At 38.6% G+C, this 67,183-nt stretch overlaps 5 protein-coding genes and 1 non-coding gene across 7 annotated transcripts; 1 reads left to right on the plus strand and 5 right to left on the minus strand.

Annotated features, from left to right (window-relative positions):
• Positions 1-1,427: 1,427 nt before the first annotated feature.
• On the minus strand, positions 1,428-2,141 carry LOC126695085 (uncharacterized). The gene has a single exon (XM_050391702.1). It carries the CDS (start codon positions 2,139-2,141, stop codon positions 1,428-1,430), a length of 714 nt encoding a protein of 237 aa, XP_050247659.1.
• Positions 2,142-3,686: 1,545 nt separating this feature from the next.
• On the minus strand, positions 3,687-4,787 carry LOC126695094 (uncharacterized). Its single transcript, XM_050391715.1, has one exon. The coding sequence runs from the start codon at positions 4,785-4,787 to the stop codon at positions 3,687-3,689; it is 1,101 nt and encodes a 366-aa protein (XP_050247672.1).
• Positions 4,788-15,587: 10,800 nt separating this feature from the next.
• LOC126695099 (uncharacterized) lies at positions 15,588-16,061 on the minus strand. Its single transcript, XM_050391728.1, has one exon. The coding sequence runs from the start codon at positions 16,059-16,061 to the stop codon at positions 15,588-15,590; it is 474 nt and encodes a 157-aa protein (XP_050247685.1).
• Positions 16,062-18,736: 2,675 nt separating this feature from the next.
• LOC126712446 (SKP1-like protein 1B) lies at positions 18,737-20,693 on the plus strand. Its single transcript, XM_050411773.1, has 2 exons — positions 18,737-19,174; positions 20,259-20,693. Exons 1-2 carry the CDS (start codon positions 18,878-18,880, stop codon positions 20,430-20,432), a joined length of 471 nt encoding a protein of 156 aa, XP_050267730.1. The 5' UTR covers positions 18,737-18,877; the 3' UTR covers positions 20,433-20,693.
• Positions 20,694-22,132: 1,439 nt separating this feature from the next.
• On the minus strand, positions 22,133-29,273 carry LOC126712447 (CO(2)-response secreted protease-like). Of its 2 annotated transcripts, XM_050411775.1 has the most exons (10): positions 28,788-29,273; positions 27,071-27,336; positions 26,840-26,951; positions 25,264-25,834; positions 24,334-24,434; positions 23,750-23,995; positions 23,509-23,623; positions 23,215-23,425; positions 22,501-23,117; positions 22,133-22,460 (listed from the first exon to the last, which is right to left on the minus strand). In XM_050411775.1, the coding sequence occupies exons 1-9, from the start codon at positions 29,048-29,050 to the stop codon at positions 22,525-22,527; spliced, it is 2,478 nt and encodes an 825-aa protein (XP_050267732.1). In that variant the 5' UTR covers positions 29,051-29,273; the 3' UTR covers positions 22,133-22,460; positions 22,501-22,524. The 2 variants fall into 2 exon arrangements, with proteins under 2 accessions (XP_050267732.1, XP_050267731.1); XM_050411774.1 differs by having other exon boundaries at positions 22,133-23,117; positions 28,788-29,272.
• Positions 29,274-40,570: 11,297 nt separating this feature from the next.
• On the minus strand, positions 40,571-40,642 carry TRNAE-UUC (transfer RNA glutamic acid (anticodon UUC)). The gene has a single exon. It is a non-coding gene; the product is annotated as a tRNA-Glu (tRNA).
• Between the last annotated feature and the right edge of the window lie 26,541 nt (positions 40,643-67,183).

The following is a 67,183-nucleotide window of genomic DNA, read 5'->3' on the forward strand; positions in this document are numbered from 1 at the left end:
CATAAGTTGTTAATTTCCCCTAAGTTTGTGGTCCGAGGAACCATGCAGTACTTAGATTCTGTTTAAAACTTGTAGAGATGCCATAAGTTGTTAATTTCCCCTAAGTCTGTGGTCCGAGGAACCATGCAGGACTTAGTTTCTGTTTAAAACTTGTATAGATGCCATAAGTTGTTAATTTTCCCTAAATTTGTGGTCTGAGGAACCATGCAGGACTTAGGTTCTGTTTAAAACTTGTAGAGATGCCATAAGTTGTTAATTTCTCCTAAGTCTGTGGTCCGAGGAACCATGCAGGACTTAGGTTCTGTTTAAAACTTGTAGAGATGGAAATGGACCAATGGGTATGCAATGATCATGGAACAAAACATAGGCAGCGCTGTTTTCATTAATAATAATATCTTCTTAAATTATTTACATTCCACGGGCGAGGCACAGTCTTTTCATCTAAGTCTTCTAGGTAATAAGCACCTATTCCAGCCACAGATGTGATGCAATACGGTCCTTCCCAGTTAGGTCCCAGCTTGCCCCAGGAAAGGTTCTTAGCGCTGCCGAGAATCTTCCTCATCACTAGGTCGCCTGGACTCAAAGGCCGCAGCTTTACATTAACATCATACCCCTGCTTTAGCTTCTAGTGATAACAGGCCATATGGATCATTACTTTTTCCCTTTTTTCCTCGGCTAAGTCTAGGTTTTTCCCTAGTAACTCGTCATTTTTTTTTTTTTGGATAAAAGTGCTAGACTTCAATGTGGGGAAGCTGTTCTCGATTGGGAGTACGGCCTCGGCCCCATAAGTCATTGAAAAAGGAGTTTCGCCCATTGACTGTTGCGGCGTCATTCGATAGGTCCATAAAACGTAGGGGAGCTCCTCCACCCATCTCCCCTTTGCATCATCCAACCTCTTTTTCAGCCCGTTCACTATGACCTTGTTCATGGCCTTAGCTTGCCTGTTTCCTTGGGGATATGTAGGAGTGGAATATCGGTTTGTGATCCCAAAGTCGCAGCAGTATTCCTTGAAGTTGTTACTATCAAACTGAAGACCGTTATCCGAGATGAGGGTGTGAGGAGTTCCAAAGCGGGTAATAATGTTTTTCCAAATGAATCTCTTGGCATCCACGTCTCTGATGTTGGCCAAAGGTTCAGCCTCTACCCATTTTGTGAAATAATCGGTGCCGACTATTATGTATCGCTTATTCCCTGCTGCTTTAGGGAAATAACCGACAATATCAAGACCCCACTGAGCAAACAGCCAGGGGCTGGAGAGGGGGTTAAGGACTCCCCCTAGTTGGTGGATATTTGGGGCAAATCTCTGGCATTAATCACACTTCTTTGCATATTCTTGGGCCTCTCTCTGCATGTTCGGCCACCAGTACCCTTGGGTGAGTGCCCCATGTGCCAGCGATCTTCCTCTTGTGTGACTTCCACAAACTCCCTTATGTAGTTCTTCGAGCAAGGATTCGGATTCCTCTGGGTGTATACATAATAGGTATGGGCCAGAATAGGAACGCCAGTATAGCTTGCCAGAACCGAGGAGCATTCCTCCGTATCTTCTCGGCCTCCAGTTTCCCTTCTGGTAACGTATCGTCTTTGAGGAAGTTCATTATAGCATCCATCCAGCTGGGATTCTTTCTAATCTGATGGATCCGAGCTGTGTCTCTTCCAGTTGAACTTGTCTGGCATAAATCCTCAACAAGGATCATTCGTGGCAGATCATGTGCAAAGGATGTGGCAAGAATGGCCAGCGAATCTGCATGTGTGTTCCCACTTCTGGAAACATGCGTCAGATTAATGGATTCAAAGTCTAATTGCAAGCGTTTGACTCGACCGAGATACTCTTGCATTCTAGCATCTCCAGCTTCTAACTCACCCATTACTTGGCCAACTACCAATTTGGAGTCCGAGAATGCTTCCATTGCCTTTCCGCCCAATTTTTGAACCATCATCATTCCTTGAAGTAAAGCTTCGTACTCGGCCTCGTTGTTCGTAGCCGAGAACCCGAGTCTTAGCGATTTTTCAATGGCAATACCTTCGGGCGATATTAGAACTAGCCCAATTCCCGATCCTTTTTGGTTGGCCACGCCGTCCACGTAGACTTTCCAACGCGAGATCCCCCGTGCTGAGATTGTGCCAACCGATTTTCCATCCATGTCTTCCTTCTCCGTTATTGTTTCTATAGAGGATTCAGCGAATTCTGCGACTAGGTCCGCGAGGACTTGACCCTTGACAGAGGACCTAGGCATGTATTTAATATCAAAGGCCCCCAAAAGTGCACTCCACATGGTGATCCTTCCTGTGTAATCGGCGTTTCGGAGCACCGATCGAAGGGGAAGCTGGGTTAGAACAATGACCGTGTGTGCTTGAAAGTAATGAGGGAGTTTTCACGTGGCATGCACTACCGCTAGAATTGCTTTCTCCAATGGCAAGTAGCGCACTTCAGCCTCATGTAATGATTTACTTATGTAATACACTGGTCGCTGTATTCCATTATCATCCCGTATCAGTACCAGGCTTACAGCATGAGGGGCTACTGCTATGTATGCGAACAGTACCTCGTCCGCCTTAGGGCTAGACATGATGGGTGGTTGCGACAAGTATTCTTTAAGTTGCTAGAAGACCAGGACACAATCCTTCGTCCACTCAAACCCTTTCCACTTATTTATTAAGAGGTAGAAAGATCGGCATCGATCTGCAGATCGTGATATGAACTTGTTCAACGCTGCGATCATGCCAGTGAGTTTCTGCACTTCTTTTGGATTCCGAGGAGTCTGTAGGCTATTAATCGCCTTGATTTGATCTGGGCTTACCTCTATTCCTCTGTGAGTTACCATATAGCCTAGGAATTTCCCAGATCCGACCCCAAATGAACACTTGGAAGCATTGAGCCGCAACTTATGCTCCCTTAAGATGCCAAAGATGATCTCCAGGTCTTTCACGTGCTCGGATACCACCTTACTTTTTACCACCATATCGTCTATGTAGACTTCAATAACCTTGCCTAGCTGAGGTTCGAACATTCTGGTCATCATCCTTTGGTAGGTTGATCCTGCGTTCTTTAGTCCGAAAGGCATCACCTTATAGTGGTAGTTTCCGACGGGTGTCATGAACGTCGTTTTCTCCTGATCCTCTAGTGCCAGTGGTATCTAATGATAGCCTTGGAAGGCGTCCAGGAAGCTCATTCGAGGGTGGCCTACAGTCGCATCTACCAATCAGTCAATTCAAGGTAACGGGAATGGGTCTTTCGGGCATGCCTTGTTCAAGTCTGTGAAGTCCACGCAGACTCGCCACTTCCCCGTTTTCTTTTTTACCACCACCGTATTTGCCAGCCATTCGGGGTAAAAGACTTCTTTGATAGCCCCTGCCTTTTTCAGTTTCGTCACTTCGTCTCTAACGGCACTGGCATGTTCTTTCGAGGGACGTCGGGGTGGTTGCTTCTTTGGAATGGAAGATGGGTTAACATTCAAGTGATGAAAAATGAGACCAGGGTCAACCCCCGGGGCATCGTAAGCGTCCCACGCAAACACATCAACATTTCTCCTCAGAAACCCGACCAGTTCCTCTTTTTCTTGAAGAGGCAACTCTGAGCTGATCTGGAAAAATCTCTCTGGGTCATTGTCAACGATAAACCTTTCCAAACTTTCACACCTTATCTCCTTGGCTAGCCCACTGACTGGTCCTGCTGAGGTGGCTGGTTACTATAAGTTTTCAGAAGCCGAGGACTCGGCCTTGGGCCGACGTGAGATGGCGGCCACCATACACTGCCTAGCCATGGCCTGATCTCCACGAATTTCTTCCACTTGGCCTCCAGACGGGTATTTTACCTTTTGGTGAAGTGTGGAAGACACGGCTTCTAGGGCATGGATCCATGGCCTAGCTACTATTGCTGTGTAGGGCGAGTAGGCATCGACCACGATAAAGCCCACTTCCACCACCTCTGACCCGGTCTGGATGGGTAATCTGATCTGCCCTTTTGGCATAACTGTCTTCCCTTCAAAGCTGATAAGGGGAGAGTCATAAGCCGTTAAATCCTCCGGCCTTAAGTTTAGCCCCTTGTATAGATCAGGGTACATTACCTCTACCGCGCTGCCCGGGTCTACCAGTACCCTCTTCACGTCGAAACCTCTGATTCTCAGCGTAATTACTAAGGCATCGTCGTGAGGTTGGATAGTTCCCCTTTTATCTTCGTCCGAGAATCCTAATATTAAAGGGCTTCCCTTTTTAGACCGTTTACATTCTTTTTCCCTGTCCTTGGCAGAGAGCCGAGCTATAGACAGCACCCAGGAAGGAAATGAGCCGGTTCTTCCTGGAGCGGTGAGGATGATGTGTATCGTCCCCGTGGGAGGTCTTAATGATACGTCTTTTCGAGGTTCTTGCATTTCCTGGCCCAGATGACCACTTGAGGGGTGCAAAAGGTGACGTAACTTTCCTTCTTGGACCAGCTGATCTAGGTGGTTCCATAGATTCCTGCAATCCTCAGTGGCATGTTCATGATCCTGATGATAGTGACAATACAGGTTCTGGTTACGTTTCGAAGGGTCCCCAGCCATTTTTCTCGGCCATCTGAAAAAGGGTTCGTTCTTGACTTTCTCCAGAACTTGCTGTACTGGCTCTCTGAACACAGCATTAACCGTTTGCATGTTGCTTTGTCCAGCCTGTCTTGAAAAATCTCTCCTCGGCAGGTTATGGTTATATCGTTCCGACCTAAAATCATTCCCTTTGGGGGGAATGATCTTCTCCTTTCCTTTTCCTTGTAGCTGATCTTCTTTCACCCTTTTGTACTTGTCAATCCTATCCATCAACTGATGAACGTTAGCAACGAGTTTACCAATGAGAGATTTCCTTAAGCCATGCTCGGTGGGGAGACCGCTTTTGAATGTGCTGATAGCGACATCATCGTGGTTCTCATCCAACTCGTTATACATCTCCCAATACCTATCCGAATACGCCTTTAGGGTCTCTCTTTCGCGCATGGACAAGGACAATAATGAACTTAGGGGTCGAGGGACTCTGTTATTTGTAATAAAGCGGGAACAAAAAGCCTGAGTGAGCTGCTTATAAAAGCTTATGGAATTTGTCTTCAGGCTGTTGAACCATCTCATCGCCATTGGCCCCAAGCTGGATGGAAAAACTTTGCATATCAGAGCCTCATTTTGGGAGTGGATGGCCATTCTTTGGTTGAACTGGCTCACGTGCTCCACCAGGTCTACTCGGCCGTTGTAGATGGCAAACGTTGGTTGATTAAAACGTCGGGGTAATTTAGCCCCTTCGATCCTGTGCGTGAAGGGTGATCTGGAGATCTGATCCAATGCCTTGTTCATGGTGTCATTACTCAATCCCTTGCTAGATGGGCTCTCATACCTTCGTGCAGGGCGCACCTCCTTCTCGTAAGAAAAAGTTTCGCTCGGGGGAGTTCTCGACCTCCGTCTGTAGCTGACATCCTCCACCTCCTCATTAGAGGACGCATCTGAACTGGAGGGAGATTGCTTTTGCCGTGCATGGCGCAGCTTTCTTTTCAGGTCTTCTATCTCTCGTTGCATGGCCTGATGATCGTTACGCCTTCGGGATGCACAACTACCTATTTGGGTATGGCTTTGGCTGGTCTGGGTAGTATGTACGATTCCCTTATAATTCCCTCCATTGCCTAGATTTGTTCCCGGGTTGGGAGGATTATTTTGCCATTGAGAGCCAACAGGTTCCGTCAGTTGAGGGTTAGCTTGGTGGGGATTCCCCTAGTGTGGACCTAATTCTGCCATGCCTAACCATTGCACTTGCCAACACTTAAGTTCTCCCCACAGACGGCGCCAATTGTAGGGGAACAATTTGGTGACCCAATCCTTGTCGCTCAAGTCTTAGTCCAAAAGGTCCCACACAATGAATTTTTGTAGAGTATGGGTTAAAGAACTCGGTTTCAGTTAGTTTAAATGGTTTGATGCATGGGTTAAGGGAATACACAAACAAAAACGAAAATGCCACTCTGTAGAAAGGTCTCCAGAAATGATAAGGCTAAGAACTTGATTCATAGATATCGATCAATGCAGTGAGGCTTCTCTACAGTATTCTCTCCTTTTTTCCACCGTCCCCTCTCTTAGGGGACTTTTACATATTATATAGGGCCTTTCATATCATCTGGGCTTTACACTTGTAGATCATCCAAACCTCCATTTGTGCACCTGTCCCATCAGACACCCCTCTCAATTTTGTGAGTTGCGGTAGCTAAGGTAGTACTGTTCAGGGGTCTTCTCCTCATTAATGCGGCCAGGAGAGTAGTTGTAATGCATTTAATGTGGTAATGGCAGCCTTTTCTGAGATATTTTGGGATTCCTTCCTTTTTACGTATTTGGAAGATGGACTATAGTGGCTAAGATGTACCTTTGCTCCGGAATTTGCAGTATCCGAGGAGAAATTACTCCTCGGACATGTTCTCTTTGCCCCAGTGGGCCTGAATAAGGATTGCTTGGGCCAGGCTGACTCCTCAGACGGGCCTGGGGCCTAGCCAGCATGTTATTTTGGGCCGATCCCCACAGTATTGATGTAATATTAATTTGTAAGTGTTTATATATATATATATATATATATATATATGAGAGTAAGTTTTTCTTAATAAACAATTAACTTTAACATTTTTCCTTGTGTAAGATTTTTAAGACATAACATGTGTTTACTTCTTTGGGTAGGGTTCCCTCACGCTTGCTGCAAGCGCTCGGCTGCAGGCTAGTCGGACATTGATCACTAGTCATGCCTAATCTCCCACGTGACATCCTACTTTGACTTTGGATCACAAAGAGAATCAATGATAAATTGACCTGTGCATGCCTTGTTCCCTCTATTCACAAGTTATATTCTTTAATAGTGTGTAATTGTATGTTAATTAAATTGGATTTGAAAATTTAAAATCAAAATAATTTTAATATAATTATTAGTACAATGATATGAATTCTAAAAACATTATGAGTTTATGATTGTAAGGGCGGTTTTTGGGGCCCAGGCCCAACAGGCAAGCGATTCTGGCCCAAAAGACCCTTAACAATGAATTTGTAGAGAGTAGGTCACAGAACTAGGTCTTGACAGAGTAAACGAAGTTATAAGCAAGTCATGCAACCATTTGGACGTGGGGATATTCCATTAAGCTTCTTGGGATAACAGTCCGTGGGGCTGTATCTTATGCTTTGTTTACAGAACTCCTTCCTCTTTCTCCCTTTTTTCTCCTTTTCCCTTTTTTCTCTCGATCCCCTTGGCCATGGGGATTTTCTTCTCTTATATAGCATCCTTCGAACGATAATGACCCTACACTTGTTAATCATCTGGGCCTCTACTTGAGTGCCTGTCCCATAGGACATCCTTCTTCTTTTCTGTGAGTTGCACTGGCCAAGATAATTCTGTTCTCCTGTCCTTTCCACATTAATGCGGCTGGAAAAGTAGCTTCCTTGCATTTAATGCGGCAGTTGTGGTTGCCTCCTGAACATCCTGCATTTTCCCTTGATTTTGGATGACCGTTCACCATGTAAAGGGTGTGAATCGGCCTCCCATAAGGTGCGTCCGAGGAGGTACTCCTCCTCGGACGTCCCTTAAGCAAGCCCGGCCCAACATGATTGGGCTGGGGGGTCCTCTGCCCGTGTCTTCGCTTCCTATTGTGGTTGGGCTTAGTACGAGTACCATAGCCCAACGTTGACTGGCGAATTTTACCCCCCACAATAGCCCCTCAAAATTCCGGCTTTTTCTTCTTGGTCCGAGGAGGAAAGACGGGATTTTGATACCTACTGGACAGTTCATTGTGAATTCCTACTTCACACGTGTGGGGGGGCGCACCCTCACACGCCTCATTAATGCTGAAGGCGTTTAATGACCCAGGGGAAAGTAACTGTAGCTTTTTGGGGTTTTACACTCTTTCAATCCAACGGTTGGAGACCGGATCAACGGTGGATAACGTTTCACTTGCTCTAGACGGGAGTATGTCTGTCCAACTCCCTCTGAGTATATAAGGTTTTGAAGGCGTTCATTCCTCATTTTTGACGAACACTCCACTATCCAGAACGTCTCAGAGCCTTCTCCTTCAGCCCGTTCTTACTTTCGCCGCCATTCTCTTGAAGACTCCGTCGAGCTTCTTACCCGTAAGTGCGCGCTTCTTCTTCGTTATTCTTCATTAAACAAACTGCCTTCATGTTGTCTAGGATTAGAGGGGATGGGTAGGCTTGAAAAAATGGTAGACTCTCCGGCCGGTATGGCGGGCTTCAGGGCGAAGTATCGTATTCCACCGGAGGTAGGTTTAGAGTATTGCCATCAGGAGGACATTTTGTTCAAGAGGAGAACAGGGGAAGTCGCAATTCCAATGATAGCCTTCGTGGAAGGAGGAATGACGATTCCAATGGGGAGAATAACTAGGGACTACCTACGTGGTCATAGATTGGCCCCCCATCAATGCACCGCGAACCTGTTCCGGATCCTGGGGTGTGCCGACGCCTTAAACGACCAGATGAACCTCGGCCTTTCATGGCACGACGTGGTTCATCTTTATGAATGCCATAAGCTCGGCGACTCATACTACCTAAAGTCCAGGACTGATGAAGTGAGGTTGATATCCTACCTTCCCAAGTCCAGCAAAGGCTTAAAGGACGACCATTTGATCGTCTCCGGACCATGGCATGACGGCCTTCACTGTCCGACTAGGGCGGGAACGCCAGGTGGGGTGTCATAGAACTAGATTCCGTGGGGAGGACCTTAGTTTTGAGCTCCCCTCCCCCCTTTTTTCTTTTTATTTTAAACTTGTTGGTTTGGTTACATGCCTCCTCGGACTAACATAAACCCTTTAACGGCCTTTGCAGACAAGGAGCGAACATCCCCTCGGCTGAGCTTAGTCAACATCCAGGCTCTAAATTACCTCCTGCGGTCTGAGATCTTCATAAGCGAGGACGGACAACTACGGTTGGCTCCTTTGATTTTGGACTACGTTCCCCTCACTCGATCCTTGGTAGACGTCGGCCAAGCTATAAGGGCTGGCAGTCCGAGATTGGCACGCATTGACGTGTCCATACCAGGGTTCCTCGCTGCAACAGACTTACCTCCTATTCAGCTGCCTCCCTAACGTGCCTTTCCCCTAGTGGTTATCCCGGAGGAGGAGGCTGGTTCTTCGCATTCATCCTTAGAGGAACAAATAGACCAGTTCCAATTTACCGAGGAAGGAGAGGTGTCGGTTAGAGTAGTAGAGCTCTCGGACTCCAACACCGATCTAAACCGCGCCTCAGCGGCTCCTGATACTGGTTTAGTCATCGCACAACCTGATATCAGCGAAGAGACTGAAGAAGAAGGAATGGATTTGCAGCCAAGGACTGGCCTCAGGGGCCTTCTATCTAACAGGAGCAAGGGGCAATCCTCCAAGGATGTCTCAAAGGGACAAACTGCCCCTAAGACTCCTACTCCTCCTCTCCATCTCTCGTCGGATGCGGCGCTGCAGCCTATGCCTAACTTAAGGCGAAAAGGGCCTGTAGAAGAAACGGAGGAGGGAGAGATTGGCCGTGAAAAGGACGGGCCTAAAAAGAAGGGCAAGGAGATGAAAGAGCCTTGAGAAAAGAGGACTAGGTCCACTGATAGCCGAGACGAGGCAGCCATTCGTAGGGAACAACGAACATGGTCGCCTCGGATTGAATTAGACGGTGCCCCGATCCCCTAGGATGCGACCCTATGGGAATCCCAATGAGGGCAGGCATCATTCTTGGCCGAGGCCCTGCAGCAGCCTCTTCTCTTGCCTCGTGATATGGAGGGCCTCAAAAAGACTCGTTAGCCAGAACTTTTCATGTCATTGAAGAGGGACATGGTCATGGTAAGTGGGATCTTCTATCTCGTCTCTATATTGTGTACCCTCTTATCGTCATGTTTTAATAAGGTTTTTTATTTCCTTCCTAGTGCAGGTTACTCAACAAATTTTTTTTGTTGAGGAATGGGCCAAAAAAGCTCGTGAGGATTTGCATAGGGAGGCTCAATCCCGCTCTGCCGCCGAGAAGGCCGCTGGCGATCTCAAACTAGATTTTGATCGCCAGAGTAATGAAATAAAGGAGGTGAAGAAGGCTCATGCGAGTGCAGAAGCCGGCCTTAAGAATGCCGAAAAGCAAGCTGACGACCTGCGCATACAGCTCCGCCAATCTGAGGAGAAACTTACTGCGGAGCAGCAGGCAGTTTCAAAGCTCAAGGCTGAGCTCACGGACCAAGGAGGAGGCCCGCTTGGCCAGGGAAGCTGCTGAGAAGGCTATGGCGGCTTCATATGAATGTGGAGTCCATGATACTGAGGTTAGGTTGGCAGAGGAAGTTGCCACCGTCTGCAAGGAATACATCACCACGTCCTGGGGTGTAGCCCTGGATCGGGCAGCCGTCCCAGCAGATTCTGATCTCAGGAAGGTTGAGAACATCTTTTTCCCAGAGGACATACGCGAGGTTCCTGACGAGGTTGCCTCTATCGAGCCTCTTCCAGCAGACTCCTCTATTTCCAAGGCTGGGGGCACGAAGCAGGCTGCGCAGGGCAAGTCACCTGAGGACAGCCTTCGTATCAGCGAGATCCTTGCACAGGCCAAGGAGATTGCCCCGGAGAACCAGGCAGCAGATGATCAGCCCGCTCCGACTTAGGGCTCTTAGGAAAGTAGTATAGGAATTTATTTGTTTTGCTTTTCGTGTTTTGTTCTGTTTTGCGTTGTTAATGTTTGTGAACAGAACCACTTTTGAGCTTCAATGATAATGGTTATTTCCTTTCAGATATCATTGTTTTATTCTCTTTTGTTTTCATCATGAATGGATATTAGTTCTGTCACTTACTGTTGAAAGTTAAGTATAAATGAATGAATACATGAAAATAACGATAGTTCATAATTAGACAAAAACGGCTGCGAAATTAATTTCCCCCAAGTCTGTGGCCGAGAAGCCATGCAGGACTTGGGTTATGTTTAACATACAGTGAGAATCGTATCACAGTTAATTTCCCCCAAGCTTGTGGTCCGAGGAGCTATGCAGGACTTGGGTTCTGTTTAACACTTAGTGAGAATCATATCCGGTTAATTTCCCCCAAGCCTGTGGTCCGAGGAGCCATGCAGGACTTGGGTTCTGTTTAACACTTAGTGAGAATCGTATCCGGTTAATTTCCCCCAAGCCTGTGGTCCGAGGAGCCATGCAGGACTTGAGTTCTGTTTAACACTTAGTGAGAATCGTATCCGGTTAATTTCCCCCAAGCCTGTGGTTCGAGGAGCCATGCAGGACTTGAGTTCTGTTTAACACTTAGTGAGAATCGTATCCGGTTAATTTCCCCCAAGCCTGTGGTCCGAGGAGCCATGCAGGACTTGGGTTCTGTTTAACACTTAGTGAGAATTGTATCCGGTTAATTTCCCCCAAGCCTGTGGTCCGAGGAGCCATACAGGACTTGGGTTCTGTTTAACACTTAGTGAAAATCGTGGCGTGGTTAATTTCCCCCAAGTCTGTGATCCGAGGAGCCATGCAGGACTTGGGTTCTGTTTAACACTTATTGAGAATCGTGGCGTGGTTAATTTCCCCCAAGCCTGTGGTCCGAGGAGCCATGCAGGACTTGGGTTCTGTTTAACACTTATTGAGAATCGTGGCGTGGTTAATTTCCCCCAAGTCTGTGGTTCGAGGAGCCATGCAGGACTTGGGTTCTGTTTAACACTTAGTGAGAATCGTATCTGATTAATTTCCCCCAAGCCTGTGGTCCGAGGAGCCATGCAGGACTTGGGTTCTGTTTAACACTTATCCCAAATAGCTGTATAGTAACACGGTAGCAAGCGTGGTGTTTTTCATTAATAACAGTACCTTTTCAGGTTATTTACATTCCACGGACGTGGCACTACATGTTCGTCCAAGTCTTCCAAAAAGTACTCCTCAATGCCAGCTACGGATGAGATACGGTATGGGCCCTCCCAGTTTGGTCCAAGCTTTCCCCATGCAGGGTTCCTCGCGGTGCCCAGGACTTTCCTCAGCACTAGATCCCCGGGCGTCAAGGGCCTTGACATCACCTTGGCATCGTAGCCCTGTTTGAGCTTTTGCTGATAATAAGCTAGGTGCACCATCGCACTTTCCCTTCTCTCTTCGAGGAGGTCCAGGCTTTTCTCTAGAAGGCCGTTGTTAGCAATAGGGTTGAATGCAGTAGTCCTCTGGGTGGGGAAGTTTATCTCTAGTGGGATGACAGCCTCGGCTCCGTAGATCAATGAAAAGGGGGTTTCTCCCGTGGACCTACGAGGCGTGGTGCGGTACGTCCATAAGACGTGGGCCAGCTCTTCAACCCACCTCCCTTTCGCGTCGTCCAACCTCTTCTTCAATCCATTCACTATAGTTTTGTTGATGGCTTCCGCCTGTCCGTTACCCTACGGGTAGGCTGGTGTGGAGTATCGGTTGACAATCCCCAGTTCATTGCAATATTCTCTAAAAGCCTTGCTGTCAAATTGGAGGCTGTTGTCCGAGATCAGGGTGTGCGGGGTCCCGAACCTAGTGATAATATTTTTCCAAATAAATTTCTTGACATCGACGTCCCTAATGTTTGCCAGCGCCTCAGCTTCGACCCATTTCGTGAAGTAATTGGTGCCGACAAGAAGAAACTTCTTGTTCCCGGCAGCTTTGGGGAACGGCCCTAGTATGTCTAGGCCCCATTATGCGAATGGCCAAGGGCTGGACAACGGGTTAAGTACTCCGCCAGGCTGATGTATGTTCAGGGCGAACCTTTGGCATTGGTCACACTTCTTCACATATTCCAGAGCCTCCTTATGCATGCTCGGCCACCAGTAACCCAGCGTCATGGCCCTGTGGGAGAGGGACCGGCCCCCCGTATGGCTTCCACAAATCCCTTCATATAACTCCTCCAGGATGAGTTTCGTAGCCCCTGGGTGCACACACAGCAAGTATGGCCCTGAGAACGAGCGTTTGTAAAGTTTGGAGTCCTCGGACAACCAGAATCGAGAAGCTCTCCTCCTGATTTTGTTAGCCTCAACCTTATCGTCTGGTAAGGAGTCGTGCTTTAAGAACAGGACCAGAGGGTCCATCCAGCTAGGTCCTGCCCCGACGTTGTGTACCCGAATACCGTTGGGCTCCTCTTCCGTTGGGCGGCAGAGGTCTTCAACTAAAATAACCCGCGGAAGGGGCTGAGCCGAGGAGGTAGCCAGTGTTGCGAGAGAATCAGCATGGGTGTTCCCACTTCTGGGTATATGCGTTAAACGGAAGTCGTCGAAACGGGTCTGTAGGTGTTTAGCCTGGGCAAGGTACCCTCGCATTCTTTCATCCTTCGCCTCCAATTCCCCATTTACTTGTCCCACTATGAGTCTCGAATCCGAGAATATGCTCGCGCATTTCCCACCCAATTTCCGGATCATAGACATCCCCTCCAACAGTGCCTCGTACTCGGCTTCGTTATTCGTTGCCGAGAATCCGAGCCTCAACGACTTTTCTACGGTTATCCCTTCGGGAGAGACTAGAACGAGTCCCACCCCGGAGCCCCTTTGGTTTGCTGCACCATCGATGTATGCTCTCCACTTATCCTGCTCTTGCTGAGAGACCGTGCCGACCAGTTTCCCATCGGCATTTGGTGATCCCGACACTTCCACCCCTTCTAGGGTGGGCTCCGCAAATTCAGCTACCAGATCGGCGAGGACCTGACCCTTTATGGCGGTGCGAGGCATGTATCTAATGTCGAAGGCGCCCAGGATGGTTCCCCATTTAGCTATTCTTCCTGTGTAGTCGGCACTACGGAGGACTGATTTCAGTGGAAGTTGGGTTAGCACAACTACTGTATGTGCCTGAAAATAGTGGGGGAGTTTCTGCGTGGCTTGTACGACAACCAATATAGCCTTTTCGAGGGGGAGGTACTGGGTCTCTACCTCCTGCAGTGATTTGCTTACGTAATACACGGGCCGCTGTGTGCCATTGTCCTCTCGGATTAGCACTAGGCTTACCGCATGAGGGGCGACTGCGATGTATGCAAACAACACCTCGTCGGCGTCGGGACTGAACATGATTGGTGGTCGGGCGAGATATTCCTTGAGCTGTTGGAAGGCTAAATCACACTCTTTAGTCCACTCGAAACCCTTCCACTTGTGCAATAGGAGGAAAAAAGGCCTGCATCTGTCCGCTGAGCGGGAGATGAAACGGTTTAAAGCAGCTATCATGCCGGTAAGCTTCTGGACCTCTTTGGGATTCCGGGGAGGCTGTATGCTATGAATGGCTCTTATTTGGTCAGGGTTAACCTCGATTCCTCGGTGGGTTACCATATAGCCCAAGAATTTTCCTGATCCCACCCCAAATGAACATTTGGATGCGTTCAGTCGCAGCTTGTACCTTCTCAGGATTTGAAACACTTCGCCGAGGTCTCTGATGTGGTCAGCCACCAATTTGCTCTTTACTACCATGTCGTCTATATACACTTTAACGGTTTTGCCCATCTGCTGTTCAAACATCCTAGTCATCATCCTCTGATAGGTCGACCCAGCATTCTTTAGGCCAAAGGGCATCACCTTATAATGATAGTTGCCAACTGGGGTGACGAAAGTAGTTTTTTCTTGGTCTTCGGCAGCCAGGGATATCTAATAGTAGCCCTGGAAAGCGTCCAAAAAACTCATTCGGGGATGTCCGACAGTCGCATCTACCAGTCGGTCTATCCGCGGCATTGGGAAAGGATCCTTCGGGCAGGCCTTGTTTAAGTCCGTGAAGTCCACGCAAACCCGCCATTTCCCGCTCTTCTTCTTTACCACGACTGTGTTTGCCAACCATTCGGGGTAGAATACTTCCTTGATAGCCCCGGCTTTCTTCAACTTTGCAACCTCTTCTCTCACTGCGTCTGCGTGTTCCTTTGACGAGCGCCGAGGAGGTTGATTCTTCGGTGTTATAGCCGGATTAACATTAAGGTGATGGCGTATGAGGTCGGAGTCAACCCCGGGGGCTTCGTAAGGATCCCAGGCGAACACGTCCTCATTCCGTCGAAGGAAATTAATTAGCACTAACTTCTCCTGTGCTGGTAATTCCGAGCCGATCTGAAAAAACCTCTCAGGGTCTGATCCAACGAGCGCTTTCTCCAGCTCTTCACAGCTCACCTCCATGGCCAGTCCTCCATTACCCTCAGATGGGACCAGGGTCATTGATTGCTATAAGCTATTCCCGGCTGAAGTGGAAGGTTCGCTGCTTGATCGTCGTGAAATTGCCGACACCATGCATTGTCTGGCCATTCCTTGGCTCCCTACTATCTCTTTGATTCGACCTTCTGACGGATACTTCACTTTTTGGTGCAAGGTTGACAACACAGCCCCTAGTGCATGAAGCCATGGCCGGGCCACAATAGCTGTGTAGGGGGAGTATGCGTCTACGACGATGAAGTCCACTTCCACCACTTCTGAGTCTGTTTGCACAGGCAGCCCAATCATGCCTTTCGGGATAACGACTTTTCCTTCAAAGCTAAGCAGGGGTGAATCGTATGGCGACAGGTCTTCCTGCTTCAAGTTCAGCCCCTTATACAAATCTGGGTACATTATCTCCACGACGCTACCTTGATCAACTAACACCCTTTTCACGTCATAACCTCCTATTCTGAGCGTCACGACTAGGGCATCGTCATGGGGTTGAATAGTTCCTTACTTATCCTCCTCCGTGAACCCGATTAATGGCGGGGCCCCCACTCTGGCTCTTTTGGATTCCCTTTCGCCTGGCTCCGTCAGGAACCTACCCACTGACATTACTCTGAACGGACCGGAGCCAGTTCTCCCTGGAGCGGCAAGAATGACATTTATCGTGCCTATGGGTGGCCTCAATGCGCCTTGTCTGGTTTCGACATTCGACTGCTCAGGGCAGTGCAATAGATGCCTTAGCTTTCCTTCTCGGACAAGCCGATCCAAATAGTTTTTCAGGTTCCTGCACTCGTCGGTGGTGTGACCGGGCTCTTGATGGTATGCACAGTATAGATTCTGATTGCGTTTTAAGGGGTCGCCCACCATCCTGTTCGGCCACTGAAAGAAAGGTTCGCGCTTCACTTTCTCCAGGATCTCGTGCAATGGTTCTCGGAACACAGCGTGGACTATCTGAGCCCCAGTAGGTCCGGACTGTTCCATGTAATCTCTTCTCAGCTTGTTACTACTGCTAAAGCGGTCCGACCTGAAGTCCCTCCTCTCCTGAGGGACAACCTTCGCCTTTCCCTTCCCAATCTGCTGGTCCTCCTCGACCCTTTTGTACTTGTCTATTCTGTCCATGAGTTGCCGCACGTTGGTGATTGGCTTCTTAGTGAGAGACTTTCTCAAGCCATGTTCTGTCAGCAGGCCTCTTTTGAATGTACTAATGGCGACGTCATCGTAGTTTCCTTCTATCTCGTTGTATGTTTCCCAATATCTGTCCAAGTAGGCCTTCAGCGTTTCTCCTTCTCGCATGGATAAGGATAAAAGGGAGTCGAGGGGTCGAGGGACTCTAGTGCTGGTGATGAAATGGGAACCAAAAGTCTGTGTCAGCTGAATCTATGGAATTCGGTGGGAGGGCATCAAACCATCTCATTGCCAGGGGTCCTAAGCTGGATGGAAACACCTTACATATTAACGCCTCGTCCCTGGAGTGGACAGCCATCCTCTGGTTGAATTGGCTCACGTGTTCCACTAGGTCAGTTCGACCATTGTATATGGCAAACGTTGGTTGATTGAACCGCCGAAGAAGCATCGCCCTCTCTATTCTACGTGTGAATGGTGACTGTGAGATGCGATCCAGGGCCTTGCTCATGGCGTCATTGGCTAGGCCTTGGTAAGACGGGCTTTTGCGGCCGCGTTTGCGAGGCCGTTCTTCCTCATAGGAAAACGTCTCGCTCGGAGGGGTTCTTGACCTTCGTCTGTATTCGCCATCCTCACCACGCAGCTTCTTCTTCAAATCGTCAATCTCTTGCTGTAGAGCCTTTCGCTCGTTGTGCTTGTGGGACGCGTGATCCTTCCCTTTTGAGCGGCTTCTATTCGTGTGAGAGGTGTTCACACTGCCCTCTCGTTGATTATCTTGGTCCTTCGCTCGTTCGAGATTTAGAAAGTTGTCCTGTCGTTGAGATTCTGCACGTTTGGTTTGGCGCGGACCTGATCCTTCCATCCCTTATTGTTTCACTTGTCGAGACACAAGTTCTTCCCACAGACGGCGCCAATTGTAAGGGCGGTTTTTAGGGCCCAAGCCCAACAGGCAAGCGATTATGGCCCAAAAGACCCTTAACAATGAATTTGTAGAGAGTAGGTCACAGAACTAGGTCTTGACAGAGTAAACGTAGTTATAAGCAAGCCATACAACCATTTGGACGTGGGGATATTCCATTAAGCTTTTTGGGATAACAGTCCGTGGGGCTGTATCTTATACTTTGTTTACAGAACTCCTTCCTCTTTCTCCCTTTTTTCTCCTTTTCCCTTTTTTCTCTCGATCCCCTTGGCCATAGGGATTTTCTTCTCTTATATAGCATCCTTCGAACGATAATGACCCTACACTTGTTAATCATCTGGGCCTCTACTTGAGTGCCTGTCCCATAGGACATCCTTCTTCTTTTCTGTGAGTTGCACTGACCAAGATAATTCTGTTCTCCTGTCCTTTCCACATTAATGCGGCTGGAAAAGTAGCTTCCTTGCATTTAATGCGGCAGTTGTGGTTACCTCCTGAACGTCCTGCATTTTCCCTTGATTTTGGATGACCGTTCACCATGTAAAGGGTGTGAATCGGCCTCCCATAAGGTGCGTCCGAGGAGATACTCCTTCTCGGACGTCCCTTAAGCAAGCCCGGCCCAACATGATTGGGCTGGGGGGTCCTCTGCCCGTGTCTTCGCTTCCTATTATGGTTGGGCTTAGTACGAGTACCATGACCCAACGTTAACTGGCGAATTTTACCCCCCACAATGATGATTTAGAGTTTTTACATTTTAGAAATGTTCTAAGCCTCTAACAAAAATATTTATGATGATATGAATTACATGTTAAATCTAAACTTTTTAAATCCAAGTATAAGTAAAATTTCATTGGTAGAAGATTTATATCATTCTCCCTACACTTGTAATTTTCTATTAGCCATTGTCTCACTAAGCCATTAAATATATATTTTTGAGAGTACACTGAGCCATTGTATACACTTTTAAAAAAAAATAATAAAAAAAAGAAGATAACTTATTGGATGAGCCGGAATCTTGTACCATGCTTTATGCATGCAAATAGTGGCTCCCTCAACATAAAAATTGATTATCAATTGCATTGTGATCAATTAGGGAGTGCCACAAATTAAAAATCAAGGATCATTGCACACAGTTGCTATTAAAAACAATATCAATGTATCATTTGACATTACAGGTTTTTTAATTATGGTTTCAAAGCGTGCTTATATAAGGGCTTCTAAGTTTTTCCCGAACTATATTATATGAAGAAAAAATAAAAATAAAAATTATATTTGTTACCTTCATAAAAATCCAAATCACGACCAATAAATTTGTAGCTTAACCTACAAGTTAGCGTCTTGAAAAATATTTGAAGCTCAAATCTATTATTCCCCTCATTAATTATGAATTATTATCTAAAAAAAGAATAATCCTAATCACATGATAGTCATTAACTTTGAGATCCCAACAATCATAAAGGATCCAAACTTGCAAATCACACACCGATTTACACGGTAATTAATTTTCTTTTCAACTACTTTTGTTCGTTTCCTAATAGTAATTGAAATTTAGAAAATTCTGGAATAAAATTAAATATCAAACTTTTTTTTATATATATAATATAAATAAGAAGAGCCACCCCACAATACGTACCTCAAAATTATTTCATTACTAAAAAATTTATTTCTCAATAGAGAGTCTCCCAAACTCTATCCGATTTCTAGGGTTTGTGTAACCGGAAAAGAGGTAAAGAGAAGAGAGAGAGAGAGCGAGAAAACGATGTCGTCGAGGAAGATAACGCTGAAGAGCTCGGACGGAGAGACGTTCGAGGTGGAGGAAGTGGTGGCGTTGGAATCTCAGACGATAAAGCACATGATTGAAGACGATTGCGCCGACAATGGAATCCCTCTGCCGAACGTGACCAGCAAGATCTTGTCGAAGGTCATCGAGTACTGCAAAAAGCACGTCGAGACCCCGAAAGCCGAGGACCGTGTCGCCTCTGCCGATGAGGAGCTCAAGAACTGGGACCTCGAGTTTGTCAAAGTCGACCAGGCCACCCTCTTCGATCTCATCTTGGTTTGCCCCTCTCAGATCTTTCAATTTTCTCTCTCTCTCTCTCTCTCTCTCTCTCTAGGGATTGATTTATCTTGTTTGGGAACAAAAGGGGAATTTTTTTTTTTTTTTTAATTTGTTATATTGTTATTGTGAATGTTTACTCTGTTATGTTGATTGCTGAATTACTAGCCCCTTTACTTTGTTTTGTTTTGTTTTGGTTGAGATGAAATAATTCATAATCTTATTAGTAAGCATTGTTGTGTTTCAGCTGTGATATTATGTGTCCTACTCCTATCTAGAACTCCTGTTTTTTTGTTGTGATTTTGTGGCTTTTTGGTGATGGATTTGTTGCTGAAGTGTAGATGGACCCTAAGATTGGTTTAGGTGAATGGTAAGTTCTTTTTGTATTGGTTGAAGTAGTGGTCTCAGAATGCCAATGAGCTTGAACGGCACATCTTTTATTGGGTGCAGGCACACTCGAGTAAAAATGCCTCACCAAACAGACCCCAAATATAGTAGTGGCCATAATAATGTTTTGGAAATCATTACAATATGCTGACAAGAGTTATTAGAGTGATGGGTATGAATCTTGACTTACAGGACTTTCAAGTTTTAGGAACATGTACCTGGATGAATTTTGGATAATCAAATTGTGTTTATGTATCAACCTTGTTACTTTATTGTTTATTCTGATGTAAAATATGGAATAGCTTTAGCGACTCGTTATCTTTTTTCTGTTTTGAACTTTGATTTGTTATGATATGTGCTGACTCTTGCTTTTGAAGACTCAAATGTTGTTCCCAAATAGAATCTACTTTATGCTTTTAATTCTGCTGATGCCCCCTTTAGTTATCATACTATCAACTTTCTTTCCATGTTGAAGGTCCACTTAGCAATTTTTTTGTGATCCTGCAATATACTTTTAGAGCATCAAGACCATTGGTGTTTTGTTGTCCATAGAAGCCACCAAGATCATTTAATGGGTCTATGATTTTGTTGTTGCATTCAGCATGCACTGAATTAGTGCTGTATTATATAAGTTACTTCTACCATGTTTGTACACCTAGAATGACAAATCTCACTCTGGATTATGTCTGGTTTGCAGGCTGCAAATTATCTGAACATCAAGAGCTTGCTGGATCTGACTTGCCAAACAGTGGCAGACATGATCAAGGGCAAAACACCTGAGGAAATCCGCAAGACGTTCAACATCAAGAATGACTTCACACCCGAGGAAGAGGAGGAGGTTCGCAGGGAGAACCAATGGGCCTTTGAGTGAAAAAAGTTATAAAAATGAGCAGATTGTTTTTACTTTTTTGTGGCTTATGTTTTACTCTTGTGCTGAGGAAAGGGGTGGTTGTTTCCACCTTTCTAAGACCTTCTAGTTATTCAAGTACTGTTCTAGGTGTCTCTGCTGTAAAACAATGTTTGTTTTGCTTAAACCTTACCCACTTCCCTTTCCTCCACATTTAGTTGCGAAATATGATGTTTAATGGATCTCTTTTATTATGTTAATATGATAATATGTTGCTTTTTCTCCGGTTGTTTGTGTTTTTGATACTTTTATCTACAGTACTTGTCATATCAAGGTGATCCACCATTGATTTTGGTGGAGGGGATCCAAGTGAGTTTTGTTGAGGCTATCACATTATGCTATATTTTCAGAGCCTCAGTGGTTTGTTTATGATGGATCTATACAATTCTTGTCGGTGCTTCACCACCAACTTTGCTTGAGAGAGCTGTTCTTTCATGGACTTGGTTCCGGGTTGGGTGTACTGTTTACCAAGATTTTTTTCTATGTTATGTATGTCTATTCTATTGTGTACACAAAATTTACCAATTTTGTTATTGGTTCAGTGAATCAGCCCTACTGCCATCTTTTTGCACACTATGGCTTGAAACAATCTTTAGTAGTTTCACTGCCTGTGTTTAGTTGTTTACAGCTTAGTGAAGACTCCTAAAACGTTTATAGTGTGCCGGGGAAGGCGCTTTCTGGCATTGTAAATTGGAAAATGCTGAAGATATTAGAGTAATTCTGACATTCAAATTCCCAAAGTAGAGGTATTTTTTAGTCCCATTGTAGAGGCTTGGTTTTCTTTTGCTATCAAAGTGGCTCCGACCTGCCACTTGTTAGGCTCCCTGGCATATGCATTAATACATACAATGAAATTAAATGAGCAGCAGCCTTAGTTTGACCCAAAACTGATGGAATGGAATCAGCACGGAGAAGTGGAGAAAGAAAATCGAAAATAGAACAAGTGGAAAATTTATTGGTCAAGGCATGCCTTATTCCCAGGTCCTATATTTTGAAGAAGGGTCTTCTCTATTTAAAACTGGTTTTAAGGTTTTGAAATTCATTTTATGGTGTGGTGTATACATAAACTTTGTTGTCCATGCTATCTAATGCTTAGAATCGCAGAAATGAATGCTCGTTTTTTCTCCGTTGACCATTACCAATGCTAAGTTGTAACCCTGCATTGGCATTGTGGAGAGGAATGTTCCATGCTGGCATTTCATGTGGTGGGCAAAATTGTATCGGTAATCACTTTCAGTTGAATTAAGCATTGTTTTCTAACATTATGTGTTACTGACTTTGTTACTTAGCCTTTGAAATTTAAACTTAGTTGGAGATACAGATGCAGTGCTTATTAGTAGGGCTATAAATGAACCAAGTCATTCATAAACAGCTCGGACTTGGTTCGATAAAAAGCTCGTTCATGTTTGTTTATTTATAAACAAGCCAAGCTTAAACTTTAGTTTTAGGATTGCTTAATAAACGAGCCGAGCCTGAGTAAAAAGTATTGTTTATGAACAAGCTCATGAACACCAAGGCTCAATACAAAAGTAACAAAACAAGTTGAGCCTAGACTTATTTATGAGTTTGGTAATAAAATTGATATGAGCTTGATATATAAACTCATATCCTTCTAAAACTTTAATTAATTATAAGTTGAGACCACTCATCCAAACAAAATAGGCTGAATCATAAACTTGATGTGGGTTTGATAATATACTTGAGTTGGATCTCAAGCTCAAAAATATGATATTGAGCTTGAGTTTGGGCTTGATATAGAGCTCGAGCTTGACTTAACTAATTAACCAAATCAAGCCAAGCCAAGCCAAACTCAAACTTTTATACTTTATAACAAGCTCAAGCTTGAACATTATTTATAGGCTCGTATCAAGCTCAAGCCAAGCTTGAACATTCTACTTTCGTTGTCGAGCCGAGCTTAAACATTCACTACTCGACAAAGCTCGGCTTGTTTATAGCTCGGCTCGTTTATAGCCCTACTCATTAGTACCATAGGTACATGTTTAGTTATCTACTACATTAGAGCACACCATAGGTACATGTTTAGTTATCTACTACATTAGAGCACATACTCGTCGTTGTCACCGCTTTTACTGCTTACTACAAATGGACTCCGGACTTTGAATTTTCCGTTAGTCCAAGTGATTGATCCAAATACATCTTCCTTCAATGAGGTTGCAGTGGAAGAAGAAAAAATCACTTGGTAGCTCAGCTTCTCATTGTTCTTTGTAAATGTCAGTTGATCTGGAATCACTTTGACAACTATTCCGCTAGGTGCATCCACACTTACAGCATAAACCGTTTTACCATCCCCACCAACGTTAGTTACCGTTCTGCTTATATTCTTGCTCGCTTTTCCATCGAATTTGGAGATTGCAATTGAAGGGTAGTTGATATTGGATACGTAATCACTGTTCGAGTCCTTGGGGCAAGCAAAATCATTGGGAATTGTTTTCGCAATTGCTTTAATTCCATCTATATCAAGGCCAATATAGCATAGGTAGTTCAAGTAGTCAGTGGTGCTGGTTTCGTACACTAGCCCTGGTTGCAATGGTCCAGATGTTGTTACTTCCCCTGCACCATAATCATAAGGTGTGGCTATTGAACCTGAATCTGTTGTTATTGGAGCTTTCATGTTGTTTGTTTGAGTTGCTGCAAATTGATGATAGTCAGTATTCATTGGTTAGTACTACAACAACAGCCAAACCTTAGTCCCAAAATTTGTGAATTATAAGTTGCAGATTCTGACCTGTTGTCATGATGGCTGATTTGATAGCCGATGGACTCCACGTGGGGTTCTGTGATTTGACAGTGGCGGCAACCCCAGAAACATGTGGGCACGCCATGGAGGTTCCTGAGATCACATTGTATAATGGGGGTTCTTTTCCTTGAGGAGTTTGTGATGTGTCGTTTGCAATCCATGCTGCAAGTATGTCCACTCCTGGTGCTGCAATATCAGGCTGCAAAACAATCATGTTAGGTAACTAGTAATTGGTTGTTCAAAGTAATATATAACATCATTGCGAAGAGCAAGAAGCCATGCCTTGAGAACGTTCATTGTGTCATATGAAGGCCCTCTAGCCGAGAAGTATGCAATAGCAGGTGCTGGCTTATATTCTGTCACTGCTACTGTTGGTAGAATTGTTGCGACTGGGTTGCTTCAGAAATTTGCATACTAATTAGCATTTTTTATTTCTTTCTTTGCTTCAAATACTCAAGAAATTACTAGTTTAAAAAAACTAGTTTTGGAATATAATTTCAAAAGAAAACTTTGGTTTCATTACCTGCTTGAGTTTATGTAGGAGAGGACTTCAGCAGAATCATTTGACTTAATCAAAGTTGCTGGAAATGAACCATAAGTACTTGCCACTCTGCTTGATTTGTCGTCAATCAAAACTATACCGATTCCTCCAAGACCCTTTACTACTGATATCTTCTCTCTCGCTGAATAATTCTCATCGCCGACATTGTTACAGACAACAATCTTCCCCTTGATCAGGTTCTTATCCATTGAATCTGGGTTGCAGTTTCTGAACATAATCTCAAGCGTTTTACATCTTATGGAAAAATGAAAAAGAACAGAAAGAAAGAACGTTTTGCATATACTTTGGTCTAACTATTAGTACTATAAAAAGATTTTAACAATATAGACACATGACATTTCTCGAGTTTGTTTAAGTGTTGGAGCTTTGTCCTTGTTTGCTTGTCCAGGGTTTTATCTTTTTTCTTCTTAAAAAAATGCTAAAGATTATATATATAAGATTTGCAAAAGGATGAATGTCTGAATAATTTTATTATAAAGACACTATAATTCCTTTTTCCCTGGATTGGCATATGGCATAGTTATCAACTTATCATGTTTACGTACCTTGCCTCAGCTTCATTGGCACCACTTTTCTTGGCATACTTAGCATATATCAATGGATATTCAGGAGATTGTTTAAGTGGAGAGAAATTTATGCCTTCACCCTGAGGTCAATAGAGAGAAACTCAGCAACAACAAAAATAAATAAATAAACCAACTCAAAAAATTTAAATAAATACACTCAACCATTCATGTAACAATCTCATACACAATTTAAAAAAACACACAAATATTATTTGCATATTTTCTGCGCACAACTTTTGTAGATATCTTAATATGGAAGTTTGGATTTTTTTTTTTTTTTTTTTTTTTTTTTTTTTTAAAAAGGAACCAGTTGGAAGGTAGGACATGTGAGAAATAGTTGTCATATTAAATATGAGTATTTTTTTATTATAAATATTTGCACCTTTAACATAAGTGTCAATTTAATCCTTAAACTTTTGATTTGGACAAATAAGGCAAAGCATTTTTACGTATCAAATCAAACCTTTTATTACTATTTTCGTTAAATGCTAATAGCTTAAATCACATGACGTACACATAATTGTTTAAATAAAATGTTCGATAACCAAATTGGCACTCACGTAAAAGTATAAAAAAGAGAAGTACTATATCCACAATATTTTCACAACAAATCATAGGTGTTAGTTGTCATTGGTTCTAATTTGAACAAATCACTGAAATTACTTAAAATTTGTTATGAAAGTGTTGTAAAAATATTGTGAACGGAGCATTTCTCTTAAAAAAAAAAAAAAAAAATGATTGTACCAAATGAACACCCTCTCATGTTTTTTTTTTTTTCCCTATAATTTGTATATTAGAAAACACCTAGGTCAATATCACAATATATAAGTGAACAAAATTCTCAACCAAAAAAAAAAAAATTATTGCCAAAATTTATTTATTTATTTATTATTTTCTATTAATGTTTACCTTAATCACTTTGTTTCCACCAAGTACCACCTTAGATTGGAAATCTCGGTCAATAGTAGAAGCAGCTACAGTCAAAATCCAAGGAGCAATATTCACAACACTTTCCGAGTCGGGGCCATCATTGCCTGCGGAGCAGACCACGATGATCCCATGGTCCACTGCGTGGAACGCTCCGATCGCAATTGGATCAGACTTCAAACCAATCCTTATATACGATGGTGCGCCAAGAGACAACGACAAGACATCTACACCGTCCGCTATTGCATCATCGAACGCTGCAAGAATCGCAGACCCAACACAACCGGCGGATGAGCATACCGTATACATAGCGATTCGTGAACTTGGGGACCCACCCTTTGCGGTTCCATCTGCTAGACCGTAGTAGGATGCACTGGCTACGGTGCTACCTGCTGCAGTTGATGCCACGTGTGTACCATGGCCAACTGTATCACGAGGTGTATGCAACTTTGCTGGGGCTGTAGCAGCAGAGTCGTCGAATTTTTTTTGATATTTTGTTGTTGTTGTTTTGATATTAGCAGAGTCGTCGTAGGATCTTGCACCAATCAACTTCCTGATATGCATATTAAGCGTAGTCTTAGCATTTTACAATATTTTTATAACAAATCATAAGTGATAAGTTGTTATTAGTTACTATTGTTAAGAGAAAAAAGTAATCTCAGTATTTTGATCAAATTTGAACTAATAACAACTAAGTATTAACCACCTGTAATTTGTTATGAAAATATTATAAAGGTAACATCTATCAGTTTTTAATGATTAGATAATGAGTGATTTAAGACATTAGTTTAAAAAATATATTTGTAGAAACTTTTTATAGGAAAAGATTAAAAAAATTTATTTTAAAAGTTTTTTAATATTTTTTTATAAAAATAGTGCCAAAAACTTTCTAAAAGTTTTTTATATTTTATAAAACTTAGAACGAAGTTACTGTGTGATTTGATTCTCAAAAAAAAAAAGGTTATTGTGTGATTTTGTTGTGCCCATATACTTTCTCTATTAAAATTCATTTCCCAATAAATAAGTTGTCCCATGAGTGTTATTTAATATTCAAACGGTATCTAATAAGAGAAAGTATTGGTGATGGGGATAAATAAATTACGTGTCTAAAAGGTTGGCAATTCAATTGGTTCATATCCTGATGATTTCAAAGTAGATGTCTAAATTTCAAAGTAGATGTCTAAAGTTTAAATTCTCCTTAAAAAAAAAAAAGATCAAACATAATTTAATCAGAAATTTTTTGAAATTTTTATGCCTACGAGAATGAAAATCTGGATTAAGCTTCTTTGGGCCTATTTAAGCCAATCGAGCTACTTTAAGTAATCAGGCTATTATTATCAACAAAAAATTTAAAAATGGGGTTATTAATTAGGCAAGATCACCGACTTAGCCAGTCTTATTCTTAGACAGATTTTCAAACCGTTATGAAACAGGCTCTTTTATGACGGCAAATAAAGTTGTGAAATTGAAATATCCATCGCTTTCAACGAGTCTATAACTTAGTCCTTTTGCATATTTCATGTTAACTTGAACCGTGCAGAAAGTAACATGCACTAACCTATTACAATTGGAGGGGTTGAAATCATCGGCTTTCACGCAAGTTCCCTTCCACCTTGACGGAATTGGACCCATGTCCTTGTCATTAAAACTCTCTGACTCTGGCCAAATCCCTATAATATTCCATGCACTATAAATCAGAACATAATGAACAATAAAACAGCACGCAAAGCAAATGTGTAATATATGCAGTTCTATTTTTGTTTACTAAACAATACTAGTATTGATTTACCTGTGTCTAATATGCCAATTATTGAGTCTGACCCAACAGATGAAGAAGATTGATCATTGCCAGTATTAGGTTTGGAGTCAATCTTTACAGACGTTTGGTACTTTAAGAAATCCCAAGAACGAGTTGTGTGGAGTTCTACTTGGGTATCAGGAAAAACAGATACAACCCCAGGTTTCTGTGCTATTGAACGAGCCTCCTTCTCTGATATCCGAGCTGCAAACCCTGAGAAACCATGCCTGTAGGTGTGTACTAGTGTATTTTCTTTCCTGGCACATATAGTCACATTAACTTATAATTAATATTGACTTCTTGCAATTATCAAAAAATTTATATATATATATATATATATTGACTTCTTGTAACACCCCTCCTTTAAAAAAAATGATATTATGGATTTGGCTTTGTTAAAAAACATTTCTCTTACGGTTTTTTTATCTTCAACTTGCCTTGGGTTCAAAAATTGTCAAAATATGTGGCATAAAAAAGTTTTCAAATATTTTGTCTATGGGTTATAACTTATACCAGTATGTTCATCACTCTTTTTTTTCTTTTTTTCTTTTTTTTAATTTGAGTATGTTCATCACTCTTTTGGAGTAAAGGCCATAGCTATGATATGAAGGATTCTCTATATCTAGATGCAGAAATGTATAACAAAAAGAAATGGGTAGGTCAAGTTGCAACTTTACTAGGAATTGGTTAATATAAAGCAAAAATTAAATAGTGGACAGGAGTACAGGACGAATATTATTGTTATCTTACTAATCCAATTCCAATTGGTTAATTTTACAGTACACGTCTCTTCCTACTAAAAAAACAACATTTGTTTTAATAAAGAAAAGGTAAAGTGTAATCATTTTGTTGAAGATATTGTTTGGATGTGATCAAAATAGCATTTATTAATTGAGAAATCTATATCATCTTAGACAAGAGGATAGAAGGACCCCAAACCCTCTTTATGTGGGTTTAACCAGAACTTAACCTCAACTCAACTGAAGTCTTGATAACATAAGTATAGTCATGGAAATTAACTACACGAGTCTGGGAATTCAACCTCAGAATATTGACTTCAGTCGATCAAATCACACAAGAGTAAATGAGTCACTCAGTCTTCATGGTTAACAAATAACATTTTCTTCATCAAAAAAAAAAAAAAAACAAAACAAAACAAAACAAACAAACAAACAAACAACATTTACTATGTTACAAGTGGTATAATATAAAAAGTTAGAGCTAAATTATAAGATACATTCTCCAACTTTTTATAAAATTCAATTCAATCATTAAACTTAATTTTCATTCAATTTCAATACTCCTTTTAATTTTATTCACTTTCAATACTCACTTTTGTTCAATACAAAACTATGTCATTAACGGCTTTGATTGTGACTAATGGGAGAAATAAATTAAACAAAATTGAAAATTAGAATACTTAAATTGAATTTTAGAAAAATTTGAATAGTGCAATTTATAATTTAGCCAAAAGTTAATTACCCAAGACAAACGAAGTCCTTTTAACCTCTTAAGCATGGAAGAAGTAATAAAGCTAGCTAATGCCCTACATTTTTTTTTTTTTCACAACAATTGACATTTTCAATTGTGATCAGTGTAAGAGAAAGTGATCATGTCAATGATAAGGCTATGTGAAAGTAACATTCTTCAAATCACAACCTACTACTTCAATAAGTATCTTCTTGTGTCTCTAGCTAGCATTAATTACCTTCTTAACACAGAGCTCATAAGCTGAGCATGGTCATCCCTCAAGGAACCATTTGTGGAAGCCGCAGCCCCCATGTACACAATATAAACGCCATAGTTAGTCCCCGCTTGTGCTGCCCCAGTATCTTCCAGAAACGAGACAAGGAAGAGAGAGCAGAATAAGAAGAAAATCGTATTGCCTTTCATTATCATATAGATCTCTCTGTGTGTCTGTGTTGTTGAATGAGGAATATCACTTTCACAAACCTCATGCTTTATAGACATAAAATCGTAGCAAATGATAGGCCAATTTGATCAAGGCTGTGGTTTCTATGGTGGGTTTGTGCGTAAGCGCACTGCATACATGTCAAGCTGTAATGTGATCCACCCAAAGTGCGCCATTTGAGAAATGGAAATATTGGTGGTGGTATTTCAGAAATGGAAATTAGTGGTTACGGTGAAGATGATGATGAAAGTGGTGGTGGATAGCTGAGGATATTTCTTTCCAAGGTCATGAGGTACAGTGTGTTGAGGTCTAAGCATTAAAGCTAGGTAAACAAAGTTAGTCCTTATTAAACAAGTTTTTTTTTTTTTTCCCATTTTGATGGGAAAACCTTTTCTGCCTAGGAGGAATATTTGAATGCACTTTTCCCACATGTATAAAAGTGAAGTAACCTTCTAAATGAACACTTTGCAATGATTTGCATGGGTGCAATGCAACTTTTGGGGTCTGATGTCTAAATTGGATGCTTAGTAGTTTGGGGCCTATCACCTATGAGTGTTGTTGATGTGCATGTGCTTCAAATCTATGAAAATGGGGAATTGGGGATTGATGAGAATATGTACGAAATTCTCAGACTTATGAGATGAAAAAAAAAGAAAAAAAATATACATCAAAGAGAAAATAATCATACACAAGACAGTATTTACGTGATTCGGTAATTTACCTACGGCCACAGAGTTGCAGGGATTTCACTATTCTCAGAGAAAAATACAGAGTACGGCAATACAGTTTTTTTTTTTTTTTTTTCTCTAAAAAACAACATTAAAAAAAAAAAAAAAAAAAAAAAAAAAAAAAAAAAAACTCTAATCTCCAAAAGCAACAGTTTTTTATATCCTACGCACAAGATTCACAATGAGCTATAAAAACAGACCAAAATTTTTTTGACCCAAACCTCCACTCTATGGACTAAACCTCAGAAAATCTCCCATTAAAAACTGTAACAACATTATTTCAGGTCGGATTATAATCCGGATTAAATACAACTAGACTCTACAAAACCCAACAGGGATCCCACTCTGCACTATTTGACAAGACATTTTGGAGTATTGTGGTTTTTAGATATGTGACATGGTTTTACCCAACCCCAATAATCATACAAAATTGTACTTCCATGATAAGAGAGAATATAATGTGGTAGTGCAGCAAATGTAAGTTATATCCTTGTAGGCATGCCCATTAACTCTTAGAGTTCGTGATTAAAAATAAGGGTATCAAATAAGGCAAAAACGTCTACTAGTGGTACGTACAATTGAATCACACGTAATCAGCAAATTCAGGACCCCACGTCCAAATGCCTTATCAAGACTATCTTAGTGGATGACAAAGAAAACTAAAATAAAATCATAGACTTATACTCATAGTGCGCCACTAATTCATGGTCACGTTTTTGTATGCACGCTATTTTTGTCGAAGGGATTTGCTTAGTTCGAAACCTGAGTGCGAGGAGATTTCTAGTTAACTGGCACCTTCTAGTATATCCATCGGTGACGTTATGATTCAAAGTATCTTTCTCCCATTATGATATGAATTGCACTTTAGCCTTGGTGTGGTGTGCTAAGATGTTTTGGTAATGATTTAACTAGGTGACACTATGAGAAGCACAATCTGAGTAGACAAGAAATTTTAGGAGCCGTTTGGTAACATTATCCTAGTAATGTTGTTTGTATTTTTTGAAATACGTATGGGTGAAAAAGTGTGTGAAAATGCATGTAATGTTATTTTAAAACTGAAAACATGTTATTAAACTACTATACCAAACGGAGCAGTATTCCCAATCATGAATCTCAGAGTAGAACCATGTTTATATCCCTTAATCTAAGAAACTTATATTGTATTCATCACTTAATTTTATTCATAGTAGAACTGTAGGGGTGAAAGGCTAGAGAGCCCACATTTATATATATATATATATATATATCTGTGTGTGTGTGTGTGTGTGTGTGTTGGGCTAGGGGCCCAATCCGAGGACGTTAAACACTTCCAGAGGGGTCTGTGCCAATGAGAGAAGAAATGGAATCCGATCAGAGCCACCCAAGAGGAAAACGAGGAAGAATCCCTCTTCGGCTCGGCAAGGCCAAGGACAGAGGGCATAGTCTGCAATCAATAACAACATTCCGGACAATTCCAGGGAAGAGGATAAGTATTAAGAAAGGACAGGACAAAGGAGAGCTATAAAATATCTAAGATAAGGCTGCTACCACGACATTGAATACTCTGCAGCTAACAGAACCATGCTTTTCAGCCTTACAGTTACTCCCAAAGACTTTAGGAAGGGGTTGATGGGACAAGTATCAGAGTTACCAATCTGAATCTACACGTGGAAGGTGGAAAGAGGAGGAAGAGGATAGTATAAAATAAAGGAGTGACCTTGATAGGAAGGGGGGCCAAGAAGATGGAGAAAGAAAGGACGGTAGCAATATGGACCGGACTGGTAACCTAATCCGGAAGACAAGCAAGAACTGATCTCCTCAGATCGGGCCGAGGGCAACCTTCTTTAAATATAAGCTACCTGTTCTTACTTTATTGTCATTTGAATCTACGATAATAACTATCCAACTCATTAGAACCTAGATTTCCAACTCATTCTCTACAAATTCATTGTTTTGGGGCCTTTTGGGCCAAGGTCCATATATCTTTTGGACCGGGGACTCAAGCTACGTCCTTACAATTGGCGCCGTCTGTGGAAAAGTCTGGTGTTTTAGTGAGTTCAACGCTCAACATACCAAGGCGATGCAGCAAGAGATCGACCATTAGAGGAGGCCATTTTGGCAAAGATGTATGCTACGCAGAGGATTGCCAAGTAGGATACAATATTGGGGGCTTTCTATATCGAATACATGTCTCGCATCTCTGTGAAGGGTGAAGCCATCCTGATTTGATGGCCGAGTTCGCTGAAACCCCATTTAAAAAAAAAAATTTGAGAAACAAAACATGGATGGAAAATCAGCTGGCATGGTCTCACTACATCAGACCCTTTGTCCAGGAGGATACATATTGATGATGTTGCAAATCAAAGGGGATCCAAAGTGGGGCTGGTTTTAGTATCTCCTGAAAATGTATCATTATTAACGAAAATTTCCATTGACATATGCTTGTCCATTGTGCAAATGCATCGTACTTCTCACTATGACATCTTTTATAAGTGTTCAAACAGAACCAAAGTCATACCTGTAGTCCTCAGACTAGATGCTTTGGGGAAATTAACACTATGACATCTTTTATAAGTGTTCAAACAGAACCAAAGTCATGCCTGCAGTCCTCAGACCAGATGCTTTAAGGAAATTAACACTATAACATCTTTTATAAGTGTTCAAAAGAACCAAAGTCATGCTTGTAGTCCTCGGACCAGATGCTTTGCGAAAATTAAAACTATGACATCGTTTATAAGTGTTCAAACAGAACCAAAGTTATGCCTGCAGTTCTCGGACCAGATACTTTGAGGAAATTAACACGTTGATATCTCTTATAAGTGTTTAAATAGAACCAAAGTTATGCCTGCAATCCTCGAACCAGATGCTTTGGGGAAATTAACACTATGACATCTTTTATAAAGGTTCAAACAGAACCAAAGTTATGCCTGCAGTCCTCGAACCAGATGCTTTGGGGAAATTAATAATATGACATCTTTTATAAGTATTCAAACAGAACCAAAGTCATGCTTGCAATCCTCGGACCAGATGTTTTGGGGAAATTAACACAATGACATCTTTTATAAGTGTTCAAACAGAACCAAAGCCATGTCTGCAGTCCTCGGACCAGATGCTTTGGGGAAATTAACACTATGACATCTTTTATAAGTGTTCAAACAGAACCAAAGTTATGTCTGCAGTCCTCAAACTAGATACTTTGGGGAAATTAACACGCTGATATCTCTTATAAGTGTTCAAACAAAACCAAAGCCATGCCTGCAGTCCTCGGACCAAATGTTTTGGGGAAATTAACATTATGACATCTTTTATAATTGTTCAAACAGAACCAAAGTCATGCCTGCAGTCCTCAGACTAGATACTTTAGGGAAATTAACACGTTGATATCTCTTATAAGTGTTCAAACAGAACCAAAGCCATGCCTGCAGTCTTCGGACCAGATGTTTTGAGGAAATTAACACTATGACATCTTTTATAAGTGTTCAAACAGAACCAAAGTCATGCCTGCAGTCCTCAGACTAGATACTTTGGGGAAATTAACACGCTGATATCTCTTATAAGTGTTCAAACAAAACCAAAGTCATGTCTGCAGTCCTCGGACCAGATACTTTGAGGAAATTAACACGCTAATATCTCTTATAAGTGTTCAAACAAAACCAAAGTTATGCCTACAATCCCCAGACCAGATGCTTTGGGGAAATTAACATTATGATATCTTTTATAAATGTTCAAACAAAACCAAAGTCATGCCTGCAGTCCTCGGACCAGATGCTTTGGGGAAATTAACACTATGACATCTTTTATAAGTGTTCAAACAGAACCAAAGGCATGCCTGCAATCCTCGGACCAGATGTTTTGGGGAAATTAACACTATCACATCTTTTATAAGTGTTCAAACAGAACCAAAGTCATGTCTGCAGTCCTCGGACCAAATGCTTTGGGGAAATTAACACTATGACATCTTTTATAACTGTTCAAATAGAACCAAAGTCATGCGTACAGTCCTCGGACCAGATGTTTTGGGGAAATTAACACTATGACATCTTTTATAAGTGTTCAAACAAAACTAAAGTCATGCCTGTAGTTCTCGGACCAGATACTTTGGGAAAATTAACACGCTGATATCTCTTATAAGTGTTCAAACAAAACTAAAGTCACGCCTACAGTCCTCAGACCAGATGCTTTGGGGAAATTAACACTATGACATCTTTTATAAGTGTTCAAATAGAACCAAAGTCATGCCTGCAGTTCTCGGACCAGATGTTTTAGAGAAATTAGAACTATGACATCTTTTATAAGTGTTCAAACATAACCAAAGTCATGCCTGCAGTCCTCGGACTAGATGTTTTGGGGAAATTAACACACTGATATCTCTTATAAGTGTTCAAACAAAACCAAAGTCATGCCTGCAGTCCTCGAACCAGATGCTTTGAAGAAATTAACACTTTGACATCTTTTATAAGTGTTCAAACAGAACCAAAGTCATGCCTGCAGTCCTTGGACCAGATGCTTAGGGGAAATTAACACTATGACATCTTTTATAAGTGTTCAAACAAAACCAAAGTCATGTCTGCAGTCCTTGGACCAGATACTTTGAGGAAATTAACACGCTCATATCTCTTATAAGTGTTCAAACAAAACCAAAGTTATGCCTACAATCCCCGGATCAGATGCTTTGAGGAAATTAACACTACGACATCTTTTATAAATGTTCAAACAGAACCAAAGTCATGCCTGCAGTCCTCGGACCAGATGCTTTGGGGAAATTAACACTATGACATCTTTTATAAATGTTCAAACAAAACCAAAGGCATGCCTGTAGTCCTCGGACCAGATGTTTTGGAGAAATTAACACTATGACATCTTTTATAAGTGTTCAAACAGAACCAAATTCAGGCCTGCAGTCCTCGGACCAAATGCTTTGGGGAAATTAACACTATGACATCTTTTATAACTGTTCAAATAGAACCAAAGTCATGCGTACAGTCCTCGGACCAGATGTTTTGGGGAAATTAACACTATGACATCTTTTATAAGTGTTCAAACAAAACTAAAGTCATGCCTGTAGTTCTCGGACCAGATACTTTGGGAAAATTAACACGCTGATATCTCTTATAAGTGTTCAAACAAAACCAAAGTCACGCCTACAGTCCTCAGACCAGATGATTTGGGGAAATTAACACTATGACATCTTTTATAAGTGTTCAAACAGAACCAAAGTCATGCCTGCAGTCCTCGGACCAGATGTTTTAGGGAAATTAGAACTATGACATCTTTTATAAGTGTTCAAACATAACCAAAGTCATGCCTGCAGTCCTCGGACTAGATGCTTTGGGGAAATTAACACGCTGATATCTCTTATAAGTGTTCAAACAAAACCAAAGTCATGCCTGCAGTCCTCGAACCAGATGCTTTGAAGAAATTAACACTTTGACATCTTTTATAAGTGTTCAAACAGAACCAAAGTCATGCCTGCAGTCCTTGGACCAGATGCTTTGGGGAAATTAACACTATGACATCTTTTATAAGTGTTCAAACAAAACCAAAGTCATGCCTGCAATCCTCAGACCAGATGCTTTAAGGAAATTAACACTTTGACATCTTTTATAAGTGTTCAAATAGAACCAAAGTCATGCCTGCAGTCCTCGGACCAGATGCTTTGGGAAAATTAACACTATGACATCTTTTATAAGTTTTCAAACAGAATCAAAGTCATGCTTGCAGTCCTCAGACCAGATGCTTTGGGGAAATTAACATGCTGATATCTCTTATAAGTGTTCAAATAGAACCTTAATATGTGATGGTCCTCTCGGATCACTTGCTTTGGATTCAATATTTTATGATTGATTGCACTGTTCGTGATATACGCACACAATTGTTTTCCTTACTATTTTTTACAAAGTTAATTTACTCAAGATAGCAGCCATGCACTACTGTCGGCTTTTGTAAAGACAGGGTGACAACTTTTCATCACTGACAATATCATCAATTTTAAGTCCCATTAGAGGAAAATATAACAACGCCACCATTCATAAAATAGTTATTGCAAAGAAAAGAAAGACTCACGATGTAAAAAGTGCAAACCCTTTTTATTAGATGAAGGAAATGTACATTATGCATAACGGTAAACTTCCACTACAAAATAGGAGACCTATCTATCACTTTTCTCCTAATTACAAGATGTTCTGCTATCAAGGCTAAAAAATAGGAGACCTATCTATCATTTTTCTCCTAATTACAAGATGTTCTGCTATCAAGGCTGAAAAATAGAAAGCCTGCCTATCCTTGTTCTTGTTAATTTGCTCGATCAACATTGGATTGTTTTTACATTTGTGCACACATGGTATAGGTTGGAACCCAAACTTTGTCGCACCAAAAATCTGTTGCGATCTGCACTTGCTTTGGGCCTTGGCTGGAGAAGGAGGATCTTCTTTCTTGCTCGGCTAAAAGGCAGGAACATCTTTGGCCTCTGCTTCCTTCGTCTTGATTGCGCCATCCTGGGCCCTAGCAGCATCCTTGGTATCTGAAGAGGGCTTGGTTTCCTCGCCCTTGCCTTTATCCTTGGCCATCTCATCCCCTAGGCCTTGATCACCATCTTGGTTGGGTCCTTTGGAAGCCCCGAAGATTTGAGAGTTTGAAATTTCTGGAGGACTCAAAGATTTGTAAAGCGAAGAAGAATGATTCCTCCGAGGCGCCTTATATAGAAGGCGAAACCTAGTGGGAGTTATCCTGCTCGAAGTTCAAAGAGAAAGTCACAAGCGGGAAAAATCCCGCTTAATTTCCAATAAAATCCTCAGCCATTGGATTCTCATCACGTCGTGGAGCGTGGGGAATATGGAGCCGCAAGAATTTAATGAAGGCGCGCCTCATATATTGAAACGTCAGGACCGTGACTTGGTCAGTTATAAAAAAATAAATAATAATAATGATAATAAATAAAATCTGTACAGTCAGAGGTGATGCAAATTGTGTGCAAAGGAACTATCATCACATCGACATCCTCCTTTCCTCCTGAGGAGTCAAAAAGATGGATCTCAAGGGGCTATTGTAAGGGTGAAAAGCCAGAAAGCTCATATTTATATATGTGTGTGTGTGTGTATGTGTGTGTGTGTGTGTGTGTGTGTTGGGCCAGGGGCCCAATCCGTGGACGTTAAACACTTCCAGAGGGGTCTATGCCAATGAGAGAAGAAATGGAATCCGATCAGAGCCACCCGGGAGGAAAACGAGGAAGAATCCCTCTTCGACTCGGCAAGGCTGAGGACAGAGGGCATAGTCTGTAATCGAAAGCAACATTTCGGACCATTCCAAGGAAGAGGATAAGTATTAAGGAGGGACAGGACAAAGGAGAGCTATAAAATATTTAAGATAAGGCTGCTACCATGACATTGAATGTTCTACAGTTAACAGAACCATGCTTTTCAACCTTACAGTTACTCCCAAAGACTTTAGGGAAGGGCTGATGGGACAAGTATCAGAGTTACCAATCTGAATCTACACGTGGAAGGTGGAAAGAGGAGGAAGAGGATAGTATAAAATAAAGGAGTGACCCTGATAGGAAGGGGGCCTTAAAAGATGGAGAAAGAAAGGACGGTAGCAATATGGACCGGATTGGTAACCTAATCCGGAAGACAAGCAAGAACTAATCTCCTCGGACCAGGCCGAGGGCAACCTTCTTTAAATATAAGCTACCTTTTCTTACTTTGTTGTCATTTGAATCTACGATAATAACTATCCAACTCATTAGAACCTAGATTTTCAGCTCATTCTCTACAAATTCATTGTTTTGAGGCTTTTTGGGCCAAGGTCCATATATCTTTTGGACCGGGGACTCAAGCTATGTCCTTACAATTTCATTTTAGATTATACCTAGAAAATTAAGTCATATAATTTTTATTTTCTTTTTAAAGCCTTTTTCAATATGTTCATTTATTAATAATTTTTTTGTGTGGTTTTTCTTAATTGTTCTTGTAAGGACGTAGCTTGAGTCCCCAATCCAAAAGATATATGGACCTTAGCCCAAAAAGCCCCTAAACAATGAATTTATAGAGAATGAGTTGGAAATCTAGATTCTAATGAGTTGGATAGTTATTATCGTAGATTCAAATGACAACAAAGTAAGAACAGGTAGCTTATATTTAAAGAAGGTCATCCTCGGCCCGATTCGAGGAGATCAGTTCTTGCATGTCTTCTGGATTAGGTTACCAGTCCGGTCCATATTGCTACCATCCTTTCTTTTTCCATCTTTTTAGGCCCCCTTCCTATCAGGGTCACTCCTTTATTTTATACTATCATCTTCCTCCTCTTTCCACCTTCCACGTGTAGATTCAGATTGGTAACTCTGATACTTGTCCCATCAGCCCCTCTCTAAAGTCTTTGGGAGTAACTGTAAGGCTGAAAAGCATGGTTCAGTCAGCTGCAGAGCATTAAATACCGTGGTAGCAGCCTTATCTTAGATATTTTATAGCTCTCCTTTGTCCTGTCCCTCCTTAAAACTTATCCTCTTCCCTGGAATGGTCCAGAATGTTGCTCTTGATTGCAAACTATTCCCTCTGTCCTCGGCCTTGCCCAGCCGAAGAGGGATTCTTCCTCGTTTTCCTCTCGGGTGGCTCTGATCGGATTCCATTTCTTCTCTCATTGGCACAGACCCCTTTGGAAGTGTTTAACGTCCTTGGATTGGGCCCCTGGCCCAACAAACACACACACACACACACACATATATATATATATATATATATATATATAAATATGGGCTCTCTGGCCTTTCACCCCTACAGAAATAATGGATAAGACTAAATCTATGTCCCTTAAACTAAGGTCAAAGGTTGAGTTATGGAATGAAAATGTGTTAGGCATCCACATCATTTGGTCTAAGAACTACTCTCTTAAGGTACTATGATCAATATAAATTGTCTATCCATCTATCACAAAATCAATTTAAAAAATCCAAAAAAAAAATTAAAAGAAAATTTATGAAAGAACAAAGTTTAGCTCAAAACCAATTTGAAGCTATTTCCTCCGACTCATAAAATGTGAATTATAAAATTATTTATGTGTATTAATTAAACAAATTACATGGCTCATTAAAAAGTCATGTGACTAAAACTCAAATGGATGATCTCTTCAAACTTTTTCCTTCACAAAATCCACATTCTCCATTCACCAAAAAAAATTTAAAGTGACCAGAATTAATAACAGAAACAAAATTTCACTCCAAATTTACATGCAAATTAAACCAAAAAAAAACAAAACGAATTTAAACCTACCATGGTCCTATGCACAAAGATACACCGAAACCTGAAAAAGCATGAACATTGTTATGCATGAAAGTGCAAAGATGAATCCTACATGTGAATTCTTAATGATGCACACAATGATTCCCATAAGTCATTTCTCAAGAAAAAGATTGTTACATTCACTCATCTCATTTTCCATTTTTTATTCACCTGTTGTCAATAATATTTAGTTTTTGACAAAAACATCATTATTTTTTATGAATTCTCTGAATTTGATGTGATAGCAATGCATGATTGTAATCTATATGTCATGTGAGAGATGGAATGAAAATAAGATTTTATTTTGTTTTTCTTATTCCTTCATTTGATGCAAGTTATTGGAAGTCCAATCCTTGAGAATCATCCTTAAGGCCTATATTCCCGGAGTAGAATCAGCCCAAAAGTTATTTGATGAACTGACCCTCATCATGAAAGGAGGCTAATAGCACTCTACCATGTCCAAGGGAATGGCATGCACAATAACTCTATCTTCAGAAAGAGAGAAAGGAGGGAGCTAAAATTCCGAATTCATCCTTAATAAAAGGTCAAACCAAAAAATATCAAGGAGGCATAGTTTGAAGGAACTGAGAGCACCAGTATTCAACCCAATGGGCAAGTTCAAGCACAATTGGAAAGGCACTTACGCTATCAAGACTGGTTGAAAACCCATTAAGCTTGTCTAAGCAAAATTTAGGGCTAGCTTGTTAGACTAAAAACCCATCAGGTTAATCTAGGCACTAATTGGAGCTTAAAAAGTAAAATAAAAAATTGTTGGGTGGAAAACCCACTAGAATGGCATAGGGAAAAGTTAGAGCACAAGAAATATGCAAGTCTATTTGGTACATGTATTTAAATATATGTTTTCAGTTTTTAAACAATATTATACGTATTTTCACATATTTTTTTATCCACACATATTTTTAAAAAAATTAAAAATCGTTGTTTAAACACACATACCAATCTGACTTTAGCAACTCAAAACTATCTTATCACGAGGAGTGGCAAGAGTAATGTACGTTTAATACGGAGAAATTTGTATAGCCCATAAACATGGATTGAATGAAAGAGCAGTAGTATATAAGCCTGTAGTGCCTAAATTGAAAACCCATAAAGCAAAAAGCGGACTTGCTGGGTTAAAATAACTTAATCAAAAGTTGGAGCACAACAAATGTGTCAAGTGAAATAAAAAATTTTACAAAATCTCACTCTATTAATAGTTCCAATATCTGATTAAATATGCTATGTGATTTTTTTTAATTTTAATTATTATATAAAAAATGTATGATAATTTTATTTTGTAAAATATAAAGTAAAATGTAAAATACAAAAAATAAGATGAATAATGGACATGGATAGATGGACTGTTTTACAAGATGTCGTTTCAAGAATTAATAATGGACATAGACTGTTTTACTTTTATTGGAGAGAGTGAAAAATGGGGTACAACTGTACAGGCATTGGGAAGGATGAAAAACCAAGCAAAGAAATAAATGAGCTGTTGGAGGTGGTGAGACCTCACAGTCACAGGTACACGCGACAAAAGTTAAAGACAGAAACAAAAAAGTAAAGTAATATGTCAGGGTTTCAAAAAAATACAAAAATATTCCGTTGCCGGGAATCGAACCCGGGTCTCCTGGGTGAAAGCCAGATATCCTAACCGCTGGACGACAACGGATTCGTGTTTCAGTTATTCAAAACTTTAATCTTATTTCATATTCTATAAGTCTCCTTAATTACTTTAAAAATGATATAGATAAATACTGATGCATTAATTGATGAAGGTATAAACTGGTTTTAGATGACCTGTATCTTTAATTGAAAATTATAAAAACTCATATGAATTCCTTAAGAATCCAATATGCATGATTTAGAGGGCTAGTATGATTGATTTTGTATGCATTCTGACACGTCAATATTTAACCATTAATATGTATTCTGGCACATCAAGGCACAAACAATGTGATTATGAGTGGTTAATTTTGATTAGTCCATAACTAGATTAATTAGAATCAATTTCATGTCAAAAATTCTATTGGTTTATTTTTTAAGACAATAATGTAATTAAGAATAAATAAAAAAAATCGTGAGATAAAAACCCAAATTTTGATTTTTGATATTTTCTCTTCGAAAAGAAGAGGAAAAGTTAGAGATCAATAGATAGGATCATTATAACTATCATGAATATTTGGTGGCTTTAAAATACCTTTAAAATTTGTAATTATCCTCAAGCAAGTCAGAAAGCTGAGCAAAACCCACCAACAAACGAGCATAAAGCCAAAATATAATCCCATAACACAACTGTCAATCGACTCCTCATCACAAAGGCATGGGTGCCAATTTGCACTCACGTCCTAATTCCCACCAAATTTGAGTTTTGGCGTATTTATTAGCTCAAAAACAAATTTTAGCACGTCGAGGATTAAAATAATCAGAACTTCTGGAAGAAAATAGTGGAGTAGAAATTAAGCTTTTTAATACATTATCCCTTTATAGAATAACATCTCTCTTAACCCCCCCCCCCCCCCCCCCCCCACCAAATTGAAGGATTCTAATTCTATAGTTACAATGTCTGTAACTGTAGAGTTATTAAAAAATTGAGAGTCATAAGGTGCTAAAGAAATTTTTAGAGAGAAAGGCTTAGAAGAGACATTAGGTTGCTCTCACAACATGACTCATCTCAAGTCTATAAAAACACATTCACATATACATATTCTCACATAAAAATTTCTCCATCAACATCGTATAATGAAAGCTACAAACACAAAATATGACGTTTCACAAGCACCCCTATGGCCACACGCATAACTGTTAGAATAATGTGGCTCAACATGATATTTTATGATGTCTTTATTATCAATAAATAAATACTCAAAATTTCTTGTAAAATTATGCAATATTTTTATGATGTAAAATATTGGTATATTGAAATATGTCTACTTGATTTAGAAGGCTAAGATTATGAATGATTTCATTATAGTCCTTGACTTAACCATATCCATCATGATATAGCTGATTTTTATAGGTACATTGTTGGACCATGATGGAAAGAAGGTGTAAGTTAAAATTGCTTTAGACTATATGAAAGGTGACTTGAACATGTCCATCATGATGTAGCCCTTATAGGTACATTGTTGGACCATGATAGTTAGTGCATAATAATCTCGGCAGTCCTTCCATAATGAGATTCATGTACATTGAGCATTGGCTTTAATAAATCTATCGTGTCATTGCCAGGAACTTGGCCTCCTATAAGAGGTGTTGTCATTATAGTGATTCAGGATATAAACGATAAATGAATCCATGCATTAGTATAGAGTTATAAAAATAATGACATGTTAATGAACTTCTTCATTAATGAATCTATTTACTGAAGTTGTTTATTAATGAATATAATATCTGTTACATGAATTGCTATTACGATAAAAAAGATTTTATGGTTGGTTATGTTCTTTTTGAATATTATAAATACTAACACGTAACGTATGGATGCATTTAAAATTAAACATAGGTACATTGTTGGACCATGATGGTTAGTGCATAATAATCTCGACAGTCCTTCTATAATGAGATTCATGCACATTCATTGGCCTTAATAAATCTATCGTGTCATTGCCAGGAACTTGGCCTTCTATAAGAGGTGTTGTCATTATAGAGATTCAGGATATAAACGATAAATGAATCCATGCATTAGTATGGAGTTATAAAAATAATGACATGTTAATGAACTTCTTCATTAATGAATCTATTTACTGAAGTTGTTTATTAATGAATATAATATCTGTTACATGAATTGTTATTACGATAAAAAAGATTTTATGGTTGGTTATTTCCTTTCTGAATATTATAAATACTAACATGTAACATATGTATGCATTTAAAATTAAACACAATTTTTTGTTTTAAAAATATAAATAATTAGTCAAATTATTAATAATAAAAAATAGCGTGTAACACGTGCATACATATGGATACATGTAAAATTAAACACAATTTTTATCATAAAAATTAAATAATTAGTTAAATAATATTTTTTAAGTAAACATAATTAGTCACATTAAAATTCTTACCCAAATTTAATACTACTTATGATCATTTTTTTCCTAATTTTTAATAAAATAGAAAGTGTGATGATTTTTGTTGTGTGGCGATTTTTATTAAGTATATGAGATTTTTTTTTAAAAAAAAAATTATAGTTCATTAATATTAGATTCTTAGTATTTTGCACTCATTAACTCACTGGACATAAAAATTAAAAAACTTAAGTGAACACATAACACAAACTTAAGTGGATAATTATGGTGTGGTCCCCACATAAATTTATACACATAGCTCAAAATTGGATCATAATTTCAAATTTTAATTGAATTTTCTCTGAGTTTTGCCTATATATATATATATATATATATATACTAGCATGTAACTCCATGCAAACGCACGGATGCATTTAAAATTAAAAAAATATATTATAAAAATTATAAATAATTAGTCAAATTATTATTATTATTATTATTATTTTAAATGTACACATGCATTCATGCATACATATAGATATATTTAAAATTAAACACAATTTTTATCATAAAATATAGATAATTAGTCAAATTATTTTTTTAAAGTAAATATAGTTAGTACATATTAAAATTCTTACCAAAATTTAATACTACTGATGATCAATTTTTTTTTCTAATTTTTAATAAGATAGAACGTGTGGTGATTTTTATTTTTTTTATTTATTAAGAAACATGTGATTTTTATTGAGTATATGTAATTGTTTTTTTTTTTTATTTTATAGTTTATTAATATTAGATTTTTAGTATTTTGCACTTATTAACTCATTTAACACAAAGATTAAAAAAACTTAAGTAGACACGTGGCACATGCTTAAGTGGATAATTAAGGTGTAGTCTCCACATAAATTTAGACACATGCAAAATTGGATTATAATTTCAAATTATAATTCAACTTTCTCTAAGTTTTACTTATTAATATATATATATATATATATAAATGACTTATAAATTTGAATTTTTTTTTAGTTATATGATTATGTTTTTTATGGTTTATTATATTGGACTTCTCGTTTTCTACACTAAATTAACTAATTTGGCACAAAATTTTAAAATTTTAGATTAGATGAAACATGTGGCGCAAAATTAAACTTTAATTGAAATTTAATTTTTATACTAAATTAACTCACTTGGTACAAAATTCTAAATTTAGATTAGATGAGACACGTGGCGCAAAATTAGACTCTAATTGAATTTCAATTTGAAAATTAATTGGATTTTCTCTCTGCTTTACCTATTATTATTATTATTATTATTATTATTATTATTATATATAAACAAAACTTAGGTACAGTACCTTACGTGTTATTCCTTAAGTTCCCCTCTTAAGATTCAACCATGTGGCTACTTAACTAAAAAATACATTTCCATCCTATGAGCAAAAATTCACATGACAGAATGTTAAAAGTGAAACCTAAAAAACAGCATCTAAGTACTATACCTAAGTCTTGCCCTATATATATATATAAATATATATATATATATATATATATATATATAGATTGTCAAGGACACAATTGCAAGGGGTGTAAGAAGAGAAAAGAAAACTCTTGTTAATCCTTACTATAAGGGGAAAAGCATCCTAATTGTATGTGAAATTCTTGAATAATATAATTTAGTAAGAAATTTCTCACATCTTATTGTTGATTTTTATTACTTATGCGCATGATATAATTGTTAATTCATAAATGTATTATATTTGTTTATCTTGAATTAATTTTTAAGTAAAATTCCAACCATAACTCCATTTTGAAGTTAGAAGGAAGATTCGTGATTTGTGAATAAGAAGACTAAGCATTATAAGGAGTCAATTCAACCTTCAAATCCACTGTTAAGTCGTTTTATGGAAGTTGTGCATGCAAGTATAACGTATCAACGACTATAATATATAAAAGAACAACATGTGTATCAAAACATGTTGATTGACAATATGGGATGATTACTTATTATCCATGCATTATGTGTGAGAGAGAGAAAGAGAGAGAGATCATGATAATGCATTAGATTAGTGAATTATCATTTTTTTTTTTTTTTTGCAAATTTATAATTATGTTTGTGCATTATAACATGTTGAGTGGATCAAGTGCATAACAAGTTCACTGTCATCAATTTCTTGAAGACCGATCTACAGTTCGCGCGGGAGAAGGGGGGGGGGGGGGGGGGGGGGGGGATAGGTGATAGGTGCCTCCGTCTCTATAACCTAGGCTGTGGATTCAAATTTCTAGTTTTGAAACCAATTCCTTATCATTTTTGCTTTATTTTCTAGATTGTTACTAGAAAATAAAACAGTTTAATTTTATGTTTTTTAGAATGTACTTAGGATCAAAAGCCTTGTGATTTCCTACTTTCTTAGAATATTTCTAATAAAACCAAAGATTTTTTTTTTTTTTTTTTTCCTTTTGATCCAATGATATACTTCAATTCAATATCAATAAATATGTATATTCAGTAATGGTGTTCTTATTTTTCCCTTAATAAAATAAGTCACATCTCCATCTACACAAACACACAACACACCCCTATGGATTTCCAAGACCATTTGGTTTAGCTTAAATTTAGTCAAACAATAGGATCCTTATAGTGATCCATAGGTTAACCCGACCCAACCGTTGTTACAGTGGGATGGGTTAGGAGCTGTTTGGATGGCCTATTTCCGTAATTCAATTCTCAATTTCCATAACTCATAACTTAAAAATAATGGGACCCATAACAAAAAGGTTGTTTGGGAAGTCCATAACTCTATTTCTATCACTCAATTCTCTGATTTTTGAGTTATGAGTTATGGAAACTGAAAACACATTTTGGCTGTTTTCAGTTTCCATAACTCATAACTCAATGACAATATTGTAATTACACACATATAAGGGACCCACAAACAATGCTCAACCGTACCTTTTGACTTTTTTTTTTTCCTTTTTTCTCCTAGGTTGGCTGTTCAGTTCTTCTTCTTCTTCTTTCACTCGTTCGGTCTATTCTGGGTTTTTTTTTTTTTTTTTTTTTTCTCTTTCACTAGTTCGATTTGTTCTGGGTTTCTTTTTTTTTTTTTTTTTTTTTCTTCTTCTTTCACTGGTTCGGTCTTCATGTTCTGGGTTTTTTTTTTTTTTTTTTTTTTACTGGGTTCGGTGAGTTTGGGTACTGAAGAAAAAAAAACTACACCGAGTGACAGGTATAGGGCCCACAAATAGTGTGAAAAATATTGAGTGATGGAAAGTAAGTGATGGTGCCAAACAAACATGGTTTTTTAGAGTGATAAATAATGAGTGATAAGTAATGACTAATGAGCGATAAGTAACAGAAAATGAGTGACAAAAAAAAATGCATCCAAACATAGGCTTAAGGTTGACAATTTTTTTTTTTTTTTCATGCGTCTAAAAACACTAAAAACGCTACCTGTACTCCTTTTTCTTTTTTTATATTTAATTATGACGTGTAAAAGGTCAATTATGGATCACTTGTCTTGTCATTTGTCAATACTAGAGGACTCAACCTTTAGTGCCGAAATTCAATCAAGACCATGTAGGTAGAGGTAGTCTCACAAATACAGGTAGAGGTAGTCTCATAATTATTAGGTAAAATTTCCACTTTCCAGGATAGTCTTACCATACGTTCATCAAAATAAAAAGGACAGTCTTACCATACTTTCATAAATAATATTATATAGTGAAGAGGATAAAATATGGCTTGATAGGCCTGATGTAATGGCCCTGACGGATCCGATTCCATGGGCCAACGAGGAGTTGGTCCAACGTTCGCTAAAACCCATCGTTGGTAGATACAGTAAAAGCCCTGGATGCAGAGTCCTTGCTGCTTATGCCTGAGTCACCCTAGAATCCCAAAATAGGAATCCTAGCGCAAAGGAGATTCTAGGAGATATGCGCCAAAGGAAGATCTTCTCTACAAAGAAAGATCTTACTCACCACGTTTGGAAATATTTAAGTAGAGTCCTATAAGGAAAAGACTTCAACACCAAGGAAGATAGACCGACCTTCTACTACTATAAAAGCCCCAATACCCTCACAAATTAAGGTACGCATAATTTACCCTCTCTAGCACTCTAGAGTTGTGAGAATAGTTCTAACTTGATCTTCGGAGGGTATTTGGCAGACACCACACCGGTGCTCTCTATGAGGTCTTCTATTATTTTGTTGTGCTGGTCTACTTTGAGCGTGCGAGTGCTGCGTAACCTATTGGTGATTTTTTCGGCATCATTATATAGTGTTTGTAATTGTATTCTCCAAGTTAATATGTTTTGATTAGAGAAATACAACTTAAATGAAAAATGCAAAAATCGGATCAGTTGCTAGAGTTGATTATAGTAGGTTGTTCTTTAGGTGTCATAATTTTAAAATTTTGGTGAGGTTATTGGATATAAGTAACTCGATCTCTCCGTACTTAGTGATATTTTTGCTTGAAACATATTTTTTTTATAATTATTTATATAGTTGTTTATGTCTAATTGTGAAATTTCAAGTTGTTTAGAGAAAAAAAAAATCAAATTTTAGAATACATATAAGAGATTGTTTTCTTTATTGAACAGTCATATATGATTTTAGACATTAATATAGTAAAAGTGATTATATTTTGAGAATTGAATTGTTCTATTTTTTTTAATATAAGATAGAAATTTTACTTTAGTCTAATCTAAACGTACACGTGCGTGAAACTCCCTTTTAAAAACTTGAATCTTGGCTCTTACTCCCTACATCTAACAAGCACTTATATTTTTGGAATGACCACCATAACAGAGGTGTGTGATAATATATTGTTCTAATTTAACTTTGCTTAAGTCACTGCAATGCCAAAAAAGTATACATTCACATATAAACTAGTTTTTTTTTATAATAAAATAAATAAATTTACTGCTATCCTATGTATGGTTTTAGACTTAGAGTCTGTTTGGTTGGGAGGATGGAAATGTGAGAAGATAGAAAATTGTGGAAAGATAGAAAAGATTTAGTTTTCCCTCATTTGTGTTTGGTTGAAAGGGTGGAAAATGAAGAAATAGAAAACTTTTTTATTTGGTTGAGATAAAAAATGAGAGGATGAAAAATAAAGTTGATATAAATTTGCTATTATATCCTTACTAAATATATAAACAAAAAGTAACACATTTATTATTAAAAAAAAAAAATTTGTATGGACACTTTAATTTTTTTAAATATATAAAATAAGCAAATGCTAAAAGATTTAAAAAAAAAAAACAAAAACAAAAACAAAAAGAACCCACGTGTACTGTGCAAAATTTTATCCCAAAAAAAAAAAATCCAAACCAATGCGAACGTACTGTGCAATGAAGAAGAAATTTTATCCAGGCAAAAAAAGAAAATGGGAAAGACAAAAAGTAGAAAAAGACAAAAGGTTGATTGTTGGATGGAGAAGGGCAATTTTGTCCAACACACATCTTCCTCATTTTCTCTCCCATTTTCTCTAGAAATTATAAGGTCCTTCTGGTAGACAAGTGACATGATCCACCATTCTACTAAAAGATTCACACTTGTTTAAAATTACTAAGTTAATTTTTTTTTTTTTTTTAAAACATAAATAGATTACTGACTCAGCAATTTTAAACAAATATAAGTTTTTTAGTAGAATGGTGGACAAGTGACGTGGTCCACCAGAGGACTGTTTAATTTCTCCATTTTCTTCCCATTTTGGAGAGGTTGAATTTTGGTGAGCCCGGAAAGAAAACAGCTGGGCTCCACCACTTTTCTCTCCCTTTCCCCTTCTCAACTAAACACCATTCCCACTCATTTTCTCTCATATTTTCCAATTTTTTTTTTTCCATCCTCCCTAAAATCCACCCAACCAAACATACCCTTAGTCAGGGGTAAGGTTGGCCTTTCACTAGGCAACTTAGGTCATAACCTCAGGTCCTTAAGTGGAAGTAGCCCCCAGAAATTAGCTAATAAAATCTTTTTTTAAAACTTCAAAGTTCAAATATTAGCTAATAAAATCTTTTAAAAATGCAATAGAAGATTAATTTGGGCTGTCAATTGCTAAGTCTATAATATTTTCACAACAAATTCTAGATGGCAAGTTGTTACAGTATTTAATCTGAATCCAACGCTAAAATTATTTTTTTACCCACTAGCAATAATTAATAACAATCTGCCACTTAGGATTTATTATGAAAGTAGTGAAAATGTTGTAAACATAACATTTCTTATTAATTATCTTGTAGGAGTATTATTATTAACTACGTTCCAAAATTTAGCCAATCGATGAAATTCTCTATCTCACTAAGTTGTGCCTCCATTTGAATCTCTTTCAAAATATTTGAATTCTTTTGTATGCGAGTGAATTTAAAAACTTAATCTTTGAGTCTACATACTAAAAATAAATAAAAATAGAATGTATTCTCTCTTTCTCTCTCCAAAAATTCAAATTTTAAATTAATTACCTAAATATTCTCTCTCTCTCTCTCTCTCTCTCTCTCTCTCTCTCTCTCTCTCTCTCTCTCTCTCTCTCCAAAATCCAAATTTTAAATTGATTGCCTAAATATTCTCTCCTAACAACTCTCAATAGTCCCTTGTTTTTACTTCTACAAATTTTCTCTATTTGTTTGGAGATGGCATTGTGGTGTGGAGGTCCCTTTTGTGTGTGTGTGCGCGCGCGCAGTCTTTTAACTTCAATTCTTACCTATAGAGTGGTTAGCGTTTACATTTTGATATCAGTAAAGTTAAAACTTGGAATTTACATTAACAAAGTAATGAAAGGACTCATTCTATTTGGTTTTATTAAACAAATATTATTTAATTTAAAAAATTAGAGACAAAATAAGAATGTCATAATAGGTTAATGGAATTTTACGAACAATACATGTTATAGTTGCTTTTGTGAACGGACAAAAAAAAAAAAAAAAAAAAAAAAAAAAAAAAAAAAAAAAGAAGAAGAAGTTGAACTTGCACCTTTCAACAATGCTATCAATCTTTTTTTTATAATATGAAAATCTCGAATTGTCGAGTTTCGCCTTGACTGAAATCAACTTGTTGGAGCTAATTGTGGCATGCAATGATTTTTGTTGTCTTTTGTGAGATGTTTAGACAGAGGATTAGTTGATTTTTAGGTTGAGTTTAAGACCATGTTTGGTTTGACGAAAGAAAAGGGAAGGAAAGGGAAGAGAAGAGAAATGTATAAGGGAATGGAAAGGAAAAATAAAATATGTGTTTGAATATAAAAGAGAAGAAAAGAGGAAAGAAAAAAATGAAATGTATTTTACACTTTTATCCTTTTAAATTATAAAGTAATTCCACAAAAAGTGTCAAAACTTTCCCATGGTATAACAGTAATTTTATGGATTTGGAAGGAAAGTAAAAAATAATATCCCCTTTTCCTTTCTCTTCTCGAGTCTATTCTCTTCTATTTTCTCTCATTCCATAGTGCAAGAGAAAGGAAGGGTAGAATATATTTTTTCCCCTTTTAAAAAAAAATTGACTTCTATAAGATAAGTTTCTCTATTCTTCTGGGAGTAGTTCTAGCATCATAAATTTTTTTAACTGCAACTTTAATGTGACAAGTTATAAGTGGTTGTATATTACTTTACCTACTATTTTTTCTTCATTACTCACAATCTTTCATATCATGGTCATGACAAAAATGTGGCAAAAAAATGGTGGTCCTAGATTTTCTATTTCTCTAAAGGCATTCCACATTCATTAATCATGTATTACTAGACTAATTTTAATATTATATGAAAAATCACAACTTTTTTTACGATTATAAACTATCTTACATGACAAGTGTAAGGACTCGATTCGTAACGACCCCAAAATGATGTTGGGTTCGTACATTAAAAGACCCAAACAATATAATTTGTAGAGCGTGGGTTTGAAAGGCTAGGCCTTAGTTGTCGGACGGTAGTTAATCAGGGTTTCCATAGCGATTTGCACAAGGATGAACCTGACGCGTTTAATAATAATCTATTCCGGTACGTCATGAGTAGCTCCGGTCCTTAGACCTCGTCCAAGGAGCCTCATGTCCTTCTTATTCTCCCTTTTTTAGGACTCCATGGTTTTGGAGCCCTCCTTCCTGGCGCATAAGTCTTCACATTATATAGTCTTTCTCGGTTGATCCTGGCCCTCCACTTGTTTATCAGACATGTACCTATTTAAATAGCTGTCCCATCAGCCGCCTCCCCCTGCCTTTTGTTAGTTGCACTAATCGAAACCACACTGTTCAGGCGTCTTTTCTCATTAATATGGCTAGAGCGTTTGTGGGCGCATTCAATACGGAGGTGACGTATTTACCTTGAACCACTCCCACTACGTACCCCCATGCGAGTCCCATTACTCTCTTCTTCCTCTGGGGGCGCCTCGGAGGTTGCCTTTGGCGACATAACGCTCTTCCTTTTGAAGTTTTGGGATGCCAATGACAGGATCATCCTCGGCTGCCTTTATAAGCTATTTGGTCTTTCCCTATTCGTTCTCGGTAACTACCCTCCTCAGCACGGGCCTGGGCCCTAGTGGAAAGTGGGCCGGGTCGTAAGTTCCCTAGCCCCACAACAAGTTATAATTGGTTACTTATCAATTTCACATGGACCCATCATTTTTTCTTCACTACTTTCGGTTTATCATGTGAACAATTATAGCAAATTTTGTGGTTTTTTATTTTTTATTTTTAATGTTGTCCTGAATTTTCCTAACGAAGCTTTATATCGACCTACCACTGAAGTTTAGATAATTATGTAAAACGTTGTGATTTTTTATGTGATTTTATAGAATTTTTTGCCTCCCACTATTTTTAATACTGACCCATTAAATATTTGTAATAAAGATATAATTAAGCTGAGACAAAAGTATTGTAATAAAGATATAATTAAGCTGAGACAAAAGTACAGATTGTTGTTATGTGTTATGTCTGGTTCAGCTAAAAACAAAGTAAATGTCTCTGTTTTTCTTTTTAATAATTAATTTAAATTTGACGTTGTTTTACAAAAGCCTTTTAAGAAAATAAAATTAAAAAAATTAACACATCATCGTGGGACATAGGATAATTGGGGGGCCTGGGGAAATCGCTTCAGATTAGACATTGATTAGATTTGTAGAGATATGCGAGCTGCTAATTCACGTGGGTGGGCCCCATCCCACATCCTCGTACATCATCTTTTGACTTATATGGCCCACAGATCAGTGGTGGCCCACGCGGATAGCAAGCACGCACAGGCACCCACGTTGGGCCCACCGTAGTTGAACTCAACCATCTGCACCCAAAAGATTGAAAGATTAGTTCGAAACTTCGAATACGACAAAATTTTTTTTTTCTATTTTTAAAATAATAATAATTTCGGATAAATTCTTTTTACTTGATTTGACTTCGGTTTATTTAGGTTTAAATATCATTTATGGTCCTAATGAGCTTAATTTATACTTTTATTTTGTACAAAAGAAGATTGTACTTAACGCACTTGTTAATGAATTATTTTAATAAAAAATAGATATAACTTTTATAGAAAATATAAAAAATCTTTTAAAAAGAAGTTAATTTTTTTTCTTTTTCTATAAAAAGTTTTTATAAATATTTTTTAAACTAATGTCCTTGGGACATTTGTTAACATTCCTCAAAAAGATTAAGTAGGTTTCAATTAGTAAAGTCTTCCGTAGATTCAAAATTTTCTTGCCTTCACTAAAAATCTACTGACTACTGGTATCTTGGACTAATGAGTAATAGCAATCATAAGTTGAACTTCAAATCATACCTCCCTCTCTAAAGAAAAAAATCTTCAAATAAAAAACATTTATTTCATTTATGGCTTTATTTAAACTATTGCATATAATTTTTATAGAATTATTTTTGCACATGTGAAGAATATTCCAACTTTATTTTTTTAAATGGGTAACACTTTATCTAAAAATTTTCCTCAACATATACGTAGTCACGAAAATAATCAATAAGTAAATTTAGGCTTGTTTATCAAGTTTATTTGAAGCTTGTTTAATTTATTTAGAGATAATTACAGTAAACTCACCTGTGGTATGACCCATTTTCACTTTGCTTACCTGTGTTTCAATCATTTACACTTTGTCCACCTAAACTTCAATCTGTTACCCACCTCACCATCAAACGTTAGAAAAACACATTTTTATTCAAAATCAGAACATAACACGGATAAAAAACACGAACCCATTCTTCTTTTCCTCATGAGCCCTAGAAACACAAAAATCCCCGTAGACACCACATTCTACATCTGATATTGTAATAGTGCTACAAGTGTGAACCTAGATGACCAACGGGTTGTTCGAGGGATTAAAATCCTGGTAAGAAATCAGTCACTGTTTGGGTTTTTACTTTGGGCTTGTGATTGTTTATTGTTTTTTTAGTAATCAATCAATGGTCAATGTTACATATAATGGAATGAGAATATTGGTTGTGTTTGTTGATGTTTATGAAAAATGTGACCACCTATTCTTGGATTTGTGTTGTTTATGGGCATTTTGTCTGTCGTGGTCATTGTGTCTCACAGTGGACCCAAGTTTCTGTTGGGTTTAAATTTTAATGTTTGCGTGTGCTATTTAGTAATACAGAATCAAAAGCAAAGTAGAAAATGTGGTCTTTGTGTGTGTGTTGCGTCCCAAAAGTAAAACAGAAACATGCAAGTATTTACTCTTTTGTTGTTTACAATTCTTTAATTGTTAATTGTATACGTGTTAAATGGTAATTTGTTATTGCAGATGGATGATGTGTAGAGGTACATTATGGGGGTGCTTTTCTGTGGAACCCTAGTTTAGAATACTTTAGTGGGAAAGTTGAAACAGTGTATAGGGATCTTGATAGGCTTAGTTATTTTGAAATACAAGGTATATGTGAGGAATTGGGGATTGATGAATTGTGTAGGGTTCATTATTTAGGTCCTGGGGGCAACTTGGAGTAAGACTTGAGGCTCATACAAGATGATCAAGATGTGGTGCCCATGTGCAAGCCTAATGAGGGAGGGCCAAGAGACACCATCATACTATATGTGGAGAGTGGTAATGCTCCACTTGCAGTTGAAGTTTTTGATGGTGCAGGGGTTGGTGCAGGAGCTGGTGCAGGGGCTGCTATAGGGGGTGCAGGGGCTGCTATAGGGGGTGATGGTCTGAAGGAAGAGTTTGATTGGTTGAATTAAGGTCTAGAAGGAGAAGACTTTGCTGATGACATTTTTGGTGAGTCTTCTCCACCTTACACAATGCCATCTGAGCCTAATACTGTTCCAACCACTGATACACCTCATCCAACCACTGATACATCTCAGCCAAACACAGATACACCTGGCCCAAGCAATGTTCCTCCTCCAAACATAGATTTAGATGAAGAGTTTGCTAAACTAGCTTTAGAGGATGATATTGCAAGTGTGGATAGTTCTGATGATGAGCAGAGGCCTGGCAATTGGAGTTCAATGAGAGGACTGATATGGAATACGTTAGGTTGGTAAAAGGGATGAAGTTCCCAAACTCCAAGGTGTTTAGGAAGGTTTTAAGGGAGTATGTGATTCAGCATCACATTGATATCAAGTGGAAGTTAAATGAGAATAAGAAGATTTTTGTACATTGTAAGAACAATTGTGGATGGAGGTGTTATGCCTCAATGGTGACTAGAGAGTACACATTTGAGATCAAGACACTTTATCCTGAGTGTGCCTACCCCCTAACATTTTAAAAAGGGCAAGTTACATCAGCCTATGTGGCAAACAAGTATTTGGAGGATTTTGGTAAGAATCCTAATTGTGAGGTCTTAGGTGTTAAGTACCATGTGATGCAGAAGATTTCAGTTGATTTAAGTATTAGTTAGGTGTATAGATCAAGGAAGGCAGCTAAAAGACTGATTACTGGGAGTGAAGAGGCTCAGTATGACCTACTTAGAGATTATGCAGAAATGATAAGGAGGACAAATGTAGGAAGCAAGGTGATTTTGCAAACAAAGATGGAAAATGAGGATGCAGAACCCAAGTTTAAAAGGAATTACATTAGGTACAATGCTCAGAAGGTTGGCTTTCTAGGTGGTTGTAGACCCTTTGTTGGGCTGGATGGATGCCACTTGAAAGGTAGGTTTGGTGGGCAATTATTGTTTGCCACTGCCAAGGATGGAAATGACAATATATTCCCAGTGGCAATGGCTGTTGTTGAGCAAGAGAACAAGGACAATTGGATCTGGTTCTTGAAGCAGTTTGCAGATGACATTGGCAGGCCAGAGGAGTTCAATCTGGTATTCATCAGTGACAGGCAAAAGGTATTATCATGCTTGTTTGCTTGCTTTACTTGAATGCTTACATGCTTACCTTTTTACATGTTTGTTTGCTGACATTGAATGCTTGCTTACTTGATTGCAGGGTCTTCTACCTACAATAAAGACTCTATTCCCAATTGTGGAGCACAAGTATTGTGTGAAGCACATATACAACAACTTCAAGGTTAACCACAAGGGCATGGAGTTGAAGAGTGTACTGTGGATGTGTGCTAGCACAACATCAGCCAGAGAATTTAAGAGGGGGATGAACCATCTATAGAGTTTGGATGAAGAAGCTTGGAAGTACCTGGCTAATATAGAGTCTGCACAGTGGACCAGATCCCACTTCTTTACAAGAGTTTTGACAGATTGTTTGGTAAAAAATCTGAGTGAGAGTTTTAACTCTAATGATTGTGAAGGCTAGAGACAAGCCCATCTTATTAATGCTGGAGTGGATTGGAGTTAGACTTATGACCAGGCTGTATACAAAGAAGATTGGCATAGAAAAGTATCGTGGCAAGTTGTGTCCAAACATACAGGACAAGTTGGAGAAGTTAAAATTAGAGTCTAAGGGCTTCTGTACAATGCCATATGGGAAAGGCATTGTGGTGGACTTGGTAGGGAAGACATGCAATTGTAGAGCATGGGACTTAACAGGAATCCCCTGCAAGCATAGAGTTGCAGCCATTTTTGTGAATCGTGAGAAACTAGAAGACTACACTCATCTATGCTACTACAAGGATGCTTATGTGGAGACATACAAGACATCCATACCTCCCATGCCTGGCTAGTCTGAGTGGATGTCAAGTGGCCAACCCAAGCCTGTTGCACATATTATCTATAAGCCACCAGGCAGGCCAACCATGAAGAGGAAGAGAGATGTTGATGAGCCAAGGAACCCCTATAAGGTGTCTAGAGCAAACAAGCCAGTGAGGTGTAGAAGGTGTCAAAAGGAACGGCACAATGCAAGGGGATGTAAGGCTAATGTCACTAGTGAGACACCATGGGAGAGGAGGCAGAGATTGCAGAAAGGAAAATCTGTAAGTTTTTACAATTTTTTATTTATTTAAAAGCAAAATGCCAATAACTAATACTGTAAAAAAACATGCTTATATATGGTTGCAGGGAAGTGGAAGGCTTCTGCATGCAGACAAGGATTCCAGGCCCCAACATCATCTCAGCCCCCACCAACACATCAACCTTACATTAAGGCCTTATCCTCATCCAACTAGGCAGCAGGGTCACAGCCACCAGCTCCACAACCACAAGCTCCATGGTCACAACCACCAGCTCCATGGTCATAGAACCCAAGTCAGTGGTACTCTTCAGACTTTAGGTACACAGTTAGAAGATCTCCTTGGTTCTCTTCAAGCTAGCCAGCACCACACACCCTTACAGAAACATAGGACAGTAGAGCACCATCATCACTGGTACTGTCATGTTAGGTTTGATGTTTTATTCATAAAACTGTGATACTGGTAGCAAACATGTGAATTTTTGTACTTTGTAGCCTACAAGACCACCTGCTACCAGAGGAGTTGCTTTGAGAGGAAGGGGTGATGCAGCTAGGACTCAAAAATGTAGAACAAGAGGTGGGAAGGTCAGCTGTGGTGGGAGAGGCAAGGGTAGGGGCAGGGGAAGGGGCAGTAAATGAAGACTAAGTCAAGACACTTTTGTTGCTATGTATTAGGGTTATGTAGTGTTAGGGTTATATGTTATTTGTAGACAATGACATGACAGACAATGGCAAGACACTTTTTTGTATAGCTGTTCAAACACTTTTTGTATTTTTGTAAGTTTTGTAAACAATGGGCAGGTGCAATTGTTTTGGTTGTTGTTGTACCAAATGCCTTATATTTACTGGTGATTAATGAAAGGCTATTCAATACCACCTTACATATGTATACAATTTCCCAACTTAATGACAGGTGTTCAAAATTATTATTTTGATTATTGCAGTTGCCCATATATGAGTTTGTTTATGTGTGTAGGTGTATGTGTTGAATAACAGGTTTGTGTGTGCATTTGTTGTCTTTTCTTATAAGTTGACAGATAATTGTCATGCCCTTTAAACTTTAATCAATTCACTTTCAGCGCATTTATCTTCACACAATGCACTTTATACACAATCCAATACAGCTCATAACATCCAACAAAACACCAACACCAATAGCTCACAGCTCACAAGTAGCCAATTCACTTTAAACAAAACAAAAATACCAACAACATCTAACATAAATAACATTTTCTCTTAAAAAGGCTTATATTATTAAGTGGCTTCAAGCCAACAACATCTACCATCTTACATAATTCTCATTCTCAAAAAAACCTTACATAGTTCTATTACAATACAATTGAGGACCAGCTTATATTACAATCCACCAGGCAGACTCAATCTCATCATTCCAACATTCTCACTTGAGCCAAAACATGAAAACAACATAACCAAAAAAAAAAAAAAAAAAAAAAAAAAAAACCATGACAAAATTAGTGCAATTTTGTACTTTCTCTCTTACTCTAAAGCTCTCACTACTATCTCTTTGGCTTGAATAGAGGAAGCTTGAAACTTTCTCTCCCTCTCAGTGGCTTTTGCTGCCCTGTCTTGAGCAATTTCTGCCATTTGGGTAGCTTTTGCTGCCCTGTCTTGAGCAATTTCTGCCATTTGGGTAGCTTTTGCTGCTGTCTGGGTAGCTGCTCTTTCCCTTTCATGTGCAAGTTGCAGCTCACTCCGTAGTAAATCCAGCTTTTGTTGCACCAAATGGGTAGCTTCATTCCCACGCATACAAGTGGGATTATCAAGCCATTTAAAAAAAGAGCACTTGGGACCAACCTGTTCATAAATTGAATTGAATACATCACATTCCAATCTCACATGAATCAACTAGATTAAGTAAAAAGTATACTTACCTTATATCGGCTACAACCTAGAAACCTTCTCCCTAAATTATCCACTGTCAGACTTGTTCTCAGCACACAAGTCTCATATGTATACATATGCCCACTTGAACCCGAATAATTTCCACTCGAAGAAGACATCGATTATCAACTTCTTGTGAATCAAAGCTACCATCAAAACTTTAAACCCCAAAACCCACATAAAGCAGAAATGTCGTACCTGGTGATGATCTATCTTCAAATATTCAATGCCTCAAGACAACCCAAAGTTAGAACCTCACCCTCACATGAAAGCACGATCAGAAAAATCAAACCCCAGCTCAATACAAGGGATTTTCCTGTTTCTAGGGCTCGAAAGGAAAAGAAGAGTGGGTTCGTGTTTTTGATCCGTGTTATGTTCTGATTTTGAATAAAAATGTGTTTTCTTAACGTCTAATGGTGAGGTGGGTAATGGATGGGTAACGGATTGAAGTTCAGGTGGGCAAAGTGTGAAACACAGGTAGGCAAAGTAAAAACAGGTCATATCATAGGTGGGTTTACTGTAATTATCCCATTTATTTAACTAATATATATATATATATATATATTTTTTTTTTAAATTCACTTTGTCCAGGTTCAATTATATTTTTGTCAAACTTATTTTTTAAGCTCCATAAGCAATGAAATAAACTCTCCCAAAAGAGAAAAAAATCAACTAGTATTATTATTATTAAATATGTTTGGATGAACTTATAATTCTTATTAGATAATATTTACGATTTAAAAAAAAAAATCCTTTTTTTCCCTCTTGCTTACAATAATTGGGGTTAGTGGGATTGAAGTCTAAATTCTTCCTATGACTAGAATTGGACAATGCCATTAAAGCGAAATATTTTTAACAAATTTTTTAATTGAACACTTGCATATTATATACCAAATATATTAAGGAAAATACAAATGTTACTACAAATTTTACTATAAAAGATTTACAAATTTACACGACAATGAATGTGATTTGTGCTACATCAAAATTCAATAATAACTGTAGGGACACATTTTCCAAACCAAGCTCAAGATGCATGGATCCTTAAACCAGGGAGCCCGATACAAAGAATTTGTAGAGAGTGGGCTAAAGAGTTGGGTTTGAATGTATGAACAACGACCAACACAGTATTTCTCATGGGCCGAGTTTAACAGAGAAAATCTGGTCCTCGGCAGGATCTGAGGAGCTTTTCCTAGTGCCTCCCCTTTGTTGGCCATCCCCCTCTTGTTCCTCTTTACTCCCCTTTTATAGTCGTTTTTCTCCTCCTGACTGGGGTCCCAAGGGTAGGTACTTGTCCCATCCACCCTTATCTCCAGTTGTTGGGAGTGGTTGTAAGGACAGAGAAGTATGACTGTGTCAGGCACAAGGCGCTGAGTACAATAAAGGTTGCCTTCTCTTGTACGCTTTCGTTCTATCTGTCGTCTTTCTCCACTTTCGTGCTTTCCCTGCCTTGTGGAACAGTCTGGAGTTTTGCCATTGATGGTCTGTTACCTCTTTTGCCCTCGGCTTTATCCATCCGAGGAGGATTTTTCCGTGGCCAAGGAGGGGCTTTTCCATGGACTGGGCCCCTGGCCCAGTATAGATGTTCAAACGGGCTTATTAGTCTTTTTTCCCCCCACAATAGCCTCTCAAAATCCTGTTGTTCGGCTCCTTGGATGGACAGGAGGGTTTTGGTGACATTGAGCCCCTGTCACGGTTTCCCAAGCCTTGTCTTCCATTAATGCCAGAGTCTCTTCGTTTGCTCGAGGCGCGTTCCTGGCTATGAAACATTCTTTTAATCTATCCCCGACATATCCCTGTTGTTTTGGTATACGAGGCACGCTTTTAATTAGGGCTCTTTCACGAGGTGACATAAATTCAATGGCTGAAGATTACTTTGGAATTCGAGCGAGATTAATCTCGTTTGTAATTCCTTCCTGGGGTTTCGGAGCGAATTGATTGCTTCCAGATTCGTCCCCTATATAAGACGCGCGGTGGGAGATAGTCCATCTTTGTTAGCAGAGCCTTGAGTTTCTAGATTTCTAACTCCTCAAACGTTCCCAAAGTCCTTACTGTGAGAGTGACTGAGATCTTGGGAGTGGAATGATCATGGTTAGGATGAGGATGAAGGAACAACTCCCTCTTTGGAAGCCTTGGGTATCTCCGAGGTTCAGAATGGCCCGGTCAGGACAAGGGAGACAAAGGCTCAAGGCCCTCCTTCTCCTGGACAGTGTAAGGGAGGAGCCTCTTTTTCCTTCAGCCAAAATCCGAAGCAGGTGGATGTCGCATCAGATTTTTTGTGCGACAACATTGAGATTTCCCATCGTCGGTGCATCTGCTCTCACGCGGTTGTAGCTAATATGATACTTGCTCGACTACCGTCAGAGCTGGTACGGGGATTTAGCATCCCCGCTTCTTCCCCTCTTCCCTCACTGGCGCCACCCGGGTGCCTCTGTTTCTTCTTCTCTTCGATCACTGGTGCCGCCCAGACTTGCCCAGTCATCGTTAGAGTAGAATTGAAGGGGTGTCATCCCCGTGTATTTTTATGTTATAATTTTTTATTTCTAGTTAGCTTCTGATTTCGGGCTTGTCTAAGCTCCTTTATGTATATTGTACCATCTCTTTATCTAATAAAAGATGATCTTACCGCATTTTACGTATCCTTTCTTTTTGCAATAATTATCGTGTGAACGGATGTACTGGTGTTCTTCTCTTGAATCGTATTTAGAATCGATGACTTCAATGATATAGTTATTGACCAAAATCGACAAGCACAATAGTGCTGATTTTAAATAAGTTAACCATACAGGACTAACCGGGATAACAGCCGCATGTTTCGTATTGCGAACAGAGTAACCACCTAGGGATGTGTAATCTGAAATAAACTGTCCGAGAGGGTCGCCCGACATTAGGGTCCTTCCTCTAGTTTCTGATGATATTCGTAGCTTTAACTTGTTGTATATAGTCCGAGGACCATGCAAGACCTTGGTTCTGTCTAGTACTTAGGCCTTGGTTCTGTCTAGTACTTAGGCTTTGTTTTCAGAGTGTCTAGTTTCCCCATGGGCTTGAATCCGAGGACCATGCAAGGCCTTGGTTCTGTCTAGCCTCTAGGCTTTGTTTTCAGAGTGTCTAGTTTCCCCATAGGCTTGAGTCCGAGGACCATGCAAGGCCTTGGTTCTGTCTAGCCTCTAGGCTTTGTTTTCAGAATATCTAGTTTCTCCATAGGCTTGAGTCCGAGGACCATGCAAGGCCTTAGTTCTGTCTAGCCTCTAGGTTTTGTTTTCAGAGTGTCTAGTTTCCCCATAGGTTTGAGTCCGAGGACCATGCAAGACCTTGGTTCTTTCTAGTACTTAGCCTTTGTTTTCAGAGTGTCTAGTTTCCCCATAGGCTTGAGTCCGAGGACCACGCAAGGCCTTGGTTCTGTCTAGCCTTTAGCCTTTGTTTTCAGAATGTTTAGTTTCCCCATAGGCTTGAGTCCGAGGACCATGCAAGACCTTGGTTCTGTCTAGCCTTTAGGCTTTGTTTTCAGAGTGTCTAGTTTCCCCATAGGCTTGAGTCCGAGGACTATGCAAGGCCTTGGTTCTGTCTAGCCTCTAGGCTTTATTTTCAGAGTGTCTAGTTTCCCCATAGGCTTGAGTCTGAGAACCATGCAAGACCTTGGTTCTGTCTAGTACTTAGGCTTTGTTTTCAGAGTGTCTAGTTTCCCCATAGGCTTGAGTCCGAGGACCATGCAAGGCCTTGGTTCTATCTAGCCTCTAGGCTTTGTTTTCAGAGTGTCTAGTTTCCCCATAGGCTTGAGTTCGAAGACCATGCAAGGCCTTGGTTCTGTCTAGCCTCTAGGTTTTGTTTTCAGAGTGTTTCTCCGTAGGGGATTCAATAGACTGGACTACTAGGCCCACGAGAGTTATTCCCTCGTCTGGCGTCCTGGGCAAATATCTAACGTCAGAAGCCCCTAGGATCACGTTTCACTCGACAATCTTTCCCATGTAATCCACGCTTCGAAGTATGGGCTTGAGTGGAGGCTAAGTGACGACAACGACGATGTGTTTGAGGTAACAAGGGGGAGGCTTTCGTGTAGCTCGTACCACCGCCATGACGGTCTTTCTGATGGACTCCCGGTGGCAAGAGCTCAACCCCATCGTGATTGGTCGTTGCACTTGCTAACACACAAGCTCTTCCCACAGACGGCACCAATTGTAGGGACACATTTTCCAGGCCAAGCCCAGGATGCATGGATCCTTAGACCAGGGAGCCCAATACAATGAATTTGTAGAGAGTGGGCCAAAGAGTTGGGTTTGAATGTATGAACAACGACCAACACAGTATTTCTTATGGGCCAAGTTTAACAGAGAAAATTTGGTCCTCGGCAGGATCCGAGGAGCTTTTTCTGGTGCCTCCCCTCTGTTGGCCATCCCCCTCTTGTTCCTTTTTACTCCCCTTTTATAGTCATTTTTCTCCTCCTGATTGGAGTCCCTAGGGTAGGTACTTGTCCTATCCGCCCTTATCTCCAGTTGTTGGGAGTGGTTGTAAGGACAGAGAAGTATGGCTGTGTCAGGCACAAGGTGCTGAGTACAATAAAGGTTGCCTTCCCTTGTACGCTTTCATTCTATCTGTCGTCTTTCTCCACTTTCGTGCTTTCCCTGCCCTGTGGAATGGTCTGGAGTTTTGCCATTGATGGTCTGTTACCTCTTTTGCCCTCGGCTTTATCCATCCAAGGAGGATTTTTCCGTGGCCAATGAGGGGTTTTTCCATGGACTGGGCCCCTGGCCCAGTATAAATATTCAAACTGGCCTATTAGTCTTTTTTTCCCCCCACAATAGCTTTTTTATGTTACTTTTATTTGTTTATTTGTGTTTAAACTTGACGCATCAGTTTGTCATATGTAATAAAATTTGTAAGATCTCCAGCATTATTTATATACAATTATGGAACCATGATTTGACTCCATGAACAATATATATATATATATATATATATATATATTCACACACATACACACATACAAGTGCACTCAAACACGTATTACTCGAGGCCAATATGAAGTATAAAAATCCATTCACCTATATATTTATGACATTTTAATGTAAAAATTTTACAAAATGATAGTATATCAATTATATTTTGTTTCTCTATTAGGAATTTTTTCCATGAATTAGTTGTTTTCTATATTTTTTTAAGTCAAAATTTCAATTATTAGTGAAAATTTTTTTTACACGAGATTAAATTCTATAAGGATGCAGTGTAAAACTCAAGTTTTACACCCACTAATCTAAATATACCACATCATTATATCACATATTAAACAATAGGCACAACCACACACAATCAATTCTAATACCCATTTGAAATCCAATCCAATTGGGAGTGTATTAAGATGTTATTAGGTGTGATAAGATGTATTGAGTTTTAAGTAAAAAAATTTATGTGACAATTTTTATTAGATGATGTAAAACATAGGTTTACAGTCACACCCCATACTTACTAAATTTGAACTCTTTTTATATTTAGATAAACAATAAGTACAAACTTGCGTAAATTTATATTGTTACATATTTATCCCAAAATTAATTTTACTTATTATAGATATTTTTATAAAGGAGAATAAATTATGAGTAATGTTATAGACACAAATTATTTACAACATTTTTAAAAACTGCTGACATGGCTTTAGCATTTTTGAAATAATTATTGGTAAATAAAAATATGATATTAGTAAGGATTTAGATTAGAACCAATAAGAATTTGTCACATCAATAGTTTGTAAAAATATTGTAAAATAATTTGTGACTGTAGCATTACTCATAAATTATTATATAAAAATATGAGATCTTATTAACATATTTTTTTTTTATATCACTTTATAACAATGATATTTTGAAGACATCTAAATTTATTATATTATATTTATTTTATTTCCTTAGTTTTCTTTTTATAATTTTTTAACCTTAAAAAGTTAAAAAGACATTGTTAAAATAGGAAATATTTCATTTTTATATTTTGAATAAATTTTAACATATAAAAGAGATAATACTCAAAATAGTGTGTAGTATGCTAAAAAATTACTCACTTTGTCTCAATTTATTTGCCTTTTTTCTTTATTCCATTTTAAGATGTCTCAAAATATAGTTCTCTGTGGAAGCATTAATAAATTAATTTTTTATTTAACGGGTGCCTTAAAACAATTGTTAATAAACTATTTTAGGAAAATTTTGACACAAATCTTATGAAAAATATAAAAAACTATCAAAAAAATTAATTATTATTTTTATTTTTCCATAAAAAATTTCTAAAAATATATCATAAATCAATACACTTAAAGCATTCATTAAAATTTTTCCTTATTTATTTACTTTTATTATGTCTCAATGTAGTAGAATTGTCCTATTAAATTAGACTTTCAATAGTGTGTTAATTGCTATCCCTAATTCCCCCTATTCCCTATATAGTAGGACAAAAAGCGGCTTTCACTACCAAATAGATGCCAATTCATGTTTGCGTGTCGGGTTCGTGTTACGAATATCCGACTATATAAGTCAACACTAACCCGACATGTTTATTAAATGGGTCAATATTTTTCAAGCCTAACACGATCCATTTATTAAACTGGTTAATTGTGTCGACCTGTTTATTAGATTTTATCAAAATGAAAAAAAAAATAATGAAAAAACAAACAAATATATATTTTTTAATATAAAATTCATAACTAACTAATAATTGCAACACAAATAATCATTCAAAACTATAACATATATCAATATCACAAATAATCAATCACAATATGTCAAAGAAAATAACCACAACAACTAATAAGTTTAAATACGTAGAGTTTGAAGGGTATATGTCAAACGGGTTTCATGGGTTGAATACTAACCCAACCTATTTATCAAACAAGTCAATTGTGTCAACCCAAATATGACACGAACCCATTAAGCCTTAACCCATAACCTACTAATTTCGTATTGTATCGTGTCGAGTTCGTAGGTTATGTCCAATTTTGTCAACCCCACTACCAAAGTAACCAGCCTAGCATTAATACTACCAACATGTAAAAATGTTTAAAATATTATAAAATTTTACTATAAACACTTAACATTAAAATTAGTTGATGCTACTTCAACATCATAATAAAACATTCGTTCTAATTTCAAGTTTGAATCTCGTTTGCACAAAAATCTTATCATTTTAGACCTAATAATAAAGAACAATCATTATAAAATAAATGTCAAAAATTAAAAGTCTTATTTATTTATATATATATATAGGCTATATAAAATTAAATTTATAATATGATTAGCATTATCAACCGACCAATATTGGCTCAATTTATTATGGAATTGTAAAATTCGTAACCATTCACAATTATTGGTTTGCTTTAGGTTTTGTCATCTAAAGGAAATTAATTTTAAACAAATACTAAGAGCATTCTCATCAAGAATGCTATAAAATATAGCATTTAATATCTCAAAAAATTACTTTATTCATTTTAATATCTCACTTTACAATATACCCAACATCAAAGGTTCTATTATTTTACCACTTCATTTAAATATTCTTTTTTTTTATTCTTTCTTTATGTTTTCAATCAACTACCATTAGCTACCATGTTAATTGTGGGGTGGACTTGTCCCTAGCTAAAAATCTACATGCCCTGTTGTTCACATGCACCAAACTATACCCAGCAATAAACTGAACATTTTCAAACTCACACACCCTAACAATAAATCAAACTTCAAAATAATAAAAATAAAAAAAGACATCAGTTTCAAAGTTCTGAACTCTTTCCTGGACTTTCTCAGCAACCAAACAAGGCATGGCCATAAAAAAACCAATAAAAGAACAAATCTTTAATCCATCCAAATCAGTCGTAGAGCACCATAAACCAATCAAATTCGCCTAAACCCAAATACAAACACACTGATTGTACTTCCAATATCACAGCAAAAACATACACACAACTAAAAATTAAAAATTTCCTAGAAAACGAAAAACAAAATTGATCATAAAAGCATATATATTTATATAAATAAGCAAAAATCGAATAACAATTTTGAATTTGGTGAAAGAAAAACACTGACCACTTCCAATGCTCTCCTTCTCTTCAACTTCATCTTTGAATCAAAAGCATTTCACGGCTCCAAAGCCTTTGTAGAAACCAATTAATTCCCCTAATAACCTGAGAATCGATCACACAAACAGGAAAAGATGATGAAAAGGGTAGGGTTTTGAGTTGAAGTATTCACAATGATCGGATTGTACAAATAGAAATCTAATGGAATTCGAAGAAAGAGAGCGAGAATTTTCTTGAAATTTCAAGATTGGGAATTTTAGGGCTTTTGATTAGGATCAAATAGATAGAGTGATAGAGAGAGAAAGAAAGAGAGAGAGAGAGAGAGAGATTTGGAGAAGAAACTTAGAGGAATGCTTGGGTTTGTTGTGGGTTCACTCAAAGGAAGAAGAGAAGAGGTTGTGTTTGTGATGTTGGGTTCGGTCAGAGGGAGTAATGAAGCAGAGATGGGTTTGGCGGTGTGGGTTGAGGGAAGGGAAGCGCGGCATGGGTTGAGGAAAGGGAAGCGCGGCTTGGGTTAAGGGAGAACGAAGAAAATAAAAAAAGGAGCGGAGGCAGAGGCGTAGGCATGGGAGAAAAAAAAAAAAAAAGAAAAGAAAAAAGAGCCAAAACAAGAGGAGATAGGTGCAAAAAGGTAAAAAGGTGGAGCGTGTGAGAGGAAAAATGAAAAGGGAACACAAGTGTTTTATTAAACAAATCATTTATTTTTTACATCTTGCTACAGTGGGCTGCTATATGTCAAAATTAATAGCATTTAACATTTTTGATGAAGTGTATTTTTTACAAATTTGATATTAAAATTTAGCATTTATAGCATTTAGTATTCTTAATGAGAATGCTCTAACACTATTATTGATATTCATTAAAGATACAATGATGTGACAAAATCTGATCCATTAATAGTTATAAGTTTATCATCCACTTATTTTACCTCCTGTTTTACCGAATATCCACAAACCACAATTGATTAATTGTTTTCTTAAGAGCATT

Source organism: Quercus robur, chromosome 2 (genome assembly GCF_932294415.1).
Source record: "Quercus robur chromosome 2, dhQueRobu3.1, whole genome shotgun sequence".
Taxonomy (NCBI): Eukaryota; Viridiplantae; Streptophyta; class Magnoliopsida; order Fagales; family Fagaceae; genus Quercus; species Quercus robur.

Coding starts and splice junctions, on each gene's coding strand:
- LOC126695085 (XM_050391702.1), bottom strand. CDS start 2,141: ATGGATGGAAAATCGGTTGGCACAATCTCAGCACGGGGGATCTCGCGT.
- LOC126695094 (XM_050391715.1), bottom strand. CDS start 4,787: ATGGATAGGATTGACAAGTACAAAAGGGTGAAAGAAGATCAGCTACAA.
- LOC126695099 (XM_050391728.1), bottom strand. CDS start 16,061: ATGGAACAGTCCGGACCTACTGGGGCTCAGATAGTCCACGCTGTGTTC.
- LOC126712446 (XM_050411773.1), top strand. CDS start 18,878: ATGTCGTCGAGGAAGATAACGCTGAAGAGCTCGGACGGAGAGACGTTC. Junction 19,175..20,258: donor CCCTCTTCGATCTCATCTTG/GTTTGCCCCTCT, acceptor TCTGGTTTGCAG/GCTGCAAATTATCTGAACAT.
- LOC126712447 (XM_050411775.1), bottom strand. CDS start 29,050: ATGTCTATAAAGCATGAGGTTTGTGAAAGTGATATTCCTCATTCAACA. Junction 25,835..26,839: donor AACCCCTCCAATTGTAATAG/GTTAGTGCATGT, acceptor TATGCATATCAG/GAAGTTGATTGGTGCAAGAT. Junction 23,118..23,214: donor ATCAGCCATCATGACAACAG/GTCAGAATCTGC, acceptor ATCAATTTGCAG/CAACTCAAACAAACAACATG.